At 38.1% G+C, this 72,089-nt stretch overlaps 2 protein-coding genes and 1 non-coding gene across 3 annotated transcripts; 1 reads left to right on the top strand and 2 right to left on the bottom strand.

Moving 5' to 3' along the window:
• Positions 1–53,120: 53,120 nt before the first annotated feature.
• On the bottom strand, positions 53,121–53,227 carry LOC142179636 (small nucleolar RNA R71). Its single transcript, XR_012708181.1, has one exon. It is a non-coding gene; the product is annotated as a small nucleolar RNA R71 (small nucleolar RNA).
• A 12,113-nt stretch (positions 53,228–65,340) lies between these two features.
• LOC107777210 (premnaspirodiene oxygenase-like) lies at positions 65,341–67,440 on the top strand. The gene is given in 2 exon segments (NM_001325232.1): positions 65,341–66,262; positions 66,787–67,440. Coding segments are annotated over 2 exon segments (1,512 nt in total). The 5' UTR covers positions 65,341–65,365; the 3' UTR covers positions 67,402–67,440.
• A 782-nt stretch (positions 67,441–68,222) lies between these two features.
• Positions 68,223–71,344, bottom strand: LOC107777211 (NEP1-interacting protein-like 1). Its single transcript, XM_075249494.1, has 5 exons — positions 71,034–71,344; positions 69,826–70,004; positions 68,900–68,983; positions 68,645–68,812; positions 68,223–68,543 (listed from the first exon to the last, which is right to left on the bottom strand). Exons 1-5 carry the CDS (start codon positions 71,203–71,205, stop codon positions 68,421–68,423), a joined length of 726 nt encoding a protein of 241 aa, XP_075105595.1. The 5' UTR covers positions 71,206–71,344; the 3' UTR covers positions 68,223–68,420.
• Positions 71,345–72,089: the final 745 nt, after the last annotated feature.

Genomic DNA, 72,089 nt, shown 5'->3' with positions numbered 1-72,089 from the left:
ATGGATAGATGTTCACAACAACCCTGGAAGCCTAGTGCTGCTCCACTCCCAATTCCAAAAAAGTTCAAAATGCTAGATATTCCAAAATATGATGGAACAACAGACCCACGAGATCACGTGACTGCATTCACGACGGGTGTAAAAGGCAATGATTTGACTAAGCAGGAGATTGAATCAGTATTAGTCAAAAAATTTGGTGAAACGCTCACCAAAGGAGCGCTAACATGGTATTCTCTTTTATCCGAAAATTCTATAAATTCTTTTGCTGAGCTTGCAGATTCTTTCATCAAAGCACACTCGGGAGCTCAAAAAGTAGAGAAAAGAATGGAGGATATTTTCAAAATCAAGCAAGAGGACTCAAAACTACTTAGAGAATTCGTGGAAAGATTTCAACGAGAAAGAATGACATTGCCGCGTGTACCTGACAGCTGGGCAGCTATAGCTTTCACAAGTAATTTGAATGAAAAAAGCTCAGAAGCTACTAGGAGGCTCAAGGAAAACCTTCCAGAATTCCCAGCTACAACGTGGAATGATGTTTATAACAGGTATAGCACGAAGCTGAGGATTGAGGCAGATATTGTTCCACGATTTCAAAAAGAAGAAAAGGTAAGTTCGAGACGTGCGGAGACCGAAAAAAGATCCGGTAAAAATAGGTACGAGCCTCACATAGGACCTGCGGGAAAGGATTCACGGTCAAAGCAGGGTAATCAAAGGTACGATCACAAATCAAGAAACAGAGAATCAGGTTCTTCATCAAGATTCAGGAACGAGCGAAATAACTATGAGTCACGAGATGATGATAGAAATTTAAAAGCGAAATTCGGTGGTTACAACTTAAACATCAGAACCTCCGAGCTCGTAGCCGTTTTGAGAAGCATGGGAGATAAGGTTCGATGGCCAAAGGAAATGAGATCGAACCCAAACAAGCGCAACCCTGACCATTGGTGCGAGTTTCATAATGACCACAGACATAAAACAGTAGATTGCAGAGTTTTACAAAGTGAAGTTGATCATTTATTAAAACAAGGGTATCTTACTGAGTTGTTCAGTGAGAAAGGCAAGCAAGCTTACATAAAGAACATGCAGGAGCCCCCAAAACCACCTTCTCTTAAAAGAACTATCAACGTTATAAGTGGGGGTGAAGACGTCAAGGGTATATCATATACGGCAGCTAACAAAATTTTCAAAGTAACAATTACCCAAGGGAAACCGGGTGCGGCATGTTTTAGAGGAAGACAACATTACATTCAATGACGCAGATGCAGATGGCGTATTAACCCCTCATAATGATGCATTGGTAATATCTTTAATTATATATGATACTAATGTGAAACAAGTTTTGATTGATCCAGGTAGTTCCGTGAACATTATTTTACTGAGAGTATTACGTGAGATGCAAGCTGAAGACAAAGTGATACCAAAGGCACATACTCTATCTGGATTTGATAATTCTAGTGTCCTCACGAAATGAGAGGTAACACTCACCACATTCGCTGAAGGAGTCGTTAGAGATACAAAGTTCTAGGTGGTAGATATGGAGATGGCTTACAACATGATTCTTGGGAGACCATGGATCCACGAAATGGATGTCACACCTCCTTTTTCCGTCCCCGTAAGGGGCGTAGGAGTTTTTTCCAATTAAAGGACAATCAAAACGGGATTTGTTTATTTATTTCAGAGTCGCCACTTGGGAGATTTAGGGTGTCCCAAGTCACCAATTTAATCTCGAATCGAGGAAAAGAATGACTCTGTATTACAGTCCGCGAACCAGAAATCCGGATAAGGAATTCTGTTAACCCGGAAGAAGGTGTTAGGCATTCCCGAGTTTCGTGGTTCTAGCACGGTCGCTCAACTGTCATATTCGGCTTGATTATCTGATTTAATACATATTGAACCTATGTGCGAATTTTCTTTTAACTGCTTTTGTTGTTATTATTATTTTTATCAAGAATTGCAACATCGTGGAAACACATCTCGAACCACGTCACAATCAATGCACCCGTGGTTGTTGGCATATTTCAACTCTGTTGAGATTTGGATTTGGGTCACATAAATGTGCACCCAAGTTTAAGAAGCTAACATTATTAAATACGCGCCTAACACGACTAGCGTATCATTATTTTTTGGGTAGGGTCGTGAAATTTGCTAAACGGCCCGTCCCAGAATCTAAGCAATTTTAAAGCAAATATTTACTGAGGGCCCGACAATTTTGTATTATTATTCGGCGAGACTCATCTCATTCTTATTTTTTTTAAAAGGAATTTGCAACGTCATGGACACGCATCTCGAACCACATCACAATCAATGTACCCATGATTAGAGACACATTTCGACTCCGCTGAGATTTGGATTTGGGTCACATAAATGTGCACCCGAGTTTAAGAATGTAATTTAATTAAATCGCGTCTAAAGAGTCTAGCACGTTATTATCTTTGGGGAAGGCAGTGAAATTCACTAAACAGTCCATCCCAAATTCTAAGTATTTATTATGACCAATTATTGAGGGCCCTGCAATTTGCATTTTTTATTTGGCGAGGCTCGTCTCATTATTTTTAAAAGGATAATCTTAGCATGACTACATTTTCTATTTTTTTCGTTTTCTTAAAATAAATGAAGAAAAGGTCCTACTTTATTTACATACTTTCTAGTTATTATTGTCAAGTTTCGAAAGTGAGTCGTTTAAAGAGTTTACATGGACAACGGATATAATGTTCTATGTACAGACGGTAAAAGAAAGAAAAGACTACATTAAACTACAACTTCAAATCTTTCTCATTTTTGCATTCATGCTTCGAGTGGCTTACAAGATGAACCAGTGTATCAGTTTGTGTACCTGGTATTCGGAAAGTAAGGAAAGAAGATGAAGATCAGTAGAAGCAACAGTAGTGTAAATACACAGCAATAGCAGATTCAGCAACAACGCAAAACCAATAACGACCAGTAGAATAACCCAGTAACAGATTGAAAAATCAGCAATACCAAAATGCAATCGCAGTCAAAGCAGAAGAGAGGCGGATACAAGATGCAATAGTTTACTGATTTTGAATAACACTCAAGGAAAGGCAAACAGAAATTATTCAAGTGAAAGTTCAAATTGTCTTTCTCTTTTACTCTCAAATTTTGATTTCTCAAAATTCAGTCAACTCCCTCAACTTTTTTCTTCTTCTAAAGTTTCTTCCTTTCTCTCTCTCTAAGTAAGTCTTTCAAGTTCAAGTCCTAGTCCTCTTTAAAATGTGTCAAATAACTCTATTTATAACAAGACTCTTGTCTTGAATCTCCAACCCGAAATATTCCCCCAATTGCATGCTTTGTCCCCACTACTTAATGTTTTCTTTATTTTAAACCCTTGTCCTCCATGCTTAAAATAAATAATTACATTATTCCCACCCCACTACATTATGTCTTGTTCCCCACTATATTAAATAATTATATCAACCCCAATCCATTACATCTTGTCCCTCATGCTTAACATAAATAATTACATTATTCCCACCTCACTACATTATGTCTTGTCCCCCATTATATTAAATAATTGTTCAAATGTTTAATTCCAAAATACCCCTCCGACCTTATTGAAATTACCATTTTACCCCTGAACGTACTGCAATTTACCAAACTACCCCATCAGCTATAACCAATCACCTAATCAATATGTTTGGGCGGATGAACCCAACATATCCTATTCGAGGGCGGATGAATCCAACATATCCTATTTTGAGGGCGGATGAACCCAACATATCCTATTTGAGGGCGGAAAACCCAACATATCCTATTCGAGGGCGGATGAACCCAACATATCCTATTTTGAGGGCGGATGAACCCAACATATCCTATTCGAGGGCGGATGAACCCAACATATCCTATTTTGAGGGCCGATGAACCCAACTAGGAAGTGCATCTCCTACGAGTAAAACTTGTATGAACCAAAATCAGAAAGTGTGTCTCCTAGTAGTAAACTCTCATTTTTAGGAAGTGCTTCTCCTAAATCAAAATATAACCTGAACGACCCAAACTACGAAATGCATTTTCTAGGGGTGAAACTTCAATGATTCAAACTAGGAAGTGCGTCTCCTACAAATGAACTTAAATGAACCAGACTAGGAAGTGCGTCTCCTAGGGGTGAAACTTTAATGATTTTAAAGTAGGAAGTGTGTCTCCTATTAATGAAAACTTAATTTAGGAAGTGCGTCTCCTATGCATGAAATCTTAATTTAGGAAGTGCGTCTCCTATGCATGAAATTTTAATTTAGGAAGTGCGTCTCCTATGCATGAAATTTAAACTTAGGAAGTGCGTCTCCTATGGGTAAAATAAACTTAGGAAGTGCGTCTCCTATGGGTAAAACTTTAATGATTTTAAACTAGGAAGTGCGTCTCCTATGAATGAAAATAATTTAGGAAGTGCGTCTCCTATGCATGAAATTAAACTTAGGAAGTGTGTCTCCTATGGGTGAAATAAACTTAGGAAGTGTGTCTCCTATGGGTGAAACTTTAATGATTTTGAATTAGGAAGTGCGTTTCCTATGAATGAAAACTTAATTTAGGAAGTGCGTCTCCTATACATGAAAATAAACTTAGGAAGTGCGTCTCCTATGGGTAAAATAAACTTAGGAAGTGCGTCTCCTGGGGTAAAAATAAACTTAAGAAGTGGGTCTCCTATGGGTGAAACCTTAATGATTTTGAACTAGGAAGTGTATCTCCTATGAAAGAAAATAATTTAGGAAGTGCGTCTCCTATGCATGAAATTAAACTTAGGAAGTGCGTCTCCTAGGGGTAAAACTTTGATGATTTTAAACTAGGAAGTGCGCTCCTATTAATGAAATCTTGATTTAGGAAGTGCGTCTCCTATGCATGAAATCTTAATTTAGGAAGTGCGTCTCCTATGCATGAAATTTAAACTTAGGAAGTGCGTCTCCTATGGGTAAAATAAACTTAGGAAGTGCGTCTCCTATGGGTAAAACTTTAATGATTTTAAACTAGAAAGCGTCTCCTATGAATGAAAATAATTTAGGAAGTGCGTCTCCTATGCATGAAATTAAACTTAGGAAGTGCGTCTCCTATGGGTGAAATAAACTTAGGAAGTGCGTCTCCTTGGGTAAAAATAAACTTATGAAGTGCGTCTCCTATGGGGTAAAAATACACTTAGGAAGTGCATCTCCTATGGGGTAAAAATAAACTTAGGAAGTTCGTCTCCTATGGGGTAAAAATAAACTTAGGAAGTGCGTCTCCTATGGGGTAAAAATACACTTAGGAATTGCGTCTCCTATGGGGTAAAAATACACTTAGGATGTGCGTCTCCTATGGGGTAAAAATAAACTTAGGAAGTGCGTCTCCTATGGGGTAAAAATAAACTTAGGAAGTGCGTCTCCTTGGGTAAAAATAAACTTAGGAAGTGCGTCTCCTATGGGGTAATGGTTTTGAACTAGGAAGTGCGTCTCCTATGAATGAAAATAATTTAGGAAGTGCGTCTCCTATGCATGAAAATAAACTTAGGAAGTGCATCTCCTATGGGTAAAATAAACTTAGGAAGTGCGTCTCCTATGGGGTAAAAATAAACTTAGGAAGTGCGTCTCCTTGGGTAAAAATAAACTTAGAAAGTGCGTCTCCTATGAGGTAAAAATACACTTAGGAAGTGCGTCTCCTATGGGGTAAAAATAATTTAGGAAGTGCGTCTCCTATGCATGAAAATAAATTTAGGAAGTGCATCTCCTATGGGTAAAATAAACTTAGGAAGTACGTCTCCTATGGGTGAAATTTTAATGATTTTAAACTAGGAAGTGCGTCTCCTATGAATGAAATCTTAATTTAGGAAGTGCGTCTCCTATGCGTGAACCATTTCCTTCTTCCTAAATTATTTACTTACCCGTGTTGTCTTCCCTCGAAACTGCTGGGGATAACACTGCTGGGAAATTATTTACTTACCTGTTGGGAGATAAAATGTTATCAGCTGGGGATAATGCTGTCGAGGATAACACTGCTGGGGGATTTTGATTCCTTCAAAACTAGTGCTTCACTCTTCGGAAGGCTGCTGGGAATGACACTGGCCTTTTGCTTTTTCCGAGCACAAGTTTCATCCTTTTGTTCCGTTCGCTGGGGAACAACTTCCTTTATTAAAACTTATTATGCTGGGGGTAACACTGGTTCAAAGACCACTTCCCTTGAGACTGGTGCCTGACTTGTGGCATGACTTGGTGCCTGGCTTCCAGAAAATTTTCTAAATGAAAGGAAAATTTTTTGCCCTAGTTTGATAATCTCCCTCGTGGCATACATTTCTGTCATCAATGCCATTTCCTTTACCTGTTTCACATCAAACAAAATTTGTTAGTTTAAAACGCGGTAGTTGGTTGTGATACTCCACTGGGATGGCTTTTCCCTTTCTCCTTCCCTGCTTTGCATTCCAAAACTTGTTGGGGATGATATTATTTGCTGGGGATAATCCCTTTCTGCTGGGGATATCCCTCTTCTTTTGTGGCATAGCTCGGAAACTTGCATTTCCCCGACCTTTTAGTCTCGTATGAATTTCCCAAATCATGTTCATTGCTCTCCTTGCTTTGTCCACGGGCCTCGGCCTTGAGGTTTATAACCTTTGATTTCGGCAAGGATATCCCTCTTGACACTCGTCAATCCTTTTTGTCAATTCCCTTTTGCTGGGGATATCTTTTTGACACTGGCCTCGCGCTTGTTCCTTCCTGACTTAGACCATTTGGAGTGTTGCCGATATGAATCTCTCTGCTGGGGATTAGAGTCCTTTCTGCTGTGGAACAGAGTGTTATGTTCACCGGTAAGACTCTCATTTGTCTGACTTGGCATCTTTTGAAGACTTATCAGAAGGTCTTTCTTTGGACCGTAATGTGAGGTTTTGGATATGCTAGAAAGAAAGGGTATTAAAGGCTCAAAAACAAAATAAATTTGGGGTTCAAAATTACAACCTTCGGAACCATATTTGCGTACAACAAGCGCAACTCTTGCCCCAGTTTCTTGCTTGGGGATTTTTATTTTCGTTATACTATGTTACACTATGCACATTATGCACCCTATGACCGAGCCGTGAAGCGCCTACGTATCCTCTTTGAGGAATCAGGTCAAACGTAGTTCCCAATTCCTCTTTTTTCATTTACCTATTATTTTCTTTTCTTTTCTTTCTTTTTCTCATTTCTCTTTTATCGTTTTGTTGTTTTCTTTTCTTTCTTTTTTTTTCTTCTTTTTTTCTTTTCTTTTCTTTACCTGCCATGCTTGTGTTTTCTAGTCATTGCTACTGATTCCGAACGAGGGGTACGAAAGAAAAGTAAACAAGGCTCAAAAGGGGTAACGAAGGATAAAGTGTTTAGATAGCAAAATAAAATGTCTTCGTCATTCCAGTCTTCAAAACATGCTAAGTGCAAACAACACAATTTAAACAAAGATTTGTAGTCTCTTCTGATGGTGCTGGACTTGACAATTATATTAAACATTTGCTTTTTCATTTGTTATTTCTAAAGCACCGTTGGGCGACACTCTCACTCTCATTATCATGAAAGGCGAATCTTGCTTTTAATGGTTTTCTTTGTGTTTTACTTGCCCTAGTTCCACATGACTCGAGCTCCGAATACTCTCAAACCGTTCTTATTTCCTTTAAATGTTCTGATCACCTTTCCGGGGTTTTATGATTAACTTTTAAGATTAGGCCCAAACTGTGTGCGCATGTCATGTCACTAGAATCGGCGCTGAACAAAAATGATAAAAAGGACTAAAAAAAGATGACTAGAAATAATAAAAGACCGGATTTGCATTAGACTAACGGTGAAATGGTTTGACTAACAAGACAAACAAAAACAAACCAGAATAAAATCCCGAAACAACCTGGACAAAACTTAAACAAACCGCTATGACAAAATGGAAAGATAAGAGGAAGTTTGGCACAAGTCAATATCCAGATTACAACCCTAAAAATAATCCGGACAACAGAAATGACAACAAAATAAGCCACCAAAAGCTTCTCTCTTGCTAACCAAGGAACGGAGCGTCCTCCCACTTTATCAAAACTGACATCTTAGCCACTGAGCTTCGCATCAGTATTGCCCAGACCATTGCCAACTTCAATATCATCAACCTTAGTTAACAAGTTCCCAATAGGATTCGAGTGATTCTGTCATCAGGCCTCATCCCCGCAAAGTGTGTATCATGATGTGCAGGTAAAGGATTCTGCGCGATATTCTGGGTGTCATTGTCTTAGATTGCAATCAGGTTTTCCTGGATCTAGTGTTTCCGGCTTACCACAAACCAACCACCTTAACTTTCTTTGTGATTTAAAACAAAACAGGTTAGAATGGACTCAGTCGGTCCTCATTATTAACAACATCTTTTTCCCTTTTTTTTCTTTTTTTTCATTTTTCTTTCTTTTTTTTCGATTTTTTTTCATTTTTTTTGTTGTGGTCGAATCTTATGGAGATTGCCTACGTATCATGATCCCGCATGAATCAGACCTTTCGTAGTTCGGCCACAATAAAAGATGAACATTTTTTTGTTTTTTTTTTGTTTTTTTGGAATTTTCAATTTTCTTATTAAAACAAACTGGGTTTCAAAGGTTTAAAGATGACCTACAAACTCGAAAATCAAACAATCCACATATTCTAATCAAAAGATTTACAAACTCCAAAACCAAACGGCCAACTTCCTTTCTCCGTTTGACAAATGCAACCAAACGGTTATTTTTGCAAATGTGGCCCCTTCCAAATTTCACATGAATTTTGAGGCCGGGGAGGATTATTTTCTGACACTTTACAAACTTGTCCGTTCTTTTACGAAAATAGCCTTTCGACAACTGAAAGATACTCTAAGGCTATTTCGGCAAGAACGGTTTAAGACACTGCCGAAGCTGGCTCGGCTTGTTTTGACTAAAAATCCAAACGGTATTCACCTGACTGCTGACTCTTTGTTTTTTTTTCTTTTCAAATTAAAATAAAAACCAGGTGTTGTAAACACGGCCCTTCAGTGCCTCGGGGACGAAGATTTTTAAGGCTATGTGGGTCAACTGGACCAAATCTGAAACAATGACCCAAAGGTGGCTGTTTATGCAAAGTCACCCTTTCGGCTATTTTTGACAAAAACAGCATCAACCGACTTATTTATGACTCTTTTTATTGTTTTTCAAAATAGAAAACTCAATATTGCAAACACGGCCTTTCAACGCCTCGGGGACGAAGATTTTTTAAGGCTGTGTGGGTCAACTCGACCAAATCTTAAACATGACCCAAAAGGTGGCTATTTATGCAAAGTCAGCCTTCCGGCGTCCCTTTCGGGAACATTCGGCTATATCTTGACAAAACAGCGTCACCCGACTTCTTTATGATGAAATTAAAATTTGACATATATATATTTATTTATTTTTTTTGCTATTTTTTGCAAAAGGGGAGGTTGGACATCACCCGACTTATTTATGACAAAATTAAAATTTTGACATGTTTTTTTTTTATTTATTTATTTGTTTTTGGCTATTTTAGCAAAAGGGGAGGTTGGACCCGATGAGGGTTGCCTACATATCTCACATCCGGTGAGAATCAAACCCGCGTAGTTCGGGCGATCATGAATAAAGTAAATAAACTAATTTTGTTTTGAAGGAAAGACTTATAAAGAAGAAAGGGAGCATTTTTGCAAAGAAGGATTTCTAAAGAAAAAATTTTAATTTTTTTTTTTGAATTTTGAAAGAAGAAAGAAAATATTTTTTGGAATTTTACTTTCAATGAAAGAAATGCTTCTAAAAAATATTTTTGAATTTTGAATTTTCTTTTCAATTTTGAAAGAAGAATGAAAATATTTTCGGATTTTTGGAAGAAATTAAAAGAAAATATTTTTATTTTTACTTTTATTCTTTTTTTTTGAAAAAAACAAAACAATTAAAAAGACTTTCTAAAGACATCAATAATGGAAAATATTTTTGGATTTTTTTTTCTTGAAAATTGGGGGTCTAAAAAAAACTTTTCTAGAAAGGAAATAAAGAAAAATACTTTTTGAATTTATATATATATATATATATATATATATATATATATATATATATATATATATATATATATATATATATTGCAACAAATAATAAAACCACGTTCAACGCACGACTCTTTTTATTTTCATTTTTGGCATTTTCATAAACAAATAACTAAAAAAATATTTTAAAAACAAGACTTTTTTTCATTTTCATTTTTCATGGCAAGACAAACTATTTTTCTTTTCTTCTCTTTCTCTTTTTTTTTCTTTATTTTGAAAACAAGACAAAGTGAAGATTTTTTTTCTTTTTCGTTTCACCAAAATGACCAATCTATTTTCCAAACCAAAAATAAAAGACTCTTTTTCTATTTTTTCTTTTTCTTTTTGAGTGAAACAAACTATATAAAAAAGAATATTTTCTTTTTATTTTTTTTTTAAAAAAATTTCGGCAGAATTTCGACAGTATTTGGGGCATTGGTTTTTTTCTAAAATAGGCAATTAACTCTCTACACTGTTACTTCACTCTTTTTTTCCCCACAATTTTCCAATATTCCAGATTTTTCGAAGCCGGTCAGCATGCAAGTCTGAAGCAAATAAATGCATAAAGCAAACAGGATGCAGCAGGATGGTCTTTTCATTTTAGGTTGCTAGTCCTAGACGGATTACCCCTTTGTTGAGTCCCCTAAGTCAAATGCACATGATGCAAATAAACGTTCCTACTAGGGATCCGACATGGGGCTTTGTTATACTAAGTTTTAAAACCTAGGAGTTTGTTCTAGACCTGGCTTACCCGAGCGGACAACTCGAGCCGAGGATGGGAGCTGTGTACCGGTAACCAAAGGGCCATCCGGTTTTGCAACTCCTGCGAATCCTCGTTCTATTTCGGTATATGACACTAACAGAAAGAAGTCACGACCGGCGTGCACTCCTCAAGAGAGAGAAGAGAGGGGTTTCGGCACAATTTATATATATAGTCCAAGTAATATCAAAGCGGTATAACACATCATTTAGCACATTGATCCCAAACATGTAACAAAATCAGATAAAACCAAATATAACAATTTATCTAAGCTCGAATTTCTAACCCTGAACCAGTGGTTCTGGGTATTGTCCCCAGCAGAGTCGCCAGAGCTGTCACACCTCCTTTTTCCGTCCCCGCGAGGGGCGTAGGAGTTTTTTCCAATTAAAGGACAATCGAAACGGGATTTGTTTGTTTATTCCAGAGTCGCCACTTGGGAGATTTAGGGTGTCCCAAGTCACCAATTTAATCCCGAATCGAGGAAAAGAATGACTCTGTATTACAGTCCGCGAACCAGAAATCCGGATAAGGAATTCTGTTAACCCGGGAGAAGGTGTTAGGCATTCCCGAGTTCCGTGGTTCTAGCACGGTCGCTCAACTGTCATATTCGGCTTGATTATCTGATTTAATACATATTGAACCTATGTGCGAATTTTCTTTTAACCGCTTTTGTTATTATTATTATTTTTATCAAGAATTGCAACATCGTGGAAACACATCTCGAACCACGTCACAATCAATGCACCCGTGGTTGTTGGCCTCTATTGAGATTTGGATTTGGGTCACATAAATGTGCACCCGAGTTTAAGAAGCTAACATTATTAAATACGCGCTTAACGCGACTAGCGTATCATTATTTTTTGGGTAGGGCCGTGAAATTTGCTAAACGGCCCGTCCCAGAATCTAAGCAATTTTAAAGCAAATATTTACTGAGGGGCCGGCAATTTTGTATTTTTATTCGGCGAGGCTCATCTCATTCTTATCTTTTTAAAAGGAATTTGCAACGTCATGGACACGCATCTCGAACCACGTCACAATCATTGTACCCGTGATTAGAGACACATTTCGACTCCGCTGAGATTTGGATTTGGGTCACATAAATGTGCACCCGAGTTTAAAAATGTAATTTAATTAAATCGCGTCTAAAGTGTATCAGTTTGTGTACCTGGTATTCGGAAAGCAAGGAAAGAAGATGAAGATCAGTAGAAGCAGTAATAGTGTAAATACACAGCAACAGCAGGTTCAACAACAGCGCAAAACCAATAACGACCAGTAGAATAACCCAGTAACAGATTGAAAAATCAGCAATACCAAAATGCAATCGCAGTCAAAGCAGAAGAGAGGCGGATACAAGATGCAGTAGTTTACTGATTTTGAATAACACTCAAGGAAAGACAAACAGAAATTATTCAAGTGAAAGTTCAAATTGTCTTTCTCTTTTACTCTCAAATTCTGATTTCTCAAAATTTAGTCAACTCCCTCAACTTTTTTCTTCTTCTAAAAGTTTCTTCCTTTCTCTCTCTCTAAGTAAGTCTTTCAAGTTCAAGTCCTAGTCCTCTTTAAAATGTGTCAAATGACTCTATTTATAACAAGACTCTTGTCTTGAATCCCCAACCCGAAATATTCCACCAATTGCATGCTTTGTCCCTACTACTTAATGTTTTCTTTATTTTAAACCCTTGTCTCCCATGCTTAACATAAATAATTACATTATTCCCACCCCACTACATTATGTCTTGTCCCCCACTATATTAAACAATTATATCAACCCCAACCCATTACATCTTGTCCCACATGCTTAACATAAATAATTACATTATTCCCACCCCACTACATTATGTCTTGTCCCCCATTATATTAAATAATTGTTCAAATGTTTAATTCCAAAATACCCCTCCGACCTTATTAAAATTACCATTTTACCCCTGAACGTACTGCAATTTACCAAACTACCCCATCAGCTATAACCAATCACCTAATCAATCTCAACCAAAATATAGCAAATATGACCAATTTCTAAACAAATTTCAACAACAAATCTCATGAACACCGATGAATCATACAACTTCAAATTAACGGGAATAAGTTAACCATATTGGGAACCAATCTTGGTTAACTTAGACCAAAAATGAATGAGCAAAGAGACAACAATATCAACAACAAAATACATGATTCAAACTAAATCAACAAGTCAAAAACTAAAACATAAACTCACATTAAATCACTGGATTAAAAACGAACTTCAAACGAAGATGAATATGAATTAAATCTATTTTAAACAACAAACATGATAGATCCAAATGATTGAACCAACATATTTCCATATTATAACTAAATTCTTTAAACAAATAAAAACAAACCGAAGAAGAAACAACATTAAAATCCAACTGACAACATTAATTAAATTTCAATTTGAATCTAACAACATTAAAATTAAACTAACAATTTCACATGAACAAACTGAAAAATTAACAAAATGATGAACACAAACAAAACAAAAATCAAACATTTACCGATTTTAGATTCGAGAATATCAAAAACAAAATACGGACAAAAGTGAAACTCAAAACCCACCAACCGGATCGAAACGACGAACAACGACTGAGAACAAATCTGTCCGGAAACGATTATCGCACCAAGAATGCCAACGTCCTAATGGATCTTGACTTCAACAACAAACTCACCTTCCTTCTAACCTTGACGAACTCAAAATAACAAACGACGACCTCGATGGAAGCTCGAATAAACGAAATGGTGGCAGCAAAACAGCTGAAGCGAAACAGCTGCTCGTCGTGGCAGCAACAACGCAGCGGAAGCAAATGCTGGACGTTGCAGGCGGTCGTTTGGACGTGAGGGAACTGCTGGAAAAGCTGAAGAAACGGCGAGACAGCAACTGCGTTTGCTGGGGTCGACTGAAGAAGATGAAGCAGTGGCGAACCAGCTGCTTGGCAGGGCTGGAGGCAGTAGGAAGCAGAAGCAGTCGAGGCAGAAACAACAGCAACGGGACAGTAGGGTATTTGGTTGAAGATGATGACGATGGCAGTGAGGTGAAGCAGAAGCAGTCGAGGCAGCTCAACGGAAGCAAGCTCAATGGAGGAGAAAACGCAGCAGCAGTCATGGGTGTCGAGCAAGCTTCGAGCTTGACGAAGAAGATGAAGCAATGGAAGCGGGGTCGTTTGGTGTGGCTATGGAGGTTCGACGACTAGTGTGTGTGTGTGTGTTGAGGGTGTTGGAGGTGTGAGGGGTGGCAACCATGGTTGGCTGAGGTTTGGAGATGGTGAAGTCTTGGAGAAGAAGAAGAGAGGGTGGCGGATGGGATTAGCTTTTAGGTTTTAGGTTTTTTTTTGTTTTGTAAAATGTAAGATAGGGGGGTGTTGGGTATTTGGGTTATGGACCGGGTCGATCCGGTTTGAAATGGACCGGGTCATGGGGAAGGTTGGGTATTTTTTGGGCTTGTGGCTTGAATTTGAAGAAGAGCCCAATTCCGATTTTCTTTATATTTTTGCTCTCTTTTCTTCTTTTATTTTTCTAAAACTAAATTCTAAAAATCCTTAAATTATTATTAAGTTATAAAAGTGCAAATTAACTCCCAATAACAATTAACGCACAATTAAGTAATAATTAAGCATAAAAAATTATACATTTGGACATTAAATGCTAAAAATGCAAAAGATGCCTATTTTTGTAATTTTTAATTTTTGTAAAACAAACTTAATTACTAACAATTGTAGAATTAAATCCTACATGCAAAATGCGACATATTTTTGTATTTTTTATTAATTTAACAAATAAACATGCACAGACAAATACAAATAATTATCCAAAAATGTCACAAAAATTCTCAAAATTGCACACCAAGGAAAATCGTTTTATTTTGAAATTTTTTGGGAGTAATTCTTTCATAGGGAAAAAATCACGTGCTTACAATGGATGTTGTTCCTTCAATCTTGTATCAAGATATTAAATTTCTATCGCCATGGGGAATTTGTCAAATTCGTGGAGTCAACATACAGCCAGGGCTATCAACTCTGTTGCAGATACAAACACGAGAAATGAAGGTAAATAGCAATCACAGAAGGCAGTTGAGGTCACCACAACACAAACCTCAACTGAACAAGGGCAAACAGATGTAGATTCAAGGCCTGATACTATTCAAGAACCAGAAGAGAATGAAAATATCAAAACAACAATAGAGGAATTAGAGCCTTTCATGTTATTTGCTCAATGGCCTGATAAAAAAGTCTATGTTGGAGCCAATCTTAGCCAAGGTATGAGAGGTAAGTTAATTGAATTTTTGAAAACTAACATGGATTGCTTTGTTTGGTCCCACTCTGACATGACAGGAATACCCCGGAGGTGATGACCCATAAACTAAATGAAGATCCATCATACCCTCCTATCAAGCAAAAGAAAAGAAAGCAAGGAACTTTTAAGAATCAGGTGATTCAGGAAGAAGTCAAAAAATTGCTAAAAATTGGTTCCATTCGTGAGTAAAATATCCTAACTGGTTAGCTAACACTGTTGTAGTTCCAAAGAAGAACGGTAAGTGGCGGGTTTGTGTAGATTACACAGATCTTAATAAAGTCAGCCCTAAAGATTCTTTTCCACTACCACACATAGATCAATTGATTGATACAACTGCAGGTCACGAACTATTAAGTTTTTTAGATGCATATTCAGGTTATAATCAGATTAAAATGGATCCAGGAGATGAAGAAAAAACTTCATTCATACAGACGGGGGGATTTACTGTTATAAAGTAATGCCCTTTGGTCTAAAGAATGCAGGTACAACGTATCAGAGGTTAGTTACCAAAATGTTTCAAGAGCATTTAGGAAAGACTATGGATGTATATATAGATGATATGCTTGTTAAAACTCAGTATTCAAAATATCACATATCACACTTATCTGACACATTTTCAATTTTGCACAAATTCAATATGAAGTTAAATCCCGAAAAATGTGCGTTTGGCGTTGCATCAGGCAAGTTTTTGGGTTTTCTTGTTTTAACCATGGTATTGAAGTAAATCCTGCACAGATCAAGGCCATTGAGGAAATCCCTGATATACTTTCAAACAAGAAAGAAGTTCAAAGATTAACAGGGAGAATTGCAGCCTTGGGAAGATTCATTTCTAAATCATCAGAGAAGTGTTTTAAATTCTTCTCAGGCCTTAAGAAGCAGTATTATTTTGAATGGAATGAGGAGTGTCAACAGGCACTCAGGAATTTGAAAACGTACTTATCAAATCCACATTTGCTGGCAAAACCAAAGGCTGGGGAAAGACTACTCATTTACCTTGCTGTTTCGGAAGTTGCGGTAAACGTTGTTTTGGTCCGAGAAGAACAAGGTAACAATCCCCTATCTACTATGTTAGTAAATTTTTGTTAGATGTAGAGACGCAGTATCCTCAGTTAGAAAAACTTGCACTTGCAATAATCATGGCATCTAGAATGTTAAGACCTTACTTTCAGTGTCATCCTATCGCTGTAGTAACTGCTTACCCTTTACATAATATATTACATAAGCATGAGCTATCAGGTTGGTTAGCTAAGTGGGCAATAGAGTTAAGTGAATACGAAATCACATACCAACCTAGAACTGCTATAAAATCACAAGTGTTAGCTGATTTCGTGGCCGATTTTAGCCAAGAGATGCTGATTTTAGCCAAGAGATGCAATTAGAAGCAGAAAAAGAATTACAGGTATTTAATGGGACTAACCCGGGAACTTGGACTTTATTCACTGATGGCTCATCTAATGTAAAAGGTGCAAGTTTAGGGATTGTCTTAGTACCACCTACGGGTGAGACCATTCGACAAGCTATTAAATGTCACTCCATAACTAACAATGAAGCGGAGTATGAGGCTATGATTATAGGTCTAGAATTGGCACGAGAGCTTGGCATAAATCAGATTATAATTAAGAGTGATTCGCAACTCGTGGTTAATCAAATGCTAGAGACTTATATAGCTAGGGAAGCAAGGATGCAACAATACTTAGAAAAGGTACGGGAATTGATAAAACAATTTCAAACCTGGAAAGTTATACAAATACCAAGGGATAAAAATGTTGAAGCGGACGCCCTAGCTAGTCTCGTATCTGCAGCTGATATGGCAAGCGATGCAAACACCTCAGTTATACATTTGTTTCATTCAGTTCTCGATCCTGATAAGAATGAGGTAAATTTTAATAATTTAACTTGGGATTGGAGGAACGAGATTGTTGTTTTTTTGTAGTATGGTACCGTCCCTGATGATAAGAAGAAAGCTCATGCGCTTCGAAAGAAGGCTGCTCGGTACTGCTTAAAGCAAGGCAATTTATATCGTAAAATGTTTGGTGGTCCCTTAGCAAGATGCCTCGAACCTTCGCAAACGGAGTATGTAATGAAAGAAATACACGAGGGACATTGCGGGAATCACGCAGGAGGAAGGTCATTGGTAAGAACCTTAATTAGAGCAGGTTATTACTGGCCTAAAATGGAAAAAGAAGCAGAAAGTTTCGTGGCCAAATGTGATAAATGTCAAAGGTACGGTAACAATATGCATAGACTTGCGAAATTATTACACCCAGTCATTGCCCCATGGCCATTTATGAAATGGGGAATGGATATCGTGGGTCCATTACCACAAGCAAAAGGACAGGTAAAGTTTCTGCTCGTACTCACTGATTATTTTACTAAATAGGTGGAGGTAGGAGCATTTAAACAGGTGCGAGAAAAGGAAGTCAAAGATTTTCTTTGGAGGAATATCATATGCCGATTCGGTGTACCAAAGGAGATCGTGTGTGATAATGTCCCTCAATTTATTGGAGCTCAAATCACGGAATTCTTTCAAAGTTGGAAAATTAAAAGGATTACGTCAACACCTTCTCATCCTGAGGGTAATGGTCAAGCAGAATCAACGAATAAGGTTATTATCAATAATTTAGAGAAATGATTAGAGGAATCAAAAGGTAACTGGCCTGAAGTGTTACCTGGAGTTTTATGGGCATATCATACAACTGCAAAAACAAGTACAGGAGAAACACCATTTTCATTGGTTTATGGAGTTGAGGCTTTAATTCCAGTTGAGATAGGGGAACCAAGTATGCGGTTCACACAGGCGGCACAAGAATCTAATGACGAGGAGATGCGGGTCAATCTAGATTTACTCAAGGGGAGGAGAGAAGTTGCATTGATAAGAATGGCAGCACAAAAGCAAGTCATAGAACGATATTACAACCGAAAAGCACGTCTCAAATTCTTCAAAGTGGGGGACTGCATGCTTAAAAAGGTTTTTCAATCCACAAAGGCAACTAATGCGGGTAAATTAAGTCCAACATGGGAAGGACCCTATAGAGTTCGTGATATTGTAGGCAAGAGAGCATATGAGCTGGAGACAATGGATGTCAAGATACTACCTTCACATTGGAATGTTGTTCATTTGAAGAGATACTATTTTTAAGGAATACCCACGGTCAGGTATCACTATTTCAAATTTAATTTTTGAATTGTTAAAATTTTACTAACGATTTTAAATGATAGGCAAAAAGCTAACCCGTACTAAATGATGAGTCACAACCTGTAAGGCACACAGAATAACCTAAAATTCCAGGCCTAGGGTTATAATTATTCTGATAGAAATTCATACGGGTTAAGCAGTCTTCATCTAAAATCGCACCTCCGAGTCCCGTATGTTTTTCCTTTTCAGAAAAAGGACCAAATGAGAGAATCTATCAAGTGCTCGAGGCTTCATACTTCAACACTCAAACACTTGGGGGACTACATAATATACACAGATATGTGTATAAATAAGGCAAAGAAGATTAAGAAAAATCAAGCCTAAAAGAGTCAAGTGCAGAGTAAAAGTCACAAGGTCACGAGATGAAGCCACGAGTTAAGGCCAAAGAAAAACCTCACTATAGTTAGGGTAAAGTCTATGTACTAAAGCGGATTATAAGGAAAAAAACCCGTGTCTATTATTCTTCTTTTGAAAAAATCTGTTACAAGAAAAACACTTACGAGAAAGTTATAGATGTAATTCAGATACATGTAAAGTATTATTCAAAACTAGTCAAAGTTATTTCAAAGAAACCTGTGTGTTCCTATTTCTTTTATCGTATGACAACACCATTATGAAGTTGAGACGTCTTCTTCATTAAGTGTCGAAGTATAAAAGGGCCCTCTTTTATAAAACTCATGTTTAAATTAATTAGTCATGAGGTTAATAGAAGCATTTTCGAAAAACAAAAATGCAAATTATTCTATAAGTCCTTACAAATAAAGGCAAGAATAAAGCAAACAAAAGTTTAAGATAATAACATGAAAAACTTCTTAATATGTAAAAAATCTAAGACTAAGTTCGAACTTAGTCATAATACTATGAAATTGTTTATACAGATTGCCCCATAAAAGACTTGGGGACTTGTGTTTCCAAAATCAGCCCTCAAATGAAGCTAAGGGTTTGATTACAATTTTCCAAAATAAAAACAAGAACAAAATCATTCAAATAATTAAAACTGGTCACTGAGAAGTTTGTGGAACTGAAGCAGGAACATCAATAGCAGTGGGCTCAATTTGGGCAGGTGCATCAACAGATGCGGTTTCAACTTGGCTTGTAACAACAGACTCGATTGGGCTTGAAAGAGTTGTTATACCCGTATCAACTTCAACATTCACGGGAGCTTCAACCACGGGAGAAGGGAAGTCCTGAGTTTGCTGAGCTTTTTCAATGGTTTCATTGATCTTAGCTAACTTCGACTCCAGGTTGAAGTTTTCTTGGCTAGCTTCAATTAGGGTATCTCGACGTGAATTCAAAAATGCCCAACTTACCTCAACAACAGATATTTCTTCAAGGATCTCATAATCCTTTTCCCAATCAGCAATCTCATTCTTTAGCTCTTCATTTTCAGCCAAGGCAGAGTTGTAAGAAACTTGAAGAGAGGCATGCGAGCTCTCCAAAGCACGAACCTTATCAGCCGAGACTCGAAGGTCTTCTTGTGCTTGAGTTAAGCTTTGCACGAGCTCCCCAACATAAACTTCTTTTTGACTCAAAAGAGCCTTCAACTCTCTGTTCTCTTCGCTGGCCTTAGATAGTTGCTCTGAGAAGGAAGATTCAAGACGTTCTTTGTCTTTTTCTGCTTGGCTTGAGGAAGCTTTTGCAACCGCTAACTCTGAAGTTAAAGCCCGCACCTGCTTTTCTAGGGTACTCTTGCCTTCTTGTAAATCTTCCATATCAATTTGTGCAATCTCAAATTGTTCCTTACAATTATCGCCTCCAACTGAGAATCACGTGCTACCTTCTCCAAGAGAGGGATTTTGTTCATCATTTCTGTGCCGATAAGATTGGCCTAAAAAAAGGGGAAGGGAAATAAGAATATAAGAATCCCAAAGATAAAAAAATTTTATAAGGTAAAGAAGGGAGAGAAGGAAAGTACCTTCAAAGTGACATGCATGATATCATTCATTAGAGACAGGGAACTATGGCTCTCCAGCTTTGCTTTTTCAATTGGACCGATTAAAGGTTCCAGCCATACATCTGCCTGACCTGACTTCCTCAAAAGGCTGCTATCAGCAGGAACTTCAATGGTTACCCTCCTCATAGCGACACTTCTACTTGAAGAGACCGCTTCCATATGGTGAACGATAGGAGGGGGAGTTGTCGAAGGAGGAGCGGTAGAGGAAGTGAAAACAGTAAAAGAATGAATAGAAACAGCTGGGGCTGGTAAGGAAGGAATCACAAGCACGAGAGTTGAGAAAGAAGATAAGGGTATTTCATCTAAAACAGGCCCTAAACTTCCACTGCCAAATCCACTGAAGAAAAGTTGATCAATAGATTCATGGGTATTATGGGGAGTGACGTCATCATCAGGAATTATTACTGGGGTTTCAACAGGTTCGGTAAGAGGAACAGAAAGACGAGGGGAAACTTTAGCTTCGTCATCAGAGACGATGCATCTCCTAGCTCGTGGCCTCGTCACCAGGGAACCCCCATCTTTCTCTTCTTTAGAGTCTTCTTCTTCAACAGTTTTCCTTTTTGCAGAAGAAGAACCCAAGACTATTTCTCGGGCTCTTTCTAAAGAGATACGGGTTTCCGAAGGAGTACGGGTTCCCGAAGAGACATGAGAGGTCGCAACTGCTTCAGCAGTAACTCCTCTAATAGCAAATCCTGATAAAAAGAAGGATGAAAGTTAGAACCATAAAGAAAAATATATACATGCGTGAAAGATGAAATAAAAGCTCTTACCATGAGTCTTTACTTTCCAACCGTAACGGTTAGAAAGTGTTTTCCAAGACCTACCATCTATTGGTGCGGCCTTCAGTAATTTATCTACCCAACCACGTAAATTGGGAATATTTTCCACCACTCCCATGGTTGCTAAAAAAAACAAAAATTAGAGAAGTTGATAAACTTGAAGGAAAAAGGTATGAGATCGATAAAAGACTTACGTGCAAAATTCCACTTCTCAGGGAAGGGAACGTTATTCTCACCCACTAAACCAACAGTGGGGGCATCAACAAATCGGGCGTACCAGCCACGGTCTTTGTCATCTTTAGGGCTCACTAAAACCCTCTTACTCTTGGCCACTAGGGTAAAAACGCCATTACGGAAAAGTCTAGGGGAATAAAGATGAATCGGGTGAGGGAAAATAAAGGAAACGTCAGCCATATTAGATAAATGCCTCAAACAGGCAATAACCCTCCATATGATTGAGCCAATTTAACCCAAACATACATTAAAGAAACGGCAAAATTCAAGAATAACTGGGTCAATAACTGGTTTGAACCCTAAAGTGAAAGGGTATGTATAAACAAAAGAGAACCCAGTCAAGTAAGAAGTAATTCTCTGATTTGGATTAGGGATAATAATGGGAAAATCATTACTCCAACGGCAGTCTTTGCGAACTACAAAAGTCAAAACTTATGTAATTTGAGTGGGGTAAACGTCAACACGATCTAAGGCGGAAACCTGGTTTCTAAGAGATTCCCTATCATGGTAAAAAGATAATTCTGTAGGGACTATATCCTTTACTAAAGGTTCACGTAATGTTTCAGAAGGTTCTTTATCCCTAGAAGAAGATCTGTGAGAAAGGGAACCTTTGGTTCTGGAAGAAGGACCAGAACTAGGAGAAGGTATAGACGAACCACCCCCGCGAGTAGACCCTAAGCTACGAAGTCTACCTCCCATTCTATGTCTAATGAGGCATTAGGGAAGGTATCAACAATGGGAACTCTCCTAGGGTTAGAATTTGATGAAGACATGGCGAAGAAGAATAATGTGAGGAATTAAGTGTTCTATAAGCTTTATGTGGTAAAAGACAAGGAAAGAAGTTATATTTATATTAATACGCCACCGCCAAAGGTAAAAGTGCAGTGATGGAAGGACCATAATAATGATAACTGGCACTTCGTGAAGAGTGGAGCCGTAAAAAGCCTTGAAAAGGGCTGCAAAACTGCAGAACCAATGGGAAAAAAACACGTGTACGGAGCATTAAATGGAAGCGTCAATTTTGTCATAGCATTAATGGTGACAAAAATTCTCTTTTAATGAATCCACTTCCCAAATATTCAACTGATGAATAAGTGGAAAGTGGGGGAACTATCTGTATTGAAAAAAATTGTATTTAAATATAAAGGTGACGTGTCGAATACGTGTTGAAACACATAGACTGGTCAAATGGTCAAAGAATTACAACTAGCCAAGAGGCACGAGTTGCAACACATACGAGCAAATGGCAGAGGAAGAGGCACGAGCAGGAATACAAATAACCCAGCACCCGTACCTAGCTAAGTCATTTATGTTCGAGAATCAAAAGGAATGAATCTGACAATAGAAAAGAGTGTAGATACAACATTTAATAGACATTAAATGTGGAATACGTTAGAGAATTTGTATTGAATATAATGATTATGTAACGTAGCATTAAATATCATTACTCATAATAGCCTCATTATGATTTGGGCAAAATGTATATCTCCAAGATATCTATAAAAGGGAGACATCTCATCAATTGTGGGGACATGAAATACTATTGATATAAATTTTGGTTTCCTTGTTTTTCTCTTGATTACTCTCTTGCTACCTAAATTACTTCCTTTTATACACTCTTTTGATTATCAGTAACCCGTGTTCTTCTAAATTCTAGCTTTGACTAAAGTTTCATTTTTTGGTTAAACAGTAAGAAAAGTGACGGGCGCCTTTAGAAGATAGGGACAGCTTTCTTGTGGTAGTAATTACAAACATCTCTTCTCTTAGCGTGCACAATTTGCTTATTTTTTTTTGAATAAAATGATAACTAGAAGACGATGAAATATAAATAAATTGTGAAAGATAAGATCAAAACTATATAAAAATTCTACTCTCCCCAAAAATGGTGAGCGAGTAGCCGCAATTTCATAGGAAATGTTTTCCAAAAAATACTACCATCTCCAGTAATGTTCTATACAATAACTGGTACTACCCACGTGTACAATAACAATATGAAGGGTCTGGATTCATTTTGTGCTAACACTTCCTTAATTGAATGTTTCAATTTGAAGAAAAGAAAACAAAACAATACCTAGAAGCATAACAAAGAAAACAGCAATTGGACACTGTGCTTGGCCATTGGAGATCAATCAAAATTGCATTGATCCTATTTTCTTCAGACCCAGATATTGACTTTTTCACAGTATTTTTCATATGAGGTGAAGGTTTTGTTTTTTTGGTTTTTATTTTTGGGAGTTTTAGTTTAATATATACTCAGTTTTATCATTCACTAATCTTGTATTTTAAAACGTATGCATCTTCAATCATAATATATATCCTATGCATATTTGATCTTCAAATATGCGACTTCAGTTTCTTATAGCCAATTATTCTTCAATGAAACTAATTTGCGTAATGAATCCAGAGGCGCCCTTCAAATGGACAAAATGCAAATTCCAGCCTTTAGGATAAGGGCAAATAAACATTCTGGTTGGTTCTTCGAACCACCATAAGCACCATCGGAAGAGCTACAATGTACTCGAATCCTCATTCCTCCGGCAGCTCTTCCCTCTCCTTTTTGTAATATGCTCGCACAACCCAAAGCCTAGGTCTTGTCAACTAATGTTACATGTATTTGGCTATTTATTCCCGGAGGTTTTGGTTTTATGTCCCCCTCCTTTTTATCTTTTGCTCATCAAATAAACAAGGTAGGGGTCCAGCCAAACCCCCCACCACCTCAGGAGATGAAAACATGGGTGGATGGATTATTAATTAATATATATATATATATATATATATATATATATATATATATATATATATATATATTATATTTGATCTCCATTATTGACATCTACTATCATATATATATTCATTTTAAGGTAAGTTCACGAAAATATGAACACCAAGTTTTACTAATATAATACGGTATGGATATTCATTAGCATCATTTACCAAAAAATCTATTTTCCAATTAAGTCGCTTTTCTCTCAATACTCCGAGTATCTGACCAAAAATACGGATCAATGTAACTTCTTTGTTGGTACATTTTGTTACATTCTAATAAAGCTTTGCCTTCTTGTCCTTTTATTAAGTATCTTGATGAGTAGAAAAAAACTGGACTCTCCTTTTCTCATCTCTACTAGGAATGAAGATTCCAATGGGATATCTACTTTGTATAATATAATTATTTAATATTAAATAAAAAAAATCAGTTTACCAAAAAAGAAAAAGAAAAAACTTGACTTTAAAAATGTTTTTTTTGCCCATAGGGCTTAATTCGAGTGGTAAAGGCCGAGGAAATTGTGACTTAAGTGACAGATTCAATTAACTATGATATGCAAACTAAATTAAGTATGATATTTAAGTGAAGAAGGGTAGAGGATATATGACACCAATCACCGAGTTTTTAAAGCCGCAGTTGGTCCAGAGTGGATTTCTTTGTTGTTTTTTAATGCTGCAAAACATAATACTTATGACTAACAGTTTTTGGTGTACAGATAACAATGTTTTCATGTGATTTTTTTATTTCCCCCTCTTCCACTCAACGACAGTGGAATTAATATCTTAAGATCATAAGCAGATCTCGATGAATGAAGCAACAAAGAAAGCGGGCTTAACGCTGAAGCTGAAGATACCGTGGTTCTTGCTAGATGATTTATTTGCTAAGTATTTTTTATGGATAAATAACAGGCTAGCTTTACATTCTATAATATTAGATTCGAGAATAATCAGAGTACTCCAACTTTGATCTCAGTAGGAAATTAAGTAAAATTTTGTCTAAACTTCAAAAATTAGATTTGTTCTTGTAAATATTAATTCAACGGATATTGCAATGGAGTTTGTCTGTAATTTTGTGTTAGGTTGCTTGTTTGTTAGATCCATTGTTATTAATGTGTATATTCTCTTCCACGTTAGATAATTTTGCTCCAAGTGGCGATCATTACACAGATGATAATTATGTCTCTGATGTGACTATTATATTCGAATTCATCTTTTTCTTCGTTTAAGCTGTAACGCTCGTGACGAAGGTTAGTACAACAAGGGGGCGGTCAAAGAGCAATATTGGTAGGCTTCTAGGCTCGCGTAAGCTTCTGAATCCCACGTTAGAGTGCCAATGACATATTAAATGAATATCACAGTTGAATGAGAATGAAAAATGATGAATATATACATGGACTATGTGTTCCTTGGACTATATTATCTCGATGACAGAGGCGGATCCAGGATTTCCGGAGGATGGGTGTAATTACCATTACTTTTTTTAAAAAATTAAACCAAAAGAGTGGTAGGGGATTTGATCTTCTGACCTTAGGTTATTGGAAATAAGAGACCAAAACCAATGCACCACTTGGTCTCTTTTGACTATGGGTTATACTTTGTCTCTTTTGACCATAGGTTCCATCAAATATATATATCTATTTTTGCCAAATTATGTACATCATATCTATACTTTAACCCGAGGACCACGGGTTCACGTGAACCATGTTTTACATGGTAGATCCGCCCATGCTCGATGGAGTTATATGAGATTTTGTATATCATATCATTCCGATTATACTAAAAGTGGAAAGCTACCAACATTAAGGTTGAATTACCAAAATAATCATGTAAAATTGATGGACTCATTCTATGCTTTCAAGCATCAAATAACTCTTCTGCGTTAAAATATAAATATATAATATTTTAGATGTTGGGTTTTAAAGTCTTAATTTGATATGATCAGAAAATTTATTATGATTGCGTCAACGATAAAGCATATACAATGTATGTTACTATCTTTCTTTATTTTTTAATTGGAATTTACAACTTGATATTATGAAATATTAATGTGGCAATTAATATATAGTTTCATTTTCAACATAATAGATATACAAGGGAATTGAAGGGGCTAAGGTGAAGTCAAGAAAGAAAGGAAAGAAAAGAACAAGGATTGTTTTGATCTACTTTGTCACGACCCCAAACCGACCCGGTTGTAATAGCGTCTATCGTGAAACTAGGCCAGCCGACACATTCTCAATTTAATCCATATTTCATTTAAAACTTAAGAAAGACCATTTTTCAACTGAAATCCGATAAAGATATAAAGTCAAAATCAAACAAGCGGAAAATACAAGCCCAACCTCGGGTGTCACTAAGTCATGAGCCATGCTACAATAGTTTTGAAACAAGACAAGACCAAATAGTCTGAAAATAGCAACAATGTACTAATAGAAAGATAGAGAAGGAGAAAAGCGGAACTGCGAATCGCCAGGCAGCTACCTCGCTATTTCCGTGAGGTCTGTGACCGAAATAGTCTACAGCCACTACCGTGCCCTGAGATACCTGGATCTGTACACAAGGTGCATGGGGTAACATGAGTACACCAACTCAGTAAGTAACAAGTCCAAACTATGGACTGATAGGTAGTGACGAACCAAACCTCAACGGGTATTACATATAAACTGTACAAAAAAGTAGGCATGCTTGCAGTTCAAGTATAAATCAACAGTAAATAAATACAATCTGAACAATATGGAGTATAAAGCTCAGCAAATCTCTATGTAGCAATGCACATAAAGCATGAAAAATGTACCGTGTACCTCCACTCATAAGTGCTCAACCACTCGGTACTGTATATGGCCATCCATCCTAGGGAAGATCCATCCCGGAATATATACACATCACTAGCCGCAGTCATCCAGTACCGAGGTAGGACATTCCAGCCCCTATGGAGATGATCCATCTCTAGGTATAAATACTTCGGACAAGATCCATGTCCAGGGAAGATCCATCCTCAATAACATCAACTGCGCTCACTGGGGTGTAAAGACTCCGGAGGGGCTCCTTTTAGCCCAAGTGCTATAACAAGACAACGAAGGCATAATCAATATCCCGCTGCGGCGTGCAGCCCGATCCCATACTATCACTCAATATCAGACTCTCGGCCTCACTCAGTTATTACTCTCCAGTCTCACACACACAGGCTCAAAATGTCATGATACTAGCCCGAAACAATGATATGATGTGCCAAATAACAATAATCGAGACTGAGGCATGATATAATATGCATGAACAAGGCTGAGTACAGAATATCAATGAAGCTAACGATATGACAGCAAGAAACGACCTCTCGGGTTTCAACAATAGCGGCGTGAAGCCTTAACATGATAATTAGCAAGATTTAAAGTTCATTAACTTAATCACATAATCATAACACAGATATCAGCAAGAAAGAGTCACTAAGCGGTGCCATTGAATGACCCAGGCTGCAGTTATCACAGTGCATGCTCACACACCCGTCACTTGGCATTTGCATCACCTCAATAGTAATTATAGAACACGTAGTTTGTTGTTTCGATCCCTCAGAACCAATTTTGGAAGCGTTACTTACCTCAACCAAGCCAAAACCCTAACCCGTGATGCCCTTGCCTCTCGATCCGGCCTCTAATGCTCCGAATCTAACCAAAATTAGTATATTATCATCAACATACGTTAAAGGAATGAAACCCACATGAAAATTATCAAATTAGACCCAAAATCCCGAATTTGCTCGAATCCAGCCCCGAGCCCATGTCTCGAAATTTGATAAAATCACATCACTAGAACCTTTATCTTCTCACGAGTCTATACATACCAAAATCATCAAAATCGGACCTCAAATCCCCACTCAAAGCTCTCCAAAACTCAAGCCATAGCCTTCAATTTTTAACCTTTAAATCCACTAATTTCATGTCTAATTAGTTAGAATTTACCATAGAATCGAGTATTGAGTTCAAAAACCTTACCTCCAAGTGTTACCCCTCGAATCCCTCTTCAAAACCTCTCAAAACGCTCCAAGTCCGAACACAAATGGTGGAAAAATGACCAAATTACGCGAAGACAAGAATTTATATGTTCTGCCCAGGGGTTCCGCACCTGCAGTCAATGAAGCGCACTTGTGGATTCCACTTATCCGCCAAATTCCGCATCTGCGGATGATACCTTACTCCTGCGGCCCCGCAGGTATGATAGAACCTCCGCACCTACGATCAAGATCCAACTGGCAAAAACCACTTCTGCGACCTCCAAACGCATCTGCGACATCGCACCTGCGATCCCCAATCCGCATGTGCGGTTATGACAGGAACAACAACTGAAGCTGCTAAATTATGATTCCAATCTTTCCGACAACCTTCCGCACTCATCCCGAGGCCCCTGGGACCTCAACCAAAAATACGAACAAGTCATGTATAATCATTCAAACTTATTCCACCCTTCAGAATACTCAAAACAACATCGAAATACCAAATCATCCCCGGATTCAAGCCTAAGGATTTCCAAACATCTGAATTCCGCAACCGATCCAAAAACTATCAAACCTCATCCGAATTACCTGAAATTTGGCACACACATCACAAATGACACAACACACCTACTCAAATTTCTGGAATTCCAATCCGACACCGATATCAAGATTTCCACTGCCGATCGGAAAATGCCAAAATTCTAATTTCGCTAATTCAAGCCTAAATCTACCACGAACCTCCAAATTACACTCCAAATATGCTCCTATGTCCCAAATAACCTAACGAAGCTATCCGAATCATAAATGCCAAATTCCGAGATCATTTACTCACAAGTCAACTTTCGGTTGACTTTTCCAACTAAAACTTCCAAATAAGAGACTAAGTATCTCACTTCACTCCATGACCACTCTGAACACAGAACAACTAACACGTGATGATGAAATACAGCTGAACAACATATAAAGAAGCAGAAATGGGCGAAATGGAGCAGTAACTCATGAAACGACCGGCCGTGTCGTTAAATCCTCCCCCTCTTAAACAAATGTTCATCCTCAAACGAGTCAAGAAACATACATGAAACCTCAAATAGGTGAGGATATCTGCTCCGCATCTCCCACTCGGTCTCCCAGGTAGCCTCCTCCACGGGCCGACTTCTCCACTGCACTTTTACTGAAGCTATATCCTTTGATATCACCTTCAGACCTGCCGCTCCAAAATAGCTACTGGATCCACATTATAAGTAAAATCACCATCTAACTGAACCGTGCTGAAATCCAAAACATGAGATGGATCGCCAATATACTTTCGGAGCATAGAAACATGAAATACCGGATGCACACTCGACAAGCTAGGTGGCAAAGCCAGCTCATAAGCCACCTTCCCAATCCTCCAAAGCACCTCAAAAGGCCCAATAAACCGAGGACTCAATTTACCCATCTTTCCAAATCTCATAGCACCCTTCATGGGTGAAACTTTCAATACAACATTTTTCCCAACAGTGTAAGACACATCACAGACCTTCCTGTTAGCATAACTCTTTTGTCTCGATTGCACTGTATGAAGATGCTCCCGAATCACCTTAACTTTGTCCAAAGAATCCTACACCAAGTTTGTACCCAAAAGCCTAGCCTCGCCCGGCTCAAATCAACCAACTAGAGACCTACACCGTCTCCTATATAAAGCCTCATATAGAGTCATCTGAATACTTGACTGATAACTGTTGTTATATGCAAACTCTGGAAGAGGTAGAAACTGATCCCATGAACCCCCAAAATCAATGACACATGCTCACAACATGTCCTCTAATATCTGAATAGTGCGTTTGGACTGCCCGTCCGTCTGAAGGTGAAAAGTTGTGCTCAACTCAACCTGAGTACCCAACTCTCTCTGCACGGCTCTCCAAACCTGCGAAGTGAACCGAGTACCTCTATCTGAAATGATAGAAACTGGGACACCATGCAAGTGAACAATCTCTCGGATGTAAATCTCTGCTAACCGCTCTGAAGAATAAGTAGTACACATAGGAATGAAGTACGCGGACTTAGTCAGCCGATCTACAATCACCAAAATAGCATCGAACTTCCTCAAAGTCCGTGGAAGTCCAACTACAAAATCCATAGTGATCCGTTACCATTTCCACTCTGGAATATCTAACCACTGAAGCAAGCCACCCGGTCTTTGATGCTCATATTTCACCTGCTGACAATTGAGACACCGAGCTACAAACCCCACAATATCCTTCTTCATTATTCTCCAACACTAATGTTGTCTCAAATCCTGATGCATCTTCGCGACACCTGGATGAATAGAATACCGCGAGATATGGGCCTCTTCCAGAATCAACTCCCGAAGCCCATCTACATTGGGCACACATATTCGGGCCTGCATCCTCAATACCCCATCATAACCATTTATCACATCTCTGGCATCGTCGTGTTGAACTTTGTCCTTAAGGACAAACAAATGAGGATCATCATATTGACGCTCTATGATGGGATCAAACAAGGAAGACCGAGAAATCACGCAGGCTAAGACTCGACTGGGCTCCGAAATATCCAACCTCACAATCTGATTGGCCAAGGCCTGAACATCAACTGCAAGAGGTCTCTCCTCAACAGGAATATATGCCAAACTGCCCATACTCACCGCCTTCCTACTCAAAGCATCGACCACTACATTGGCCTTCCCCGGATGGTACAAGATAGTAATATCATAATCCTTTAGTAGCTCCAACCATCTCTGCTGCCTCAAATTGAGATCCTTCTGCTCGAACAATTGCTGAAGGCTACGATGATCAGTAAACACCTCACAAGACACACCATAGATATAATGCCTCAAAATCTTCAATGCATAAATGGTGGCAGCTAACTCCAAATCATGAACATGGTAGTTCTTCTCATGGGGCTTCAACTGACGAGAAGCATAAGCAATCACTCTACCCTCCTGCATCAACACACACCCAATACCAACTCTCGAAGCATCATAATACAATGTATATGAACCTGAAGTGGATGACAAAAACTTACACTAGAGTTGTGGTCAAGGCAGTCTTGAGCTTCTGAAAGCTCACCTCACACTCATCCGACCACATGAAAGGAGCACCTTTTTGAGTCAATTTGGTCAAGGGCGATGTTGTAGATGAAAATTCATAAATGAACTGACAGTAATAGCCCGCCAATCCAAGAAAACTGTGAATCTATGTGGTTGAGGACGGTCTGGGACAACTCTAGACTACCTCTATCTTCTTCGAATCAACTTGAATACACTCGCTAGGCACCACGTGCCCCAAGAAAGCCACCGAACTGAGCCAAAACTCACACTTGGAGAACTTTGCATAAAACATCTCCTCCCTCAATCGCTGCAATAATACTCTCAAATGCTCCGCGTGCTCCTCCTGACTACGCAAGAACACCAAAGTATCATCAATGAATACAACGAGTCGAGATAAGGTCGAAACACGTTGTTCATCAAATGTATGAACGTTGCTGGGGCATTGGTCAGCCCAAAAAACATCAGAAGGAACTCATAATGACCATATCGAGTCCTGAAAGTTGTCTTAAGAATATCCGAGTCCCTGATCTTCAACTGGTAATACCATGACCTGAGATTAATCTTGGAGAACACCCTCGCTCCCTGAAGCTGGTCGAATAAATCATTAATGCGAGGCAAAGGGTACTTGTTCTTGATTGTCACCTTGTTCAATTGCCTATAATCAATGCACATCCTCATCGTGCCATCCTTCTTTTTTACAAATAGAACTAGTGCACCCCAAGGCGACACACTAGGCTGAATAAACTCCTTATCAAGGAGTTCCTGAAGTTGCTTCTTCAACTCCGCCGGTGCCATACGATACAGTGGAATAGAAATGGGATGAGTGCCCAATACCAAAGTCAATATCCCTGTCTGGTAGCATGAGCGATAGGAAACACATCTGGAAAATCCCTCACTATTAGGATTGAATCAATACTAGGAGTCTCTACACTGACATCCCTCACAAAATCCAAGTAAGAAAGACAACCTTTCCCAACCATCCACTGGGCCTTCAAAAATGAGATCACCCTACTGGGGACAAAATCAGTCGAACCTCGCCCCTCAATCCGTGGCACACCCAGCATAGCCAACATCACTGTCTTAGCATGATAATCCAAAATAGCACGATACAGAGATAACTAGTCCATGCCTAATATCACATCAAAGTCCACCATACAAAGCAATAAAAGGTCAACTCGAGTCTCTAAATCCCCAATAATCACCACACACGACCGATATACACAGTCCACAATAATAGTATCGCCCACCGGAGTAGATACACGAATGGATGAAATAAGAGACTCACAGGGCATATCCAAATATCAAGCAAAATATGATGACACATATGAAAAAGTGGAACTGGGATAAAATAACACAGAGGCATCTCTGTGGCAAACTGAGACAATACTTGTAATCACAACATCTGAAGCAATATCATCTAGTCTGGTTGGGAGGGCATAGGAACGGGCCTGACCACCTCCTGATCCACCTCCCTCTTTAGGTCGACCCCTAGCTGACTGACCTCACCCCAAGCTGACTGAGCGGGTGGGGAAGTAACTGGTGCTGAAGTCGAAGACTGACTCCTCTGATGGGATAAACCTCCCATAAGACAGGGACAAAACCTCTTGATATGACCCAAATCTCCACACTCGAAGCAACCTCTCCTAGTAAATGGAGGTAGGGACTAAAGGGATCCCCGAGCACCAGGATAACCACTAGAAGAACCAGACGCAGATGAACCCTGAACTGATGGTGCATGAGTCGAACTCTGAGCTGGCAGGGCACTAAGAGATGAGTGGCCCTGATGTGAGATGTGAGAACTATGGCCTGATAATCCACCACGGTGACCCGAACAAGCTGGTTGAGCATGTTTAAATGGACGGTCTCTATCATGCTGATACTGACCTCCAGAAGGAATACCACCAAAACTACCAGATCCCCGAGGCCTCTTGGCCTGCCTCCCAACTCGCTCCTGGCGGCAAACTGACTCAATTTCTCTGGTAATGTCAACCACCTCCTCAAAAGAAACGCTAGATACCCTCTCTCTAGTTAGAAATATCCATAGCTGATAAGTGAGCCATCGACAAACCTCTTGATCCTCTCCCTATCCGTGGGAACTAGCCAGATAACATGATGGGCCAACTCGGAGAACCTCATCTCATATTGCATCACGGTCATGTCCTCCTGATGTAACTGCTCGAACTGCCTACACAGCTCCTCCCAACGGGAATGCGGTACATACTTCTCCCGCAAGAGAATGGAGAACTGATGCCAGGTAAAGGGTATTGCACCAATAGGCCTACGCCTCTCATAAGCCTCCCACCAAGTAAAGAAAGCTCTAGAAAACTGAAAAGTAGTAAATGAGACTCCACTGGCCTCCAGAATACCTGCTGTACGTAACATCCTCTGACACTTGTCCAAGACACCCTAGGCATCCTTGCCCTCTACACCACTGAAATTCGGAGGCTGAAGTCTACCAAACCTCTCCAATCGACGCTGCTCATCATCAAGCATAACTGGTACCACAAAGTCCTGAACAGGTGCAACCGGCTGGGCTAGTGGTTCCTTCGGTGTCTGTAGTCCCTAAACAAACTGCTCGGGTGTACGTGCAGGGGGAGTCTGAGTGCCTCCCACGACCTGAGAAGTAGCTGCTTGTTACATCTCGTGTTTTCATACGTTAAAAGTTTTATCTTCAGTTAATTGACATAGACCCTGGGATAAGATTATCTTGAGGTTAACGTATTTACGCTGTTTATAACAAACGAGAAATAAGTGTCAAGAAGTATAAAAGGTTACATGAATTAAAGAAAATGAGTGTCATTAAAAGTGACCAATTTGGGATAAAATATGGGTCGAGCGATAATGCCCGATAATTATGAACTAGTACAATGCAAGGTACAATATGGCCGTGATAAAGTAATGTATGAAGTATATTAAAAATAAGTAATATTTTTAGGTAAATTGAGATATTCTTAATTATACAGGTAGTTGATTAATTACCGGGTAACGGGACATTACCCAGTTAACTAATAAATGGATAGAAATTAATAAATTACACGTGGCAAGAAGCCACAAATCTAGAAATGAATCAGTGATCATTTATGCCTAGGTGGCTACCTAAGCATTAAGTGGGAATTAATGATTAACTAAATAAGACTTCTAATAAGTCTTGTTACATTTGCATATTGAACAAAATGAGAACCAAAAACGTTAATCAACTCTAAAGCAAACCTATCTTCTTGGTTTGTTGTCCAAAAAATTTTCTAATAAGAAAATTTCATTCAAAAGATTTCAAGGAATCCGAAACAATTTCGTTCAAAGAATTTCAAAGAAGCACGAGCAAATTTCGTTCAAGAAATTCAAAAAGCAGAAGCTTAATCCGATTTTTTTGAGTTCTAAGTTCAATCAACGAAGGTTTTCCAACAAAATATTATTCGGAGTTTTCCTTACTCCATGTATGTTAAGGTCATCCCTTCTTTCTTTTGGCATGGTCCAAATTATACAGAAGAAACGAGCAAACGCACAACTTTCATAAATTACTCTATTAATAGAAATACGAGGGGTGTCTATATTCTTGATTTCCCATGAGAACTATTATTATCTTCTGTTCATGGGTCTCAGAATAATACGCAGTTGAAAAAGTTTATTAGGAAGGAATATTGAGATTATTATGTATTTTTCATGCATTTCACCCATTTATACATGTGCATTGACCCATGACCAGATGGTGTTATATACACGTATATATGTAAATATATGTATATGTGATATGGGAAAAGGTTACAGCGTTATATGTGCACCACCACCTGATCAGTTGGTATATGTTGATGATGTTGCCCACAGTGGCCAAGACGATATGATGGGATGCCCTCAGTGGCTTGATGATATTATGTACACCCGTAGCTATGCATGTCATGACATTTATACGCACGTGCATGACATTATAAATGTTTCAAAATTTACAAAGTTATTCAGATTTAAAGACGTGTTTCTTTATTCCATGTTTCATTTATGTCTTTTACATACTAATTTTCATGCCTTAGATACTCAATACATTTTTCGTACTGACGCCCTATTTCACGGTGCCTACATTTTATGCCCGCAAGTGTAGATAGGCAAGCTGACGGTCCCCCTTCTTAGGATCCCTTATCAGCGAGTGTTGGCGGGCTCCACTTGATCCGGAGCTGTTTTTGATTTTGGTACGATATGTTTGTATATATATATAGGTATGACATGGATCAGTCCCATCTTTGTACATTTATATTTCTATTAGAGGTCTATAGACAGTATGTCTAGTTGAATAGTATGTGGCCTTACTGGCTTCCAGGTTTGAAATGTATAGTTTTCTATAGCAGCCTTGTCGGCTCATTCTATATTTGTTGCACGTATATGTATGTATGCCTTTTTGGGCAGATTTCCTTCATGTATATTATTCTCGTAATTCAGCAGATTTTATTCAGTTTTATATCTTAGATGCATGATTAAGGGTGTTTGACAGGTAGGACACGGGCATCCGTCGCGGACCATCGATTTGGGTCGTGACAAAAGTGGTATCAGAGCAGTTCTGTCCTAGGGTTGTCTACAGACCATGTCTAGTAGAGTCTTGTTTATGGGTGTATTATGCACCACACTTATAGACATGAGGCTATAGGACATATAGGATGTTATCCTCTCTTTTTATCTCAGATCGCGCGATACAAGAATTCATGTTCCTAACGATATGTTATATTTTTAGCGATGCCTCCAAAGAGTACGGCTGCCTAGAAAGGAAAGTCCGTGGCTGGTAAGACTACTAGTCGAAGAGCCACGAGTTACCAGGGCTCGGGAAGAGTCTCATAGTGAGATTCCATCTCAGACGTCACATACCCCGCCCTTTCCAGAAGAGCTTCAAGGGGCACCAGCTCCAGCTCCAGCGCCCGCCCTTGTACATTCAACACCTCAGCCGGATGCACCAGGTCAGGAGATGAGAGTTGCTATTCAGCTATTAACCCGATTAGTAGCTGCGTATGCTCGGCGTCAGGAAATAGGTAGTGGTCATACAGATAGGTCCGTTAGTGCGAGGGTTCATGACTTCATTAATTTAGACCCTCCGATATTCTCTGGGGCAGGTCCAAACGAGGATCCTCAGGTATTTATTGATAAAGTGCAGAGGACGTTACGGGTAATGAAGGCCACTGTGGCTGAGTCGGTTGAGCTAGCTTCCTATAGACTCCGAGATGTTGCAGTTAATTGGTACGAGTCTTGGGATTTGTCCAGATGTGAGGACGCCCCTCCAGCAGTATGACAAGAGTTTACAGAGGCTTCTCTTCGTCATTATATACCACCATAGCTTAGACGAGCCAGAGTTTATAGGTTCTTGACCTTTCGACAGGGTAACATGAGTGTTCGGGAGTACAATCTTCAGTTTGATTTATTGGCTAGGTATGCATCAAGTATTGTATCTAAGATGGAGGATTGGGTTCACCGGTTCGTGATAGGATTAGAGCCTCACTTGCTTAACGATTGTATGTCGGTCTCACTTCAGCTAGACATGGATATTTCCCGTATTCAAGCATACGCTCAGGTTATAGAGGAGCGTAAACAGAAACAGAGGGCCGATCGTGAGCATGATAGGGCCCAGAATAAGAGAGCGAGGTCTTCGGGTCCTTCTGGTGAGTTTCGAAGTGGTCAGAGGCAGTAGTACCCAAGGTATCCAGCCCAGCTATCGGCTAGCGTGTTTTTGTACGTTAAAAGTTTCATGTCAGTTAATTGACATAGACTCGGGGATGAGATTATGTTGAGGTTAACGCAATACGCTATTTATAACAAGTGAGAAATAAGTGTCATGAATGATAAAGGGTACACGAATTAAAGAAAATGAGTTTCATTGAAAGTGACTAATTTGGAATAAAATACGGGTCGAGCGATAATGCCCGATAATTATGAACTAGTACCATATGACCGTGATAAAGTGATGTATAAAGTATATTAAAAATGAGTAGTATTTTTTGGTAAATTGAGATAATTCTTAATTATACGGGTAATTGGTTAATTACCGGATAACGGGACATTACCCAATTAACTAATAAATGGATAGAAATTAATAAATTACATGTGGCAAGAAGCCACAAATCTAGAAATGACTAAGTAGTCATTTATGCCTAGGTGGCTACCTAAGTATTAAGTGGGAATTAATGATTAATAAAATAAGACTTCTAACAAGTCTTGTTACATTTGAATATTGAACAAAATGAGAACCAAAAACGTTAATAAATTCTAAAGCAAACCTATCTTCTTGGTTTGATGTCCAAAAAAGATTCAAAGAAGAAAATTTCATTCAAAGGATTTCAAAGAGTCAGAAGCAATTTCGTTCAAAGAATTTCAAAGAAGCAGGAGCAAATTTCGTTCAAAAAATTCAAAAAGCAGAAGCTTAATCCGATTTTTTTTAGTTCTAAGTTCAATCAACGAAGGTTTTCCAACGGAATATTATACAAAGTTTTCTCTACTCCAGGTATGTTAAGATCATCCCTTATTTCTTTTGGCATAGTCCAAATTATATAGAAGAAACGAGCAAATGCACAGTTTCATAAATTACTCTATTAATAGAAATACGAGGGGTGTCTATATTCTTGATTTCCCATGAGAATTATTCTTATCTTCTGTTCATGGGTGTCTGAATAATACGCAGTTAAAAAAGTTTATTCGGAAGGAATATTGAGATTATTATGTATTTTTCATGCATTTCACCCATTTATACATGTGCATTGACCCATGACCAGATGGTGTTATATACGCGTATATATGTAAATATATGTATATGTGATATGGGAAAATGTTACAGCGTTATATACGCACCACCACCTGATCAGTTGGTATATGTTGATGATGTTGCCCACAGTGGCCGAGACGATATGATGGGATGCCCTCAGTGGCTTGATGATATTATGTACACCCATAGTTATGCATGACACGACATTTATACGCACATGGATGACATTATAAATGTTTCAGAATTTACAAAGTTATTCAGATTTAAAGACGTGTTTCTTTATTCCATGTTTCATCTATGTCTTTTACATACTAATTTTCATGCCTTAGATACTCAGTACATTTTTCGTCCTGACGCCCTATTTCACGGGGCCTACATTTTATGCCCGCAAGTGCAGGTAGGCAAGATGACGGTCCCCCTTCTTAGGATCCCTTATCAGCGAGAGTTGGCGTGCTCCACTTGATCCGGAGCTGTTTTTGATTTTGGTACGATATGTTTGTATATATATAGGTGTGACGTGGCTCAGTCCCGTCTTTATACATTTATATTTCTATTAGAGGTCTATAGACAGTATGTCTAGTTGAATAGTATGTGGCCTTGTTGGCTTCCAGTTTTGAGATGTATAGTTTTCTATAGAAGCCTTGTCGGCTCGCCCTAAATATGTTGCACGTATATGTATGTATGCCTTTTTGGGCAGATTTCCTTCATGTATATTATTCTCGTAATTCAGCAGATTTTATTCAGTTTTATATCTTAGATGCATGATTAAGGGTGTTTGATAGGTAGGACTCGGGCACCCATCGCGGCCCATCGATTTGGGTCGTGACAAAAGTGATATCAGAGCAGTTCTGTCCTAGGGTTGTCTACATACCATGTCTAGTAGAGTCTTGTTTATGGGTGTGTTATGCACCACACTTATAGACATGAGGCTACAAGACATATAGGATGTTATCCTCTCTTTTTATCTCAGATCGTGCGATACAAGAATTCATGTTCCTAACGATATGTTATATTTTCAACGATGCCTCCAAAGAGTATGGCTGCCTAGAAAGGAAAGTCCGTGGATGGTGAGACTACTAGTCGAGAGCCACGAGTTACCAGGGCTCGGGGAGAGTCTCATAGTGAGATTCCATCTCAGACGTCACATACCCAGCCCTTTCTAGAAGAGCTCCGAGGGGCACCAGCTCCAGCACCCGCCCCTATAAATCTAGCACCTCAGCCAGATGCACCGGGTCAGGAGATGAGAGATGTTATTCAGCTATTAACCCGATTAGTAGTCGCGTATGCTCGGCGTCAGGAAATAGGTATTGGTCATGCAGATAGGTCCGTTAGTGCGAGGGTTCATGACTTCATTAATTTAGACCCTCCGATATTCTCTGGGGAAGATCCGAACGAGGACCCTCAGGTATTTATTGATAGAGTGCAGAGGACGTTACGGGTAATGAAGGCCACTGTGGCTGAGTCAGTTGAGCTAGCTTCCTATAGACTCCGAGATGTTGCAGTTAATTAGTACGAGTCTTGGGATTTGTCCAGAGGTGAGGATGCCCCTCCAGCGGTATGGCAGGAGTTTACAGAGGCTTCTCTTCGTCATTATCTACCACCAGAGCTTAGACGAGCCAGAGTTGATAGGTTCTTGACCTTTTGACAGGGTAACATGAGTGTTCGGGAGTACAATCTTCAGTTTGATTTATTGACTAGGTATGCACCTAGTATTGTATCTAAGATGGAGGATTGGGTTCACCGGTTCATGATAGGATTAGAGCCTCACTTGCTTAACGATTGTATGTCAGTCTCACTTCAGCCAGACATGGATATTTCCCGTATTCAAGCATACGCTCAGGTTATAGAGGAGCGTAAATAGAAACAGAGGGCCGATCGTGAGCATGATAGGGCCCAGAATAAGAGAGCGAGGTCTTCGGGTTCTTCTGGTGAGTTTCAAAGTGGTCAGAGGCAGTAGTACCCAAGGTATCCAGCCCAGCTATCGGCTAGTGTGTTTTTGTACGTTAAAAGTTTCGTGTCAGTTAATTGACATAGACTCGGGGATGAGATTATGTTGAGGTTAACGTAATACGCTATTTATAACAAGTGAGAAATAAGTGTCATGAAGGATAAATGGTACACGAATTAAAGAAAATGAGTTTCGTTGAAAGTGACTAATTTGGGATAAAATACGGGTCGAGCGATAATGCCCGATAATTATGAACTAGTACCATGCAAGGTACCATAGGCCGTGATAAAGTGATGTATAAAGTATATTAAAAATGAATAGTATTTTTAGGTAAATTGAGATAATTCTTAATTATACGGGTAATTAATTAATTAGCGGGTAACGGGACATTACCCAATTAACTAATAAATGGATAGAAATTAATAAATTACACGTGGCAAGAAGCCACAAATCTAGAAATAACTAAGTAGTCATTTATGCCTAGGTGGCTACCTAAGCATTAAGTGGAAATTAATGATTAACAAAATATGACTTCTAACAAGTCTTGTTACATTTGAATATTGAACAAAATGAGAACCAAAAACGTTAATCAATTCTAAAGCAAACCTATCTTCTTGGTTTGATGTCCAAAAAAGATTCAAAGAAGCAAATTTCGTTCAAAGGATTTCAAAGAATCAGAAGCAATTTCGTTCAAAGAATTTCAAAGAAGCAGGAGCAAATTTCGTTCAAGAAATTCAAAAAGCAGAAGCTTAATTCGATTTTTTTTGAGTTCTAAGTTCAATCAACGAAGGTTTTCCAACGGAATATTATACGAAGTTTTCTCTACTTCAGGTATGTTAAGGTCATCCCTTCTTTCTTTTGGCATGGTCCAAATTATACAGAAGAAACGAGCAAATGCATAATTTTCATAAATTACTCTATTCATAGAAATACTAGAGGTGTCTATATTCTTGATTCCCTATGAGAATTATTATTATCTTCTGTTCATGAGTCTCAGGATAATACGCAGTTGAAAAAGTTTATCCAGAAGGAATTTTGAGATTATTACATATTTTTCATGCATTTCACACATTTATACATGTGCATTGACCCATGACTAGATGGCGTTATATACGCGTATATATGTAAATATATGTATATGGGATATGGAAAAAGGTTACGGCGTTATATACGCATCACCACCTGATCAGTTGGTATATGTTGATGATGTTGCCCACAGTGGCCGAGACGATATGATGGGATGCCCTCAGTGGCTTGATGATATTATGTACACCCATACCTATGCATGGAACAACATTTATATGCATGTGCATGACATTATAAATGTTTCAGAATTTACAAAGTTATTCAAATTTAAAGACGTGTTTCTTTATTCCATGTTTCATCTATGTCTTTTACGTACTAATTTTCATGCTTACATACTCAGTACATTTTTCATACTGATGCCCTATTTCACGGGGCCTGCGTTTCATGCCCGCAGGTAGGAAGGCTGACGGTCCCCCTTTTTGGATCCCTGATCTGCGATATTTTGCATACTCCACTTGATCTGGAGCTACTTTTGATTTTGGTACGATATGTTTGTATATATATATATATATGGGTATGATGTGGCTCAGTCCCGTCTTTGTACAATTATATTTCTATAAGAGGTTTGTAGACAGTATGTCTAGTGGGATAGTATGTGGCCTTGCCGGCTTCCAGTTTTGAGATGTAGCATGTGTCCTCACCATCTGTGAGAAAATAGAATAATAGAAGTTTAGTTACCAGAATCAACAGATTCACACGACAGGAATTCAAGAATATGAAGTTTTTCCTAAAGGTTCTGCAGCCTCTTGAGGATCAGTACAGACGTCTCCATACCGATCTGCGAGACTCTACTAAACCTGCTCATGACTTGTGAGACCTATGTAACCTAGACTTTGATACCAACTTGTTACAACCCTTAACTTAACCCGGTCGTAATGGCGCCTATCGTGAAACTAGGCCTGCCGACACATTCTCAGTTTAATCCATATTTCATTTAAAACTTAAGAAAGACCATTCTTCAACTGAAATCCGATAAAGATATAAATTCAAAATCAAACAAGTGGAAAATACAAGCCCAACCTCGGGTGTCACTAAGTCATGAGCCATGCTACAATAGTTTCGAAACAAGACTAGACCAAATAGTCTGAAAATAGAAACAATGTACTAATAGAAAGATAGAGAAGGAGAAAAGCGAAACTGCGAATCGCCAGGCAGCTACCTCGCTATCTCCGTAAGGTCCGCGACCGGAATAGTCAACAGCCGCTACCGTGCCCTGAGATACCTGGATCTGCATACAAGGTGCAGAGAGTAACGTGAGTACACCAACTCAGTAAGTAACAAGTCCAAACTATGGACAAACAAGTAGTGACGAACCAAACCTCAATAGGTATTACATATAAACTATACAGAAAAGTAGGCATGATTGTAGTTCAAGTATAAAACTCAATAGTAAATAAATACAATCTAAATAGTACGGAGTATAAAGCTTAGCAAATTTCTATGTACCAATGCACATAAAGCATGGAAAATGTACCGTGTACCTCCACTCACAAGTGTTCAACCACTCTGTACTGTATATGGCCATCCAGCCCAGGGAAGATCCATCCCAGAATATATACACATCACTGACCGCAGTCATCCAGTACCGAGGTAGGCCATTTCAGCCCTATGGAGAAGATCCATCTCCAGGTATAAATACTTCGGACAAGATCCATGTCCAGGGAAGATCCATCCCTCAATAACATCAACTACGCTCACTGGGGTGTAAAGACTCCGGAGGGGCTCCTTTCAGCACAAGCGCTGTAACAAGCCAACGAAGGCATAATTAATATCTCGCTGCGGCGTGCAGCCCGATCCTAGACTGTTACTCAATATCAGGCTCTCGGCCTCACTCAGTCATCACTCTCCAGTTTCACACACACGGGTTCAAAATGTCATGATACTAGCCCGAAGCAATGATATGATGTGCCAAATAACAATAATCGAGACTAAGGCATGATATAATATGCATGAACATGACTGAGTACAGAATATCAATGAAGCTAATGATATGACAGCAAGAAATGACCTCTCGGGTCTCAATAGTATCGGCGTGAAGCCTTAATATGATAATTAGCATGATTTACAGCTCATTAACTTAATCACATAATCACAACACAGATATCAGCAAGAAAGATCACTAAGCGGTGCCATGGAATGATCCAGGCCGTGATTCTCACGGTGCACACCCACACGCCCGTCACTTGGCAGTTGTGTCACCTTAATAGTAATTATAGAACATGTAGTTCGGGGTTTCGAACCCTTAGAACAAGTTTGGAAGCATTACTTACCTCAACCAAGCCAAAACTCGAACCTGCGATGCCCTTGCCTCTTGATCCGGCCTCCAAATGCTCCGAATCTAACCAAAATCAGTATATTATCATCAACATAAGCTAAAGGAATGAAACCCACACGTAAATTATCAAATTAGACCAAAAATCCTGAATTTGCTCGAACCCAGCCCCACATCTCGAAATTCAATTAAAATCACATCACTAGCACCCTTATCTCCTCACGAGTCTATACATACCAAAATCACCAAAAGCGAACCTCAAATCCCCACTCAAAGCTCTCCAAAATACAAGCCATAGACTTCAATTTTTAACCTTTAAATCCCACTAATTTCATGTCTAATTAGTTAGAATTCACCATAGAATCGAGTATTGAGTTCAAAAACCTTACCTCCAAGTATTACCCCTCTAATCCCTTTTCAAAACCTCTCAAAAAGCTCCAAGTCCGAACACAAATGGTGAAAAAATGACCAAATTTCGTGAAGGCAAGAATTTATATGTTCTGTCCAGGTGTTCCGCATCTGCGGTCCAATTTAATGCACCTGCGCTACCACATCTACGGTCAATGAAGCGCACCTACGGATTCCACTTATCCGCCAGATTCTGCATCTACGGCTGATACTTCACACCTGCGGCCCCGCAAGTGCGATAGAACCTCTGCACCTGTGATCAAGCTCCAACTGGCCAAAAACCGCTTCTGCGACCTCCCAATGCATCTGCGACATCGCACCTACGGTCCCCAATCCGCAGGTGCGGTTACGACAGGAACAACGACTGAAGCTTCTAAATTATGATTCCAATCTTTCTAACAACCTTCCACACTCATCTCGATGCCCCCAGGACCTCAACCAAAAATACGAACAAGTCACGTATCATCATTCAAACTTATTCCAACCTTTGGAACACTCAAAACAATATCAAAGCACCAAATCACCCCCGGTTTCAAGCCTAAGGATTTTCAAACATCCGAATTCCGCAACCGATGGAAAAACCTATCAAAACTCATCCGAATTACTGAAATTTGCACACACATCACAAATGACACAACAGATCTACTCAAATTTCCAAAATTCCAATCCAACACCGATATCAGGATTTTCACTAACGACCGAAAAACACCAAAATTCTAATTTCGCTAATTCAAGCCTAAATCTACCACGAACCTCCAAAATACATTTCGAACATGCTCCTAAGTCCAAAATTACCTAACATAGCTATCCGAACCATAAAAACCAAATTTTGAGATCATTTACTCAAAAATCAACTTCCGATGACTTTTCCAACTAAAACTTCCAAATAAGAGAGTAAGTGTCTCACTTTACTCCATGTCCACTCCGAACACAGAATAACCAACACGATATGATGAAATACAACTAAACAACACATAAAGAAGTAGGAATAGGGGAAACGGAGCGGTAACTCATGACATACTTATTGCTATAAAGTCCTCGTTCATGGGAGTTCATTCATTCCATAACAAGTTTGCAATGACATTTTTAAAAATTTCTTTTGGTGGTTTAAATTTCGCTGCATTTGATTATTTGATGTGCTTCAACATCAAATTAAGCACTTTGAAATCTTGAATACAACTAGCTGACAAGCGACGGAAAGAAAAATTTCGTGGTGTAAAAAGGTATATGAAATTTAGAAGTTTCATTTGAGTGACTTAAGGTCAAATGTCGTTGTTTTGTTTTATGTTTGTCTTCTCTGTTTTTTGTGTATTTGGAGGGTATGGAGATGTATTTATGTTTACAGTTAATTACATATGACAATTTTAGTATAACGACAGATTATGTGAATTAATTTAGGAAAAGATAACCTTTCCTGTTCACATTTCCTCTTGTATCTAGCTTTGTAGAGATGTCAATTAACGATCAAATGAACAGTTTAAACAAAACGATGTAGCTTTGTAAAATTTTCAATTCATTAAATTTACTAAACATTTGAAATTAAATTTTGATAAGATTTTTCCTGTAATTGCTAGCTATTAAGGACATTTAAATATTTTTCACAATCTGGTAATATATAAGACCAGAAATTATGTATAATATCTCATTTCGTGCTCAGCAATTCATTACCCTAGTAGACTCTAACCACACTGATTCCCCTATATATAGACCCCACCTCGATCACCGAAATATCGCACTCACCTATTACTTCCTGTAATCCACTTCTCTCTCCCCACGCTTTTCCTATTATATTTCTATCCCTTTTCTCTCTCTCTCTCTCTCTGTCTCTCTCTCTCGAGTTATCACCCAATCTCTTCCAAAGAACAATGTTCTAGAAAAGAATTCTACTTTCACTCTTTGTTCTGTTTTACCTCAATCGAGGAACATATTGTTCATCCATGGTGTAAATTGACGTGGTATTAGAGCACATATGCTTTCGATCCAGTCATCTTAATTGTCTCTTAGCCTAATAGAGTTTTCCGATTATGCCCTAATCTCATTCTATTCATACAATGTAACATATGTGTTTCTTGGACTATCTTACCTCGATGGAGTTTGTTGAGATTTTGTATATCATATCATTCCTATTATACTAAAAGTGGAAAGCTACCAACTGTTACATCTCACATTTTTGTACGTTAAAAGTTTCATCTTCAATTAATTGACGTAGACTCGGGGGTGAGATTATCTCGAGGTTAACGTATTTACGCTAATTATAACATGAAATAAGTAAGTTTCAAGAAGGATTAAGAGTACACGAATTAAAGAAAGCGATTTTTGTTGAAAGTGGCCAATTTGGGATAAAATACGGTTCGTGCGATAATACCCGATAATTATGGACTAATACCATACAAGGTACCATATGGCCGTGATAGTATGATGTGTAAAGTATATTATAAATAAGTAGAATTTTAAGTAATTTGAGATATTTTTTTATTATATGGGTAATTGGTTAATTACCGAGTAACGGAACATTACCTAGCTAATTAATAAATTATGAGATAAAAATAAAACCCCCAAAACAAAAACGTGGCAACACCACCAAACCAAACCTATGACTAAGGGTCATATGATCTTTAGGTGTTAAAATAACAATTAGTCACTTTTACAAAAGCTTTTAACAAAGCTTCATACAAAGACACAAAATTAAAACATTAGCTATTTTCCTACAATTAGAACTTAAGAGTGAAAGAAGTCCTACAAAGGCAGAATGTACAATTCTCCAACAAAGTTCTGATCCAAACCTTCATTAACAACGAAAATTCGTGCAATTTAATTCTCCTACAAGGTTCCAACGAGAATTTTTAAGAATCGTAGCAACGTAAAATTTTGTGGGTCTAAAGGTGTACGGTGCATTCTTCTTCAATAATATTATACGGAATTTTCCCTACTCCAGGTATATTAAGGTTATCCCTTCTTTCTTTTAGCATTATCCAAGTAACGATACGTAAATATAATGATATTTCATAAGTGTTTTTACTCGTAGCAGTTAAGAATGTCTACGTTATTCATTCTTGTAAAAGTGGCACAAGTTTTTCATTCAGATTCCGTCACATGCATATTGAAGTACTTCCTTCCATTTAAGGTGTCAATCATTTGAATGTGTGCTATATATTCACTAGACTGTGATGATCTATACAGTTCAATAAGCTTGGAAATTTGTACTAATCATCAAGCTTAATCTTTCATGTAATTGAAGGGGTTTAGATTTCACTTAGATTTTGTACTTTAATTATCCGGACTTAGTTTAATTTGGATTTTAAGAAATTTCATAAGAAATTTCGTAGCCTTATGGTTAAGATGGATTATAATTTGTCCTTGTTTCGCTAAACTTTCTTTAGTGCTTATGCATGAAGGTCGATTATGTTAATCTATATGTTAAAGAAAAATAAAAAGTTTCTGTTGCTAAATGCTACTTGGAGGAGTGGCAGTAAGGTGTTCCTGTATTTTGATTTTGCATGATAAAGATGTTAATATTAATAGTATTGTGATATACGCATGTTCATTTACCATCGAGCTACGTCCGTTCGGACAGCTACAGTTACCACCGGTTGAGCATTATATATTATTGTTTACCACCGGTAGGGCAGTTACGCATTTACCACCGAGTTACGGCCGGTCGGGCAGTTACCACTGATTAGTTGGGCAGTTAATCTCATAAAGATGAGGTAATTAGAACTATTATATTGTAGTTTTATTTATATATACGAGATGTGATTTATTTTATATGTTACGACCCTCAGAGGCAAGTCATAAGTTATAAGTTGACTCTTATCTCTTTCTGAGATAGTATTTTATTATTATTACGTTTCGTTGCTGCCTTACATACTCGGTACATTCTTCATACTGACGCCCCTTTTTTCTGGGGCGCTGTGTTTCATGCCACGCAGGTGTAGGTAGGCGAGGTGAGGACCATCCACTGTAGGCTGCCTCCAGATATCAACTTTGGGTTGGTGAGCTCCACATCTTCCTGGAGCATTGCCGAGTCACATTCCATATATGTTACTTTGTTTTATGAGGACGTCTGGGACCCTGTCCCGTTTTATATGTTATGGTCATGTTTTCTTAGAGGTTTTGCAGACAGTATCATGTGTATAACTTTAGGTATGACATGTCAACGGCCTTGTCGCCCCCTATGTATCTATATAAATCCTTTTGAATTAATTACGTGAGTTATGTTCTAATATTGTTAATTACATATATAGATGTGTCCTATCATGGCACATGATGAGATTTATAGAAAAAAAAAGGAATAAGGTACGTGGCGCTCGGTTGAGTAGGCACCGGGTGCCAGTCGTGACCCTCTGATATGGATCACAACAAAGTGGTATTAGAGCAGTTCTGTCCTAGGGTTATCTGCAAGCCGTGTCTAGTAGACTTTTCTTTATAAATGTGTTGTGCACTACGTTGGATAAACAGGAAACTACATGGCATTTACAGACCGGTTACCCTTCCTTCTTGATATTAGATCGTGCAATAGAGCAGAGTCATAGGGAACAAAGCCCTTGACCTTTGACTTGTTTTATATATGCAGCAATGCCTATGACCAGGAACGTTACGGCTAGTCAGAAGGGTAAAGTAGTGGCAGATGAGGGCATGAGTAGAGTACCAATGTCTAGTGAGGGCCAGAGTAAGGCCCCGAGGGGAAATACGACACCCTTGCATAGTTCTCTGATTTCGTCAACACCCGAGGAGATGACGAGGAACCCAGTACCTCCACCTATTGTTCAGGATGAGGATATGGATATACGGAGTGCAGTACAGTTGTTGACTAGGTTGGTAGCCGCTCAGGCTCAGCGCCAGGTAGGTACAAATGTTGGTCATGTTAATAGAGTAATTAACGCAAGAGTTCGAGACTTCATCAACTTGGACCCTCCAGTGTTTACCGGATCCAACATTGAAGTTACAAGTGTGTCAAGAAACAAGAAGACAGCTCCACTAAAGGATCAGTTTCACAATGATTCTATGTGTATCCGTAGTTGAGTTGTAATCTTGTTATTTATTCTTCATTGTAACTCCTATCTTGCTTTCTTAGAAGCTGTGTTTTAGGAAACCCAAAATCACAAACCTTCTAAGTTTGTGTAGTGACTAGAGTTAGTTATAAGTTAAAGTCTTTGTAACTAGAGAGTGACAAAGTGGTTTGTGGTAAGAGTATCACAAGTTAGTTAAGTTGAAGTCTTTGTAATAGAGTCATTACAAAGTGGCTTGTAATAGTGTGATTACAAATTAGTGAAGTTGAAAGCCTACAAGTGTAGGTCGTGGTTTTTGTCCCCTTGAGTGGGATTTTTCCACGTAAAAATCTCGTATCTCTTTTACTTACTGCTTCATAATTCTCAGTGGAAATTCATAGAGGATCACATACTCTATAGTTTGGTGGACTCATATAAACTCTCAACGTATAAATAATTAATTTAGAACTCAATAATTTAAAAGGACTAAAATTTTAAATATGCAAGCTTCGAACTCTTGCTCCACCTCTAACTACAATATATATTATAATAATTATATTATTATAAAAGCACGAATAATAATATTAATTATAAAAATATTCTTAAAATATTAATTTACTGTTAATGAGTGGAAAGGCCATGATTGTCATTGAAGAGTTCTAGAACTATTATAATAGACCTATCATAATAATAGGAATTCTCCGAGTAAAAGTTTGAAACCAACAGAACTAGGAGAATGAAAGTCTTATTTTGTGAAAAAATTCCTAATGACCCGTTACTCATTTCCCAACAGAATTAGGAGAATGAAAACACGTATAAGGTTGTGACAAAATATCACCAAATTTGATTGCGGATACGCTACTTTAATGACATTTTGGGGTATTATCACTTTTAGTCCGTGCCAGAAATTATTTATATTCGGTAGCCAAAAAATATATAAAATTTATATAATTTTTGTATATAAAATACAGAATATATATATATTAATCTAAAGTTTTGTCACCATTAATATAAACAATTACTGACAATTATTTTGTTATTTCTAATCATCCTGTGACTTAGTAACAACAAAGTTTTATCACCAAACATACAATGTTTAAATGGCGACGACTTAAAATTTTGTAGCTAAGTGATACAACTATTTTCTACGAAAAAGGATTCATAGCAAGATAATATGATCTTTGGCTATACGATTGTTTAAGGTTACAACTGACAAATATTATTTCAAATGCTCTTCGTATACTTGAAACCCAATTTTTGTTGGCATGTATGTCTGATATTTAATTTTTGTGTGTTTAAATATTTAAAGCTGAAAATGATATTGACTAATAACTAATTAGTTAGACTTGATATGATGAATATGAATATACATTAGTTATCTTTAGGGGTGGCAAAATGGTTAAAAGAAAATAATTAACCACCCATATTATCCACTAAAAATGAGTTGGATAATGAACTTTTTAAAAATGGGTCAAATATGGATAAAAACCATATTATCCATTTAGAAAATGAATAACCAATGAGTAACCAATAGATAACCAATGAGTCTACTTTTACATTTGTAAAGCCTCAAATTGGGGTTCCTCAAGTTAGGGAGACTAAATTCTCCCAAAAGTAATCATATGCAAGAATTCTCCCAAAAGTAATCATATGCAAGAATTAATGGATAATATGGTTACCCATATTATCCACCAATTAACCCGTTTTTTATTCGTATTAAATATGGGTCGGATCGGATAATTGATCCATTTCTTCATGACCCGTTTTCGACCCGAACCATATCCGACCCGACCCGCCCGTTTGCCACTCCTAGTTATCTCCTACACAAGTAGCATATCCCACCCCCCAACCCCAACCCCAACCCCAATGTTGCAATTCACGTATCGCAAGATAGCATACGGCTTACGAAATCGCTCGAACCCTATATTTATCTTTAAAAATCTCGTAAATATGTAAAAATTATTAATTTAGAACTTAGTAACTTAAAAAAATTAAAATTTGAAACTATAAACTTCAAATCTTGACTCCACCCTTACTATAAACTCAGTTAGGTATTAGTGGTGTAGCCAAGAATCTCGTCAAGGGTGTTCAAACTTTAAGAAAGTTGATAAATTCTTATTGATGAATGGGTGCACCAACTTTTTAAAAATTAAATTACGCAACATTTAGCTAAACATGAAAACACTTGTAATATAACTATAATTTTATAAATCAAAACTAACATAAAACAAGACAAAAAAATTACTAATGAAAGTAAACATAAAACCAAAGGAAAGTGAGAGTCAAGAAGGTCTTTAGTATGCAGAGAGATTTTGTTGAAGAAATTTTTGTAGAACTTGAATCTTAAATTGTAAAATTTATTTAAGAAGCAACATTTAAGATTAGTTGTTTACATAGATTTTATGTTTTAATAGTTATTTATTAGAAAATATTGAAATAGAAAAAATGTCAAATAAACCACATATGATGGTCTCTGTTTTACTTTGGCAAAAAAAATTAGCAAATAAAAATGTTAAGATAGAGATTCAAACATATATAATATCTCACTTTGAAAATCCTAGACCGTTGGATTACCTCACTCAACTATGTTAAGGATGTTCAAGATATAATATATAGCCATAAAAAATAATATTTGACCTATATATACAATAAAATTATCCGGCGAAAAGTATTCGCTTGAACACTGATAGTAGACGATAATTATGCAATTAAGATACTATTTACACTCTAATTTGGCCGCACTTTATCAATGCTTGAATGTTAAAAGATAACAAAATGCTCTAATTAAGAGTTTTACGTTTTGCAAGAGCCACTCTGAGCTAGGAGGAAGCTAAAGAGTGTTTTGGAGTCAATATGGAGCGTGAAAGGCCAATCGGAGGATAGCACGGTCGAAAAGAAGAAAGAAGAGCAAGTGCCAGCTTCGCGGTCAGATCCGCGGCTGCGGACAGAACATGGGCGGAATCCGCGGTCCAGTCCGCGGACGGGCTGACGGAAGCCAAGAACTCAGGGTCAATTATGTAATTTCTAGGGCGACTAGCCTAAACCTATATGAAGCCTAATTCGTCCAAAAGAGAGGGGTAACTAGTTTTAGAGAGAATTTGAAGGCAAGAACATGGAAGAAAGATAGAGAATTTCTTTAGAGTTTTATCTTCTTCTTTTTAATTCCATTGTTGATTATGACTTTATATAGTGAATTTTTATCTATTAGTATGAGTAGCTAAACCCTCCATCTAGGATTGATGGAGTCAATTGTTGGATGAAGTCTTGACTCTGTTTTGATATAATTGAGCCGTTTTTACTCTATGATTGTTCAACTACGTGTTGTCTTGTGATTAATTGAAAGGGCCTTTGATTAATCGTGTCTAGTTATCTTGTGTTGCTTGAGAAAGAATACTTGGTTAGATTATTGTTTAACAACACCATTTTTGGGTAAGTTAAGAGATTAATTACTTGAATTTAAAAGCAGGGTTAGAGATAACGAAGCTTTGGTGGGATAATTCTGAGTTGCATAAGTTGTTAACTAGAGTAGTTCGAGAGAATGCTTCTAGTAAATTATCGTAATTGATCGAGAGATAATTACGGTAGCCCGGAACTCATAATCCTCATAGAGTATTACGGCGAGATTATAGCTAAAGAGTTAAGAATTAATCCGATAATTGGGGAAATCAATAACCCTAGACTATTTTACCATTGAATTCAACTCTATTCTTGATTATTGCTAGTTTTATTGTCATTTTTCCTTAGTTAATTGAATTCTACTCATTATCCATTAAAAATCTTGCATGCAGGAATTGTTTGAGCTTATCATTAGTAGCGTTAAAAGTTATAGTAAATAGGTTAGTTCCCTATGGGATTCGACTCCGGACTGAACCGGATTATATATTTGCAGCGATCGCTTAGTCCTTTTTATAAGGCATAGTTGGTCGTGATCAAATTTTGGTGTCGTTGCAGGGGAACTAACGGTGTTATTTATTCCAACTTGGAAGTTGCTAGGATTATTAGTTTATAGTATCAATTTTCTGTGGTGTTAAAAATATTTCCATTGAAATTCTCACGTTTGAACTCTTATGTGCCTCAGGTGTAGTCCTAGAAACTCTTTGATAATTGGTAAACTCTTTGAAGGACTCTCAGATCCCAAGAAAGCATTCCGAACATTGAACCGGGCTAACAAGAAGAGCAAACAGTTTAAACAAAACGAACAAATTAAAATTGAAATGGGTGACGTAGATTACGTCAACGAGATTAACGGGAATGATCGAGATGACCCAAACATCAGAGTGGTAGAACCTCTTGTGCCGGAAGTTGCTCTTTATAATTGGGCGCAACCAACTACTGATAACCTGGCCACAGTAATTGCGGTTCCTTAGATACAAGCGGAGAAATTCCAGATTACCAACAACATGCTGCACCAATTGCAAAATAAAGGGTTGTTCTCCGGGTCATACAGTGAAGACCCGCAACAACATCTAAAGAACTTTCTATCAATATGTGTCACTCAAAGATAGCCGAATGTGACTCCTGATGCAATCAAATTATTATTGTTCTCATTCTTAATGACCGGGGAGGCTCAAACGTAGCTGAATTCGCTCCCAATAAAATCCATTGCTACTTAGGAGGAACTAGTCAAGCAGTTCTTAAATAATTTTTATCCACCCAACAAAACTGCGAGGCAAATTGATGAGATAATACAATTCAGGCAGAAACCTACTGAGACTTTGCAAGAAACCTGGGAGAGGTTTAAGGGTATGTTGGTGAAGTGTCCTCACCATGGCATTACGGATCACATGCTAGGATAGAGATTCTATATGGGTTTGGCTGACAGTCTGAAGGCCAATGTAGATGCTTCTATCGGGGTTGCATTCTTGAGCAAAAGCTTCACAGAGTGCAAGATTCTTTTTGACAAGATGTCTCAAAATTCAGGCTGGATGATAAGAGACACAACACTCACCCCAATAGTGCATTCTGTCGCTCTTGACCCAAACAACACAAATGCAGAAAACATACCGCTCTTATGACCCAGATGAGCTTGCTGACAAAGAAAATTAATGAGATGGGTACGAAACAGGTGCACATTGTTGATACCACAAATGAAGGCTTATGCACTCCTTGCATAAACCAGTCATATGTGTGCTCGTGGAATGGAGAGAATGACAACCAGGGTTTCAGAGAAGACATGAATTATGTCAATAATTTTGGAGATCAGAGGCAAGGTGGGAAATAATGGGGACCAACATCAAACCAGCAGTACAGACCAAACCAGCAACAACACAACCCCAATCTAGGAGGAGCACAACCACAAGTCGTGCCTTATCAAAGGCAGCAGGGCTATAATCAGCAACACCAACAACAATTGGCCTACCAACCACCTCATCAACAGCAAGATAGTAACATGATCGAAATCAAGGGTATGCTGCAACAATTCCTTAGGAAAAATAGAAAGATGCAAGAGAAGTTAGCTGCACATGATTCAGCAATGAAAGGCATTGAAACTCAATTGGGATAGCTATCTATGGCCTTGAACAATAGCCCATAAGGAACATTGCCTGCAGATACAAACATTAATCCAAAGGAGCACAACCCAAATCAGCTCATGGCAGTGAGTCTTAGGAATGGAAGAGATTTAGACATGGAGCAAAAAGTTGCTCAATCTAGGAGAGAGACAACGCCAACTACTCCAATTACTCCATTTACATTAGTGATAGATGAGTCAACAGAGCTCACCGAGGTTGTAATAGAGCAAAAACACGTTGACAAGGGTAAGGAGAAGGAAGGTGAACAACTCCCAGAACAGGTAGTAGAAAAATCTTCCAGCAAAGAAAAGACACAAAGCAGCGGGCAGAGGTTGATTCCTTCACCATTCCCTTAGAGGTTGGCAAACCAAAAGAAAGATGATCAATACAGGAAATTCATGGAAATGCTCAAACAAATCAATTGAATATTCCACTAATGGATGCTTTGAGGAAAATGCCAAGGTATGCAAAAATGATGAAGGACCTGACGTTGCAAAAATTTGACTTCCAGGACCTGTCCACTGTAACTCTGACGTAGACCATGTAGCACGGTAGTGACAAGACCTATGGCTCAAAAAGTGTCTGATCCAGGTAGTTTCACTATCCCATGCACTATTGGGAGTTATGCTTTTGCTAAAGCATTGTGTGACTTGGGGGCCAGTATAAACTTTATGCCCTTGGAAATCTATACAAAACTGGGCATTGGCAGAGCTAGCCCGGCCTCAATGTTGTTGCAACTGGCTGATCGCACAGTCAAAAGACTGACAGGAATTCTTGATGATGTGCTTGTTCAAGTGGGGAAATTTGTATTCCCTACAGACTTCGTCATTCTTGACTGCCAAGCGGATGAAGAGATACCAATCATTCTAGGCAGGCCATTTTTAGCTACTGGGAGAGCATTGATTGATTATGAGACTGGAGAATTAAGAATGAGGTTGAACAATGAAGAGATAATATTCAATGTTCAACACTCTATGAGGAGACCCAACGAATTTGCAAATTGCTCACTAGTGGAGGCCATAGATATAATACTACAAGAGGAGGATAAGACTATTAATGTCAGGGATCTGTTAGAAGCTTGCTTGATGAATCTAGAAAATGTGGATGGTGAGGAGTCGGCAGAGTGGGTCATAGCTCTTGAAGGTCAAGAGTTCTGGAAAAGGTAACCCTAGTTCGAGCCCCTACACTTAGAAGAAAGAACAATACCACATGCGAAAACATCGATAGAGGAGCCACCATAGTTGGACCTGAAACCACTTCCAGCACATCTCAGGTACGCTTTCTTAGGGCCTAATTCTACTTTACCTGTTATTATATCATCCAGTTTGCTAGTTGTGCAGGTAGAGCAACTCCTACAAGTGTTACAAGAATGTAAGACTGCTATTGGTTGGACCATGGCAGACATAAAGGGTATCAGCCCAGCTTTTTGTATACATAAGATTCTCTTGGAAGAAGAGCACAAACCTTCCAAAGAACATCAACGAAGGTTGAACCCGAATATAAAAGAGGCGGTGAAGAAGAAAGTGATCAAATGTTTAGATGGGGGTATCATCTTCCCCATATCTGATAGCAATTGGGTCACCCCTATTCAGTGTGTGCCGAAGAAGAGAGGAATGACGGTCATACAAAATGAGAATAACGAGTTGATCTCGACTCGTACAATCACGGGATGGCGAATTTGCATGGATTATCGAAAATTGAACACATCCACCCAAAAGGACCATTTTCCCTTGTCATTCATTGACCAAATGCTGGACAGGTTGGCTGCGCGATCTCACTTCTATTTCTTGGATGGATATTTGGGGTACAATTAGATCTTAATAGCCCCCGAAGATAGAGAGAAAACATCATTCACCTGTCCATATGGCATCTTTGCCTTTCAGAGAATGTCTTTTGTACTTTGCAATGCACCGGCTACATTCCAGCGGTGTATGTTACCATTTTCATGGACATGGTTGAAGACATTATGGAGGTATATATGGATGATTTATCTATGGTGGGGGATTCATTAGAGGGCTGTCTTCACAATTTAAGAAGAGTGCTCAGAAGATGTGTGGAGACAAATTTAGTGCTGAATTGGGAGAAGTGCCAGTTTATGGTACAAGAAGGGATAGTCTTGGGGCATCGAGTGTCCAGCAAAGGAATTGAGGTTGAACATGCTAAGGTTGACATGATTGAGAAGTTTCCACTGCCCACTTTGGTCAAGGAAGTGAGAAGTTTTCTTGGGCATGCCGGGTTCTACAGGTGATTCATAAAAGATTTCTCTAAGATTGCTAACCCTTTATGTAAACTCCTTGAAAAGGATCAGCCTTTTGTGTTTTCTAATGATTGCAGGTTGGCATTAGAGGATCTAAAGAAGAGATTGGTAATTTCACCCATCATTGTTGCACCCAACTGGGAGCAACCGTTCGAGCTCATGTGCGACGCAAGTGACTATGCTATAGGAGCAGTCTTGAGCAAGCGAAAGGATAAGCTGATGCACCTAATTTATTATGCAAGCAGAACACTAAGAGGTGCACAACTCAATTACACCGTGACAGAAAAGGATATATTGGCTGTAGTTTTTGCATTCGACAAATTTAGGTCGTACTTGATTGGTTCAAAAGTTATTGTTTATGCTGACCATGCAGCAATTAGGTATTTGGTAGCAAAGAAGGATTCAAAGCCACACTTGATCCACTGGGTTCTTTTGCTACAAGAATTCGATCTGGAGATCCGTGACGGAAAAGAGACACAGAACCAGGTAACAGACCACCTCTCAAGGTTGGAAGAAGCTAAAAAGAAGGTGGAGGTTGAAGATATAACAGAAACATTTTCGGATGAACAGTTACTAGCAGTGACAATGGAGGAGACACCATGGTATGTTGATATTGCTAATTATTTAGCAAGCGGTGTTGTACCTTATGAACTCTCTTCAATTCAAAAGAAAAAGTTCTTTCGCGATTGTTGGTCTTATTATTGGGATGAACCTCTACTTTTTAAAATATGTGTAGATAACATGATCCGGAGGTGTATCCCCGAGAAAGATAAACCTTCTATTTTGCAGGCTTGCCATGCTTCACCATATGGTGGACACTTTGGAGGGATTCAGACAGCAGCTAAGGTGTTGGAATCGGGTTTGTATTGGCCAACTCCGTTCAAGGATGCCCATGCTTGGGTGAAAAGTTGCGATGAGTGCCAAAGGACAAGCAACATATCTCGACATCATGAGATGTCGATGACTACTATTCAAAAGGTGGAGGTATTTGACATGTAATGGATTGACTTTATGGGGCCATTCGCCAGCTTGTATGGTAAAAATACATACTGGTGGTAGTTGACTATGTCTCCAAATGGGTTGAAACTGTGGCTCTCCCAACTACTGATGCAAAAGGGGTGACAAACTTTCTAAAAAACAACATCTTCACACGTTTTGGCACCCCAAGAGCTGTAATCAGTAATGGTGGAACCCATTTTTGCAATAGAGCGTTCGCACTACTGTTGGAAAAGTATGGAGTTCGCCATAAGGTGACCACCCTATATCACCCACAGTCAAGCGGGCAAGTTGAAGTGTCTAACTGGGAAATCAAAAGTGTCCTAACCAAGACAGTGAATGCAACAAGGACTGATTGGGCAAAGAAGCTGGATGATGCATTATAGGCGTACCGCACAACATTTAAAACTCCAATTGGTACAAGTTAGTGTTTGGAAAAGCATGTCACCTTCCGGTAGAGCTCAAGCATAAATCCCTTTGGGCACTGTGGCAGTTGAATTTAGATATAGAGACCGCAGGCACTAGTAGAGTCACTATGTTACATGAAGTCAAGGAATTCAGGTTCCATGCATTTGAGAATGCAAGATTGTACAAAGAAAAGATGAAAATGATGCATGATAAGCATATTCTAGATCGGAACTTCAAACCCGGAGATCTAGTGTTGTTATACAACTCGAGACTAAGATTGTTTCCAGGTAAATTGAAGTCCCGATGGTCATGACCCTTCAGAATGGTGCAAGTGTTCTCAAGTGGAGCTGTAAAATTTGAATCCGAAGATGGAACAAATAAGTTCACGGTGAATGGGCAAAGGTTGAAACATTACCTTAGAATGGTCGAAGAAAAGGGGGATAGAGTGGTGATATCTTTGGAAGAGCCCCAATACATGAGCAAAGAGTAATAATAAAAGCTCGCATCGTGTCGCGACACTAAATCAGGCACTTCCTGGGAGGCAACCTATGGTTTGTTGTAAATCATCGTGTCGTGATGTTAATTTAGGAGCTTTTTGGGAGGCAACCCATCATTTTTTTCTTTGTTCTTATTTTTCTAATTGATTTTTTAAATGGTAACAATAATAATCGATCTACTAAGGTGCAGGAATAAAGGTATGCGCAGCGGAAGGACTAGCGGTGACGAAATTAGCCCGGAGAGAAGCAAAAGTGCGAAAAAGAAGAAAAAATCGTGGATATGACCGCGGATCGACCGCGGATTTTGCATAAGTTCTGTCTGCGGCCGCGAACGTGACCGCGGATCTGCCGCCGTTCAAGTTCAATTAGAATAATTTTTTTTCTTTTCTCTTCTCCCCTTTTTAATTAGTTTTTTTTAATTAATCCCCCCCCCCCCCATCCGCCCACTCCCCCACTTCTTTTCCCTTCCCCCTTAAACAAAAACAAATCTTAAACCCTCCCCCTTCCCCAAATCAAAGCCAGTGATCCCCTCCCCCATCTTCTCCCCAATTTTTTTTAACTTTACCAAATCTCCTTTTCTTCTCCCTCTTCTCTACTCAATCACTACCCAAGCTCCATTCCTCACAAGATTCTCAAGTAAGTACATGCTTCTACTTTCATTTTTAGTTTTTTTTTGTTTTTCAATTTTTTTCATTCTTTTTTCTCTTATATTGTAAGTGTAAGATAGTGGAAGTTATGGGCACTCTTATCTTTATTTTGTTTGTTGGTATATATGTTGGTATGTGGGAAAATTAGATTTGGTTGGGTTGGGAAGACAATGTTGAATTGTGAAGAATGGAAGTTTAATTAGGTCTTTGGGTACACTGGGGGGCCTATGCACAATAGGTGTTTGTTGAATTTTCACAATGAGTTTTTTAGTATAAATTGTGATCAATGGTGCGGGTGAAGCCTGAGTAACTGCCCTTGGTTTACACATTCCGCCGATTATTTATAGTGGTGGTTGTTGTGTAGATACCATGAGATATTCAAAGGAGAGACGCATTACCGGTACCTCATCAAGTGGTCATGAAGGCTCGTCCCGGGCACGGCACCAGCCAGTTCAGCTCAGTTTGATCGCAACAGGTTTGTCTCCAGAGCTTCCCAAGACCGTTTCAATTGGAAGGCTATTAGAAAGCCTGTACCGGAAAGGGAAGTTGACAAGGGATCCTTCCAAGCTGAGTGCCCCAATATGTATAGGGAGTTGATTAGGCTCAGGCTAGACATATTCTTCAAAGAGCTAGAGGACGGTACCTTGATGCTTGTTAGGGAATTCTACGCCAACTGTTTTGAACATGAGGATTACATTTGTATTGTGCGACAAAAGAGGGTGAATGCCTCGATTGAAGCCATTAGGAGCGTGTATCGCTTGCCTGCATTCACTAGGGAGGTGGATTACTATGATACTTACTGGCGAGAACCAACAAATTGGCAATTGTTTTTCAGAACTATCTGTGTACCAGATAAAGAGGTAGTGTGGGTTGTACCAGGATCGAAGTTGCACTCAGTCTCACTCACCTTTGAAGGGAAGTGTTGGTTGTACATCATCACTAGTAGACTGTTGCCGTCCTACAACACCACTGAGATAAATGGTTCGGGAGTTGCTTTGATCTGGTGCTTCGTGAATGGCCAAGATTTTGATGTGGCCAAGGTTATTCAATCTGAGATGTTCATCCGTTCAACACTGAGGAGGTATGGGTCTTCTTCCCATATCTGTTCACTAGATTGTGTCGGGCCGTAGGGATGCTAGAGAACCCCAATATGGATGGCAAGGTAAAGAAAGAAGCAAAGTTTCGGGTATCCAAAGTGATCATTAGGAAAGACATGGTGGTACCCAGTTCAACTATAGTGATGATTCTAAGGCGTCAGAGGAGATAGATGAAGAGCAGGGGGAAGTTGGGCCTTCTTCAACCCCACAGGAACAAGTTAGGCCACCTCACCCCCACGGGAACAAGTAGCCACGATTGAAGGTTCATCTGTAGTCAGATAGAGTACGCAGATGACAACCTTAGAACAGGAAATGGCAGGGCTGCGCACTTCCGTTGCGGAGTTGGGGACTAGAGTTGATGCTTTAGCCACCCAAAATGCAAAGTCAGAGAAAAAATTCATGGGTTGGATGCATGCGCTAGGGAGGGCGTGTCATCTCGACCCCGGCACTGTCTCCAATCAAGATTGATCTTCCAGGGAAGTTCCTTTACCTCGCATTACTTTATCTTGTATGACATGGGGACATGCCATCATTTTAAGTGTGGGGTGGGGGATACTTTGTTGGTTTGTTGTATGTAGAATACTTTCGTAGTTTATTTACTTAAATCATTTTTGACTTCTCCCGACGATGGATATCATTCGACGAGTTTCTTCAGGGACTAAAATCGAAGGAAAAAAACACAAAAAAATTTTCTTTTGTAGTAGTGTATCAATTCCCCCTTAGTTTTTCTTTAAGTCATGGTTCTTTTCTAAGAGTTTCATTTGAACCAGGTGTAGTTAGTTTTTTTTGTTAGTATGAACTTGTGGGTTATGGGAGGAAATAGAAATAGGATCTCTTAATGTCATAATGCCTTGAATATAGCAGGTACTTTGGTGTGCCGCTTAGGCTCAGTTGTCGACTCTTGTAGGAATGCCTTAAACTGTATGTTCTTAATTTGGCTAAGTACCCTGATTAGAGTGATTGATAACCCAATATGGAGTGAGTCATGTGCCATGTGTGTGAGGCTTGTTGCATTCTGTGCACGACATTTGATGCCTGGAACTTGCCCTCGTGTGTTTGCAAAACGAAATAATAGTCTTGTTTAGTCTGGGAAGTGATATAGGCATTTCTTTATTGAACCATATATATACTTCATCCGTCCATTTGTTATGTATCATACCTGTTTCTTTGGCAACCACATTACAAGTCTTACCCAATTGTTTGAATTAACCATCTATTTCCTTTTCACCTCTCATGAACACTTGAATTGTTATGAACTTTGTAAAGTTAAAGTGTGGGGTGGTTGGTTTGGCTTTTGAGTGAAGCTAATGAAATAAGGAGAAAGGTACACTATGCTGGAAAAAAAAGGACTAAGAGCCATTTAAAATATATATATATATATATATATATATATATATATATATATATATATATATATATATAGTTGTATTGTTGTGAAAAATATTCCTTAATAAGTGGTGGCTCTTGATGTAATTGTGCTTAAAGAAGAAGGGAGTTAATATATAATGATGTGAAGGTGGAGTTATGGTTTAAAATAAGTGTAGGGTTTTGAATGTTAAAGTATATGTATTAAAGTTCTTAGGGAGGTGTAGCCACTCGTATATCTAAATGTATCCTACCCATCCTGTAGCCTACATTACAACCAATAAAGCGCTACTTGATCCTAGACTGGATGAGCTCGATTAGTAGAGTAGTACACTACGGGCAAGCCTATGGTGCATTTTTTGTGGCATATGAATGTCATTTCTGAGGGTGAGTGAACTCTGTTTATATTGAAGTTCCTCAGTATGTGTGCATCTTATTAATTGTGGAATGAGTCTCTTTAGTTGTGAGCAGGAACTTGATTCTTGAAGGAGAGGTAAGTTTGGACCTCTGAGTTAGAGTAAGTAAGCCAGTTAGGAATATTGTGTGGCTCACTGGAGTCGACTCTTGAGGTGTGGATGTTACACTAATGTACTCAATCTATGAGGAATATTCTTGGTGTGACGAGTTAGCGAAGTCGCTCGAGGAAGTTGGGCCTCTGTAGAGTGTGATTTGATTGCTCGAGGATGAGCAAAGGTTTAACTGTGGGGTGTTGATAGTAGATGATAATTATGCAATTTAGTTACTATTTACACTCTAATTTGGACGCACTTTATTAATGCTTGAATGTTAAAGATAACAAAATGTTGTAATTAAGAGTTTTACGTTTTGCATGAGCCATTCCGAGCTAGGAGGAAGCTAAAGAGTGTTTTGGAGTCAATATGAAGCGTGGAAGGCCAATCGATGGATAGCACGATCGAAAAGGAGAAAGAAGAGCAAGTGCCAACTCCGTGGTCAGATTCGCGGTCGTGAACAGAACATGGGCGAGATCCGCGGTCCAATCCACGGCCACGGACAGGTTGACGGAAGCCAAGAATCCAGGGTAAATTATGTAATTTCCAGGGTGACTAACCTAAACCTATATAAAGCCTAATTCGTCCAAAAGAGAGGGGTAGCTGTTTTTAGAGAGAATTTGAAGGCAAGAACACGGAAGAAAGACAGAGAATTTCCTTAGAGTTTTTATCTTCTTCTTTTTAATTTCATTGTTGATTATGACTTTATACAGTGAATTTTTATCTATTAGTATGAGTAGCTAAACCCGTCATCTAGGGTTGATGGAACCAATTGTTGGATGAAGTCTTGACTCTGTTTTGATATAATTTGGCCGTTTTTACTCTATGATTGTTCAACTACGTGTTGTCTTGTGATTAATTGAAAGAGCCCTTGATTAATCGTGTCTAGTTATCTAGTGTTGCTTGAGAAAGAACACTTGGTTAGATTGTTGTTGAAACATACCACTTTCGGGTAAGTTAAGATATTAATGACTTGAATTTAAAAGTAGGGTTAGAGATAACGAATCTTTGGTGGGATAATTCTGAGTTGCATAAATTATTAAGTAGAGTAGTTCGAGAGAATGCTTCTAGTAAATTATCGCAATTCATCGAGAGATAATTGCGGTAACCCAAAACTCATATTTCTTATAGGGTGTTACGGCGAGATTATAGCTAACGTGTCAGGAATTAATCCGACAATTGGGAAAATCAATAACCCTAGACCATTTTACCATTGAATTCAACTCTATTCTTGATTATTGCTAGTTTTATTGTCATTTTTCCTTAGTTAACTGAAAACTACTCATTACCATTAAAAATCTTGCATCCGGGAATTGTTTGAGCTTATCATTAGCAGTGTTAAAAGTTCTAGTAAATAGGTTAGTTCTCTATGGGATTCGACTCTGGACTGAACCGGATTATATATTTGCAGCGACTGCTTAATCCTTTATATAAGACATAATTAGGCGTGATTAAACACCCTTGGCATAGTGTGGCTACGCCACTAATTAGTATAGTATTAATTTAGGATCGCTATAAAAATTCATCAGCTTTATATTATGAATATTCTTCTAGAAATGGTGGATCTAAGCCAATGAATCTAATATAATGTTGTCTGCCAGAATATGACTCTAACCAGGCCAACAATGGTGAATGTAGTGTTGAACCAACGAGTTCAATTGAACCCATAATTTTTGAAGCGAAGTAAAAAAAATTATATGTAAAAATTCATTTAAATTGTAAGAATAGTAGATATGAACCCATAAGTCATAATTTTAAAAATATAATGGGTTTAATGCTAATTAAAATTTTGAAAATTGAATCATAGAATTTAAATTTTGGATCCGACTCGACTCTGCTGAGGCCAAGAACAAGAAAAACGTGGGTTCAAATTCTAAACCAAGCAACAATAGACAACCATATGACTAGCTAGCAGTAGTTATAAGAAATTGCAGTGTTATAGAATCGTTCTTGATTATGACTCTTCCGCTTTCAGGGGCGGCTTGCTAAGCTATGTTAGAGTGAGTGAATACACTTCTCTCTGAATTAAAATCATGTTAAATACTAATTTTATGTAAAGAAAGAACCACTAGTTTATTAGTCTCAATTATTACCTGAATATACCCTTTTGATTTTTCATTTCTTTTTTATTGAAAAATTAATTCGAGAGGTGTTAAACTTTTTATCACCTGATATCGAGCTATTTTTCGGCAGGATCTCCCTTAAGTATCGTCACTACAATATTTATCACTTAACCACGATCACATTATGTGCATTCTCACTTTAATTTTGTAATTACTAATTAAAGTTAAATTATTTAGCTTAATGTAAATACTAAATATTAACCCGGTTTATATCTATGACTAGCTAGCAGTAGTTGAAAGAAATTAAATTACACAAATGCAGAATCGTCATTCAGCAAAATTCATGTACATATGACTATAATAATTCTGCTTTGGTCATATATGATATGCTGCAGTGTTATTGACTTAGTCGTTGCAATCAATTCGTCGTCTACCTATCCCCACCATTTATTGTATTATGATGATAATGAGAGGTTAATCAAATATACATTTTGTTGATAAATATTTTATTTTATTTTTTAAAAGAGAGACTAATACTTATTAATTGTGCATTAATATAAGTTTTAGTCCACGTAATTATAGTAAAAAGATAAAAGGTAGACAGGAAAAACAAAAATTCAATTGAACTGATGAGTAAGTCCAAAATTAAAATGAAGCGAGGAAGAAACAATGGTGAGATTTTAATGAGTGCAAAAATTTTGAGGAGATGAGGTTCTCTCTCTCAAATGTTATTGGAGATTGCTTCTACATTATTTTTTCTTTCTTGCTTTTTTTTTATTTGCAGAATGATGGTAAACTATTTTGAACTTAAACTTAAATAAAGTGATGTTCAATAATGAAGAGGAGCAGCATCCTGATATTGACTATCAGCAGGTATTGAAAATTTTAAAATTTGCAATTCTATATATACTATTCATTTTTACTACTCTCTTTGTGATACAGTTACAATTTATAGTCAAACAAGTTTTTCTTTAACATAACTTCATTATATGCCTTCTGAATTGTTAATTATTATGACTTATAGTAATATTTTTTGTAATTTTTAAATATGTAAATTTTGTTTCAAAAAACTTGGAGATTCTATGCCTGAAATTAGATAGTTTAATGAATCGTTTGACATGAAGTGGGATAGAGGGAGTAGGAGAGAATAAAGTTATATCCACCCTTTACTAATGCTTAATTTTAGGGCTCGATTCGTACGAGGGATAAGGGATTAAGAAATTTCGTGATTAAATTTGAAATGAGTTTATCTCATGTTTGGTTATGATAAAATTGTGATATAATTAATTCCGGGATTGTAATATTTTTTTTTATTTCCACGAATGGATAAGATAACTAATTCTGAATAATTAATCATAAGATGTTCCAGAGGAGTCAAAGTTGGAAATTTGAAAAGAGAAGTAATCAAGTGGGATCAGTTAGACTGACAAATTAGACTTTAATTATACAAATGCTAAGTGTAGAATTTAATGAGAGAAAGACTTTATATATACCAGTTTTAACAGAACTTATTAATATGGTATCCATCAATAATCCTTCTTCCTTCCTAAGTCCTAACTAAAAATGGAGATTCAGTTTTCTAACTTAGTTGCATTCTTGCTCTTTCTCTCCAGCATCTTTCTTCTATTCAAAAAATGGAAAACCAGAAAACTAAATTTGCCTCCTGGTCCATGGAAATTACCTTTTATTGGAAGTTTACACCATTTGGCTGTGGCAGGTCCACTTCCTCACCATGGCCTAAAAAATTTAGCCAAACGCTATGGTCCTCTTATGCATTTACAACTTGGACAAATTCCTACACTCATCATATCATCACCTCAAATGGCAAAAGAAGTACTAAAAACTCACGACCTCGCTTTTGCCACTAGACCAAAGCTTGTCGTGGCCGACATCATTCACTACGACAGCACGGACATAGCATTTTCTCCGTACGGTGAATACTGGAGACAAATTCGTAAAATTTGCATATTGGAACTCTTGAGTGCCAAGATGGTCAAATTTTTTAGCTCGATTCGCCAAGATGAGCTCTCGAAGATGCTCTCATCTATACGAACGACACCCAATCTTACAGTCAATCTTACTGACAAAATTTTTTGGTTTACGAGTTCGGTAACTTGTAGATCAGCTTTAGGGAAGATATGTGGTGACCAAGACAAATTGATCATTTTTATGAGGGAAATAATATCATTGGCAGGTGGATTTAGTATTGCTGATTTTTTCCCTACATGGAAAATGATTCATGATATTGATGGTTCGAAATCTAAACTGGTGAAAGCACATCGTAAGATTGATGAAATTTTGGGAAATGTTGTTGATGAGCACAAAAAGAACAGAGCAGATGGCAAGAAGGGTAATGGTGAATTTGGTGGTGAAGATTTGATTGATGTATTGTTAAGAGTTAGAGAAAGTGGAGAAGTTCAAATTCCTATCACAAATGACAATATCAAATCAATATTAATCGTAAGTTCTCTATATCTATTTAGTTCCTTGCTTTATTTTCTGGCCAGGATTTGAAGTTTATGAGTTCTGAACTTGACATCAAACTCATAGTTCGTCTTAGTTGTTGGGTACTTGGGTTCACAATTAAGTATTTATACTTTTTTAATGGATTTTCTAATATAAATACAAGGTCTAAATAAAAGATATTGGATTCATTTGAACCCGTACCTAATACTCTAGCTCCGCCCCTACATACAAGAAAGCGTAATGATCTTACTACATATTCTTGCACCACATTTACTAGATTTTCTTATGCATAATTACATAAAGGGACAAATATAAACTCCCAGATTTCTGCTACAAGCTTTAGAAAAACTAAAAGAGCTAATTCCCTTTTCAAGACTAGCTTAATAATTGTTGCCCAACTCAATATATATGCTAAAAAATCATGTTGATTGTGAGTTTTTGAGTTTGTGTTGTTCATTGAATTTTACGTATATAACTTAAATTCTTACTTATTTTATTCTAATTTCTTCATCATATAGGACATGTTCTCTGCGGGATCTGAAACATCATCGACGACTATAATTTGGGCATTAGCTGAAATGATGAAGAAACCAAGTGTTTTAGCAAAGGCACAAGCTGAAGTAAGGCAAGCTTTGAAGGAGAAAAAAGGTTTTCAACAGATTGATCTTGATGAGCTAAAATATCTCAAGTTAGTAATCAAAGAAACCTTAAGAATGCACCCTCCAATTCCTCTATTAGTTCCTAGAGAATGTATGGAGGATACAAAGATTGATGGTTACAATATACCTTTCAAAACAAGAGTCATAGTTAATGCATGGGCAATCGGACGAGATCCAGAAAGTTGGGATGACCCCGAAAGCTTTATGCCAGAGAGATTTGAGAATAGTTCTATTGACTTTCTTGGAAATCATCATCAGTTTATACCATTTGGTGCAGGAAGAAGGATTTGTCCGGGAATGCTATTTGGTTTAGCTAATGTTGGACAACCTTTAGCTCAGTTACTTTATCACTTCGATTGGAAACTCCCTAATGGACAAAGTCATGAGAATTTCGACATGACTGAGTCACCTGGAATTTCTGCTACAAGAAAGGATGATCTTGTTTTGATTGCCACTCCTTATGATTCTTATTAAGCAGTAGCAGAAATAAAAAGCCGGGGCAAACAGAAAAAAGTATTGCTGCTTCTAGGTATTTTCTATTGGATAAATTTCAAAATTCATCCACAATATTTAGTGTTTGCTAGAGTTGGTCAGTTTTCCAGTCTATATCATCTATATGTACTCAATAATTGTATGGGGTATTATATATATTACAAATAAATAAAGGTTTTCCTTTTTACATTTGTATTTAAATGTTTGCATATCAAAAACTTCTTGAAGGAGAGCTTTGGCGTAACTGGTAAATGTGCTGTCATGTGACCAGGAGGTCAGCCATGAAAACAGCCTCTTGCAGAAATGCAGGATAAGGCTGCGTACAATAGACCTTTGTGGTCCGACCTTTCCCCGCACCCCGCGCATAACGGGAGCTTAGTGCACCAGACTGCCCATAATAGAAACTTCTGATTAGATTTCACTTTATTCTCTTTATGATGTAAAAGGACAAGATTCTCTCACCATATGGGAAAAAGAAAAGTTTTTCAAGTATCAATGTCCAAATCACATCAGCAGAGGGCAATGAAAGAGTATTAACACAGAAAATTGCAGCCTTCAGATATCCAACCACCAATGTCTACTCCAGTTCCAAAAGTCAAGGGAAGGAAACATAACTAACTGTCATTACTGAAATTTAAAAAATCAGAGCTAAGAGCATCAATTTCTTGCAACTGATGCTACTGGCAAAAAAACAAAGATAAAAATAAGAACTTTTTACCACTATCACCAAAATTAAGCACGATATGACTTTCCTACAGAGATTTATAGTATCATCAGCCTAATGATTGGTGTGGTGCATGTGATTCAGAGAATGAACACTATGATAACTCAATTTACAGGTAATTAATTGTCTACAACGACCAAACTTGAAAAGGCACATACTTGCCACTAAATAAACAGGTTTCCTTCGAAAATTGTGGTTAAGTGAAGAAAGAGAACTAAAGAAACCTTACAAGCAAGTATGAAGAAACTATATAACATTGTCATAATTTACGGAGCAACTACAGGTCCCTTCTGCACATTGGGCACGAGCCATGTTTCAACAGCCATGTATCTATACACGGTAAGTGAAACATGTGATGACATTGTGGCAAACATCTCACAGTTTCCCCTAGTTGAAAATCCTGTATGCAATGAAATAGAAAAAAGAAAAAAAAGGTTTCAGGATCGACAAGTAATTCAATATCAGGAGGAATAGCAAACAAAAGGTGTAAACATAATTCACCTGAAGGCAGACTGAACAAGAGACTCTGTCTCCACAATCATCCAAGTTGCTACCATTTGTAATTACAATCTTGGGGATCTTTTCAACAGAATCTCCATGCAAACCTTTAGCCCCTCCCGTATCAAAAATGTTAGGGGCCTCGTCATATGCAGTTTCAACAGCTCCCATCTGATCAACAAGAAAGTGTCAGTCAATGTGAAGGAAATTAAGTTGCTGGAAAAATTTCACAATGGCTAACAGTCATGCAGCATATACCTGACTCTGGACTGCACTTAGCATAGCTGGACCTATCCGTTCACGAACCAATCGACCACTTAACAAGCTCGTGAGTACATCAATCTGCTCAAATTAAAAATACCATCCGTCAAGGATATATCTATATATCCTAAGAACCACGCAAAAGATCTTGAGTCTCTGTCTCTCTCTCCCTCTCCCTCTCCCTCTCCCTCTCCCTCTCCCTCTCCCTCTCTCTCTCTCTCTCTCTCTCTCTCTCTCTCTCTCTCTCTCCTCTCTTACTCGGTGTGTGGGGAATCCCACAAGATGAGTATCGTAAAATGCGTATGCTAAAATGGACATATAATGAACAAAATAGGACAAGATTAGAAATGATTACATCTGACTGAATGTATAAGTAGCATACTTTAGAGTATAAAATGAGAGAAAATCGATTGAAATATTTTGGAACCTAAAACCGTAAAAAGGAGAATTGTCTCAAGAAATCCATAGAGACTAAGTGAATAACATAACAGAATGGAAGCAAAAGTACATTGGGATGTAACTTCTAGCTGGGTTTGGTACACTTAACATTAGGTCGTCTGTCGCCAACAATTCCTTTGGATTGTTTAGATATTTGTATGTCATTATAAGGATAGATGTGAGATGTAGAGAATTTCTAGTGCAAGTGAACCTTCCATTTGTCTTAGAAGACAAATTTATTAAATTGGAATGAAAGGTTTCAATTGAAGCGGATGGATATAAATGATTCATAAAGCGGACCTCAACTTATTTAGGACTTAGGCATATATAGTAGGTTTTTGTTGTTGTTGGTTTGTGGGGAATGGCACGTAGAACAAAGCTTATTGGATCAGGACATGATCTAATATTATCCCAGACATTGATGTTACGAAAACACAAAACCAACTCTCACCATTATCAGTGAGAAAAGAGTCTATATTGCTTACCAAGTAAAGAAGACATCTAATTCCAGATTCATCCGACTGCCATAGTAACAGAGATGACTCAAAGACTTCAAGAGAGAAAACAGCGCCAGAGATGGCACCTACCGCAGCCCCTCTAACAAATCCACTCTCTGTCTCTTGGCCTATCAAAGCTCCAGTCAATGCTCCTAATAAGGTTCCCACTGCAAGAAGCCAGCACATTTCTGATAAGTTCCACATTCCAGCAAACAGGTAAAAAAAGCCCAAACTTTTGAATTTAAAGCAGCCCCTCTTAACATTACAAACATTTGGAACAAAATCACCGACCAATCTGCACACGCACACATATATAGCCAATCCCTCAATCAACTTACATTATCCTTAAGAGGGTAAACAGGGTTGGGTTGGCTATATGAGTCTCTATAACCATTCCGCTCTATGCGGATATTGAACCATTTGCCCATAAAGTTCTAAACCAGGGTGCCAACATAGCGTGGAGTACGTCCCTGCCAATTCATTAAAAGAGCTTAATATCTCTGCATATTTTGAAACCAATAGGTGCAGTCGTTATTATATGCTTAGAAGCGCCAATTTTTTTCCTTTTTGGCTTCTTTTTCCCCATAATGTAAATCCCTAAGTTTCAAGTCACAGAACAGATTCAACAAGGTATTATAAAAAACCAAGGTTTACTTCTAATGGTCATGAGCGGAGACAAGAGGGTTCATCGCCGGAAAATTACACTATATATACTAGGTCAAAATTATTTTTTTATATATACATAATGTTGAATCACTTGATTTCTTCGTATGTTTACTTCTTTATATTTTGAACCCCTTACTGAAATTCCTGGTCCCTCCCCTACTAATGGTATCAACGGAGTTTCCCACACAATCGGTGTGAGTTCAATTCTCACTATCTCCTTTCCCCGACGTAATAGAAGGAAAGTTTCAAGAAAACATTAAAACACCCGCCCCCCCCCCCACCCAACCCAAAAAAAAAAAAAAAAAAATTACACGCCCCTGATCGCACATGTGCAACCCACCCCAATATTAGAATGCACACATACATCAAGAATTATATAAGCTATCAAAGCAGCAAAGTTATATGATACGCAATTCTGAGCAAATATCATCTACCCCTCCCCAATAAAAGAAAATATATGAAGGAATATACAGAATCAACAAATTGAAAAGAGAAAGTGAATATGAGAATGGCGAGCAAGCGATACGCACCTAAAGCAAAGAAGAAGGTGAAGATTGCAGAGAAGAGACTGCCGATGATTGCAGATACCGCAACGCTAAAGAAATCTTTGGCCCTATCTACCAAATCCCGTATGCAAAACGAACAAATAGACGATGAAACAGGCAAAGCACGCGATGGGTATGCGTAAAACTCCATTTCCATTTATTCTTTTGTACAATCAACAACTCTTCCAACAAAAAGGTTGTCTTTATATACAAATATTACTAAGCTTATAAACGTAAAACTCAATTACATATCCTATTGATTGTTATTTAAGGTGTTTAAAAAGCTTATTTGCTAAAAAAAGAGAGAAATCGTATTTATAGCTTTGGAAAGAGGAAAGGAAAAGGCCTGTTTTTGATCGAATGAATTGTATATGTCTAACTTGTTATGCAAAAAATTCAAAGGGAAAGAGAGAAAGTGGAGCTTGTCTATGAATTAAAAAAAAGAAAAAGAAAGAGTTTTGATGTTTGCTTGAGAGTTATAAATGAACCACAAAATTGAGTCACATGCCTTAAAAGAAGCTTTAGATGATCACTCGTTTTTCTCCACCGTGAGTCACAAGAAAGGTTATGAGAAAGGTGGATTTTCTTTGTAATTTGACTTAGCACAAAGTTTATTAAAAAAAATTAAAATATATGATGCTAAAAGTTTAAGGGATAAAAGTTTAATAGGATATTTATGTGACTATAAAAGCTTCTTATTAAACGCAAACTGGGAAAATAAGAAGTTTAAAGTTAAATTATTTTTAAATATAGAAATGTGTCATTATTTTGGACCGAACTAATAAGTAAAGTGTGTCATTTAAATTGAAACGGAGAGATTATATTTTTTTTCTTTTTAAGGAATAGTCTCTCTCTCTCTCTCCTTCTTTAAGGATGTCACACATCGTATTGGAGCGGGATGGATGAAATGGAGGCTTGTTTCCGATGTTCAGTATAATAAGAATGTGCCACCAAAATTTAAAGGAATGTTCTATAGAGCAGTAGTTAGACTGACTGTGCTACAGTTGACCAGTCAAGAACCCCATGTAAAGAAGATGAAGA

This window comes from Nicotiana tabacum, chromosome 3, assembly GCF_000715075.1.
Source record: "Nicotiana tabacum cultivar K326 chromosome 3, ASM71507v2, whole genome shotgun sequence".
In the NCBI taxonomy this organism is placed as follows: Eukaryota; Viridiplantae; Streptophyta; class Magnoliopsida; order Solanales; family Solanaceae; genus Nicotiana; species Nicotiana tabacum.
The sequence above is the reverse complement of the archived record's forward strand: the minus strand, read 5'-3'. Positions and strand labels throughout refer to the sequence as shown.

What these genes read in the sequence shown, in the direction of transcription:
- LOC107777211 (XM_075249494.1), bottom strand. Translation starts at nt 71,205, where the DNA reads ATGGAAATGGAGTTTTACGCATACCCATCGCGTGCTTTGCCTGTTTCA. An exon ending in TTAGATGTCTTCTTTACTTG is followed by an intron (nt 68,984 to 69,825) that starts GTAAGCAATATA and finishes TAATTTGAGCAG; the next exon opens with ATTGATGTACTCACGAGCTT. An exon ending in CTTGTTCAGTCTGCCTTCAG is followed by an intron (nt 68,544 to 68,644) that starts GTGAATTATGTT and finishes CATTGCATACAG; the next exon opens with GATTTTCAACTAGGGGAAAC.